We start from the raw sequence: 72089 nt of genomic DNA, 5'->3' as shown, positions 1-72089 counted from the left end.
TGAAATCAGCTCTGCAGACTCACCAATTGGGCCCAAAGAGTCATCACGCGTGAGTGTCAGTAGGCGAGAACCACGTGCAGCCCCACCCCAGGAGGAGCCAATGGAAGAGATACTTGAAGCCAAACTCCTGCATCCTCCTTCACTCACCTGCACAGACGGCCCCGAGGACTAGGAGGAGGCAGAGAAGGTGCCACCATGGAGGAAGGCGGACCAGGAGAGCAAGGTCAGACAACAGCCAGGGAGGAGAGAGCCGTGTAGAATGTTACAGAATGTTCTCATAGGATGGGTCTGTCTGAAAGACAACACAAGGCCAAGCCTTTCAGATGATGAATCAGAAGTAGCATCATCACCCCTGAACCCTACACAAGTGGTCTTAGACTATATTCTTGTGCAACTTTTGTTTGTTTGTTTGTTTTAATCTTTATGACAACTACTCCTTTCCATGGGAGGTTGATCCTATTAAGTGGGAGTCTTTGCCTGGCGAGCACCTTGACAGGTTCAGGGTGGAGCAGCTGAGTGCTGAACTGCTCTGAAAAACAGAAGGAAATGACATCCAAGGGAAGGAGAGGGAGAAACCAGCAAGGCGAGGGAAGGTGAGGCAGCATGGCAGGTAAGGCACTGAGTCAATATTTTAAATCAAGAACAACTACTTTGTGCTCCTAAATCATATGCCAGGTGATGTTGGGTATGGCTACCTCCCCAGGTAGTTGGAAGAGCCTGCTGTGCTCCCAGACCTTCATTTTCATGGGTCTCTTGGGGGAAGAGAGAGCAATGGGCTGATCTCACCTCTGTTCCATGTGGAATGGAGAGGGAGTTCCTGGATTCACACCCTAAGAGCATAGGGTCCCTTGGGGATTCACGGAAATCTCTGCAGGACTGAAGGGGTCTTTAGAATGAGGGTTCAAGACATTTTGATGTAGATCTTAAGTGCCCCTAATTGACAACTGGCTCTCTCTTGTTAAGGTCCACAGCATTTAATAAGCTTAGAGAAAACTGCTGAGCTTTCCAAGGTCTACCCAAGCCCTCTGGCATTTCATATCCTCAAGAAGAAATGAGGAAGTGCACATGTCTACCATGTCATACGTGCTGTGTAACACCCTTTCTTTGCACTTGGCCACAGACCACAGCCACCCAGAATGGGAAGAGTCCACAGAGAATACCTAGGTGAAAACCCACTTACATGGGACAAAGGAGGCCCAGAAAGGGAAAGCCACTTTCCCAAGACCACACAGCAAATGGGTACACAGCTGAGACTTAAATCCACATTTTCTGCCCCCCGGTTTCAGCTTTTTCCCCAGAGTACTGCAGCTGCTGTGAGTTAGGCTGAAGCCAATTTGGGTTTGAAGGCGTTTCATTAAAACGTGTCCTGGGAGTCAGAATAGGAGACAACAAGGCCTTGTTTCCTAAGTGAATCTCCAAGGGCTATGAGTTCCAAGCAAACACATTCCTGAATCTCTGCCACCACATTTAAAACCAGACCAGAAAAGTTATAAATGGGCTTTTCTTTCTGCAGATAAGAGAACCACAGAATGTTAGGTCTGCAAAAGTTGGACTAGTGGAGTGTTTCCCTGCCCTGACTCCTCACGGCCTAAGAATCTGAATTCTCTACCACACACCTTTAAAGTTACGTAAGCAGACAACAGATGTGTCTTTATTAGTTCTTCAACAAACACTGTAAATATTTTTAAATTTTTTTACCTCGTTTATTAGAGGAAAGCAATAGGTGTTAAATGAATTATATTCAATGTTTTGCAAAATATTTAATTATTGAACTCACCAAGAACTCGTTTCTCTAAGAATGGCAGAAAAGCTGGACATGGGAGTGCTCAGCTATAGTCCCACAGTCCCAGCTACTCTGGAGGCTGGTGTGAGAGGATCACATGAAGTTCAAGTCTAGCCTAAGCAACATAACCAGACCTAATCTCTAAAAAAAAAAAAAAAAGGAGCAGCAGAAATTATGTGGATAAGTATTGAAGCCAGGTTCTGGTATATGGAAGTTCATTATACTATCTTCCCTACTTTATATATGTTTTTTAAATCCCATAATAAAATGTTAACACTATATGTATTTCTTTTAAAGTCTGCTTCTCAAATTAGTAAATGTCAGAAGTAAGGACTTCCATCATAAATATTTTGTCTTATGGTTAAAAAAAATAAAACCAAACTGCTATTAACAAGCTCCAGTTTATACAGTTGTGCTTGTGTCAAAGCTCTCGTTTTAAAGACGTGGAAATTGAGATCCAGTGTGGAGGATGGCTGGAGGCTCTGCACAACCACCGTAAGTGGAGGCAGCAACCACCTCTCAGTAATCTTTGTCACAACCACTTTGCACGTGCGTGCAGACACATACGCACGCAAGCACACACCCACAAGCACACAGGACACCGAGAGCGTGTTGACGGATCCCTGTTGACCACTCATGTTCTACACTCCCTGCCTCCCAGACAGAAGTGGGTGCCCCCTTCACTCACGCCCCGCTGATCCCCACCTGCCACATTCTTCCAGAATTCCTGACTACTCGTCTGTCTCCTCCATACTCTCCATGCTTCTTGAAGGCAAGGATGAGACTGGCCTCTCGGTCCCGGGCTGGACAGACCCTGCCTCACACAGAGTGGGCGCTCTATAAATAAATGCTAGATGATTTAAAGGTCAAGCTGTGTCGCACTCTGGGCTTAGAGCGGAGAGTGGGGAGGAAGACAGAAAAGAAGTGACCTGGAAAATGGGCAAGAGCTGCGTCCTCACCCCAGCTGCACTGCTTGCTGCCTGCGGGGCTTCAGTGTCTCTATCACACAGCGGGAATCACGGAGTCAGGGCAAAGAGCGATGCCGGGCACACAGTGCCTGGCACGTGGTGGGTACTAAATAAAAGGCTGCTGTGACAAAAACGAAGATGCCGGGATGAAGATGACACCCGATGCAGAGCTTGGGGCAAAGGCGGTTCCAAGCAAGGGCGGCACAGGGCTTCCAGGCCGATTTTAACCAGAAATCTAAAGTTCAAGACAATTTAATAAAAGTGAGGGAAGAGAGAGTATTTCGTGCTTTTATGTGCCGTGACCTTAATTGATCCTCATGTCAACTGTGAGGAGGGTGGTTTCGTGCCCAAGTCTACAGGAGGAAACATTACACAAACAGGTTAAGTCGCTCACCCAAGCTCTTGGGGACAGCATAACTGAGGGAACTTCTGGCACCTGGAGCAGGAAGGGTTTCTGGGCTCCTAGGTGCTCTCCCTATTCTCTTTAAATCAAATCAAGGCCTGGAAACAGCCCAAAGCTCACTCGCTTTGGGGCCCAGGCCCTTGTGCCTTTGTTTAACAACAAACACAGTTTCATTCCAGGCTGGCCTGGCTCGAGTTGGCCTAGTCAGGGCATGTCTTGGGAGGTGGGCAGAGCAGCCCAGAGCCTCCCTTCTGCCTCCTCCTGCCCATCAGAGGACGGTCCTCCCTCTTCTCCAAGCCTCGTAACCCTGCCCCACTGGGGCTCAGTTCTGAGTATCTGACCACACAGACCCCCCGCCATCTTTTTTGGAACCACGGAGTAAAGAGCTTTGAGGGGCTCAGAGGGCAGAGACGGGCCCTGCCAGGGTACCACGAGGCGAGAGAAATGGCAACCTGGGCGCAAATCTATTTACTGGCAGTGTGACACTCAGTTGGGTGACTTCTCCCAGAGCCTCTGTTTCCTGCAGAACAGGGAAAAAGATGCTGGCCTCAAAAGTTGCTGTGAGAGTCTTTAAGATGACAATGTGTAGAAAATGTCCCACCCAGAGCTGGCACTCACTAAATGCCAGTTTCCTCTCCTGTCGTCCAGAGCCACCATGCTTCCTTCCCTGCGACCTCTGCCATTTCTGTGCGCCACCAGTACACCTTGAATATGCGTCTATAAACTGACTCACTTTTAAAACTTAGTCTCACTTCCACAAAGAGAAAACCAGCAGCACTTGAAAAGCATTTATTCATTTGTTTAATCCGTATTTATCCAGCACTCCTCATGCACGGGTTCTGTTCTGGGTGCCAGGGGCACAGCCGCGACCACGACCGCACCCTCCTGGAGTAGGGGAGGCAGGCAGGGAACAGACAGGCCATCGGGGGCACTGCGCACTGTGAAGACAAAGAAACCAAGGAACAGGGCTGAACTAAAGACGGGAGTGGGAGCTGAGGGAATTCACCCCAAGCTAACAGAAAGGAAAGGCGAGCCGAGAACTGGTGACTTGTGATTGTGGGCCGCGGGCTGGGCGCCATGCGGGGAGGAGCTTCTCCCCGGGCACGGCACACCTGGTGGTGCGGATGGGGAGGCAGCCCTGGCTTTGCCCAGAAAGATCCGGTTTCCCCAGACCCTTTTTCCAGCACAGCCTGCCAGGAGAGATTACGATCGCAAAGAGCAACACGATGCCGCTGGAGAAGGAGATTAGCGGGTTCTGGGGTGCTTGTCTGCCTGAGAAAGGCAGTTTGTTTGTGATCTGACTCCAATCCACAGGATGAAGCCATGCCAGGTCCCCCCAGAGCTGACATGTGGAGAGAGAAGGCACTTCAAGCAGGGAGGAACCTGGCCAAACCCACAGGACAGGCCTTCCAGAACCCCCAAGGGGACCGAGGAAGGGGCTCTGGGGTCCTACGCATGCCGCAGCTCCAGCACCCCAGCACCTCCGCTGAGGACAGACTCTGGCCTGGGCTCACTGAGAACCCCGGGCCCTTCATCCTGCAGGGCTGGCCTAGAATGGGAGGAATCTGGCTGGTCTGCCCCAGAATGTGAGGGTCTGGACCCAAGGGTTGGTGAAGGCTGCTCCCCTGAGAGGGGAAGGGGGAGAATAGCTGGTTGGCATGGGGACTGGCAGAACTTTTAAAAAGTGAAATGTAAAAACACGAAATGTTTTTGACATCATCACTATTCAAAGCACAATGGGACCCTCCTGGTGACCCAAGAATCTTCAATAACGTTTCTATTACCTGCAGTGACTCTGGAGTGGGACGATCAAGGAGAAAGATCTGGCCCTACAACTGGGTCAACTCCAGGGAAGAGATAAAGAAACAGCTGAAACTCACAGCAAAAGAAAAATTAGATCTCATGGAGGCAGAAGTCTGGTGCCAAAGTGGCTGGGGACGATTTGCAGGAATTTGCATCTTAGAGGGCTTCGAGTTCCCTCAGGGCATGAAACGAGGGTTTCAGTCACTCTTGTTCAGATTTCCAGGGGCTGGGGACACTGGCTGCCATCTGAGTTACATGTGCTTGTCCCAGATATGTTTGCAGGGGTTATGAGGTGATGCAAAAATAGATGTAGTATGTCTCCCACCCTCAAGAGTGAGCAGTGTAATCCAGCAGATAAAACGAGCTCCCAGCAAGCTCAGGAGAGTAGAAGGGGCCTGTGGGAGGCACAGAGGGGGATGACAAGGGGAGGAGATGCAGCGGGAGGGAAAGAAGAGAGTGGCGGTGGGGACAGAGAGAGGGAGTGAGGGAGGGGAGGGGGACAGGAAAGGACAGATGTATGTAAATACCTCAAGCTAGGCCTGAGCATGGAGCCCTCCAGGACTTGCAATGAGTTTCCTCCTCTTCCCCTCCCTTGTCCCTTCGAACCACGCACTGTGCCAGAGGGACATCACACTTGTGTTCTGGAACTCAGGCTCCCACCAACTGCTGATCTGCTCCTAGGTTCATCCCCTCCAGCCACTTGTACCCATGGCCTCTTGGCACCACTTTGGACCAGCTCCATTTCTTATCCCAGCTGGCCCCAAGGCTGCCAGCTCAGTGCAGCCTTGCTGTTTGGTGAAGAGGCAACCTGCCTGAGCTCAACTCTGGGCTCCTCCCTCCTCTCTCATCCTGCCCTAGGCTTTCCTGCCAGACAGGCCAGGTAGCCTGCAGGAACCCACCTGGTGCTCACTGGAATGCAACGTGGCATGAACACCCCATGGATTACCCTGGATCAAAAGGAGATGAACAAATGGTACCCCTTCCTCCCCAGACAGGCAGTTCTGAGACGCATTTAAGGAGGCTTCTTGTAAGGACAGAGGAAAATGCCTTGTGCTGGTTGCCCCCTTCCCAACTTCATTCCCCTATCCACTCTCCCGCTTCCTGGGAGTGTTCTCAGAGAAACTTATCCCACATAAACCTTTGACTTGGGGCAAAGCAACAGGAAGGATCTGCAGTGCCACCCAGGAGGAAGCACCCTGGGACCATAGGCTTGGCTTTCCCGGAGGCCAGGGCTGCCCTGACCTCCTCATCGCCATCACCAGGTGCTCAGACAGGCTCTGCTGACCATCAGGCCCTACCTCCCTGCCCCTCTGCTTGGCTCCTACATCCTGAAGTAACTGGGTTGGAACACCCAGTGTGGTCCACAGGCTGAGTTCTGTAAATAGCCAGTTGGTGTATTTATTGAGAGTACAGGGTCAACACGATACATTAGTTACTTAATGTTGCTTTGCTCAAAGGCAAAGTGACTGATCCGCCAAACCTCTCTAATGGCCTGTATTTCTACCAGCCCCTCCAATGCCAGCCTGAGGTCCTGGTGTAAAGCCCCGAGCTACCGCCCAGATGCCAGGAGCCTGGGCGCCCAGCTAAATTCTGCCACAGGCACCACAAGACCCTGGAGACGTTACCTAGGTCCCTTTATCTCTTCCCTGTGAACTGAGGAAGGATGAGACATTCTCCAAGGTCCTTCAAGTTCGGACAGGACCAGAGGAGCACACCCCTTCCTGTGCTTAGAGAAAACAAAGTTCAGGTTTACCCTGTAGAACGCCTCCCCAGTTAACACTCTCCCTGTAGAATCACTCTTTAATAGAACACATGTATCTTTGATACAGTGCCTTTGGGGCTGGTATTTTTTTTATTTATATTTTTGGAGACAGGATCTTGCTCTGTTGCCCAGGCTGGAGTGCAATGGCACAATCATAGCTCACTGTAACCTCAAATTAATTGCCTCAAGCAATCCTCCCACCTCAACCTCCTGAGTAGCTAATAGCTAAGACATAGGTGTGTGCCACCATGCCAGCTAATTTTTTTCCTTTTTTTAGATACAGGATCTTGCTATGTTGCCCAGGCTGGTCTCAAACTCCTGGCCTCAAGCAATTCTCCCACCTCAGCCTTCCAAAGTGCTAGGATTACAGGTATAAGCCATCATGCCTAGCTTGGCTGGTATTTATATGAGGAAACAATGTACGTGTATGTCTCCAAACTTCAATATAACAATTTTTATTTTTTATTTATTTATTTATTTTTTTTTTTTTGAGAAAAGGTCTTACTATTTTGCCCAGGCTGATCTTGAATTCCTGGGCCCAAGCAATCCTCCCATCTCAGCCTCCCAAGTAGCTGGGACTATAGGTATGAGCCACAGTACCTGGCTAATATGACATTTTTTAATGAAATAATGTGCAAGAAGAGAATCAAGAAGAATCAAGACATTCTAAATGCAATTAATAGAATGTCTGAATCAAGTTGTATTTTGAAAAACATGAAAGTGGCAATGAAGCGGGCGGTGCCTCTTGACTGTTGCTGGCACTGAGAGAGGCCAGATTCCTGTGTACAGAACGACTGCTCGTTAATAATCACATTAATTATGGGGTGATGAGGAAGCAAAGCTCTAAGCCTCTTACAACCTAACACAACTGTTTGTTACATATAGAAGCATGTTACTAGATTTAAGTTACATTTTAGGAAATTGGTTAAGGAAGTGGGATTGACCAGTAACAACATACTTCTCCCCTTTAAAAATAATGAAAGAGGATGAACCAAAAAAAAAAAAAAAAAAGATGAAAAGAAAGGAAATACATTCCCAGAAGTGTTTTCACACAGAACATCTCATTTTCCGGGATAGATTACTGACATTAAGGAAGAGAGGCTGTGCAGTCTTCCCAATTTACATGGTAGCTGTATTCCTGGAAAATTCAGTGTACATTAAAGCCTTCCAAATACACTCAGTGTTTATTATGTAAAGCAGAGTTTAGTTTTTAGCTTAGATAATCATCGACATCAATGTCCTGAGAGACATTCAAAAGTCATGTGCAGCGCAAGACAATGACTCACTGTGAGATGGCCCCAGGCACTGCAGAATGTCTAGCACTCCTGGTTCCTCACAAGCCACCCCACAACGTCAGCACAGGACCCTCAACACTGCGACCACCAGAAATACCTTCCCCAAAGTTTTCAGTGCTGCGTGGGGCATCTCCACTTTCACAGAGAAGCTGCCCTGGAGAACAGCCACCACATATACTAGGGTCGGGGTGGTGGGGCATGGGGATGGGGTGTTTATTATTCATGGAAGCTTTCAAGGACCCCACCATTCTTTCCGTAAACTTTTTTTAATTGCAATATCATTTACATAGCATAAAACTCACCCTTTTAAAGTGTACAACGCAGTGGTTTTTAGTATATTCACAAAATGAGCAATCATCACCACTATCTAAATGCAAAACATCTTCATCACCCTAAAAAGAAACTCTGTACCTATTAGTAGGCATCCTCTGGCCCCTCTCTCAAAACCCTAGCAACCACTAATCTATGTCCATCTCTATGGATATGTCTATTCTGGACATTTTATATAAATAGAATCATACAATTTGTGGCTGTTAGTATCTGGATTTTTCACTTAGCATAATGTTTTCAAGGTCCATCTTGCTCATTTACATTGTAGCATGTATCAGCAGATCATTCCTTTTTATGGTCCAACTCATTCATTTCTATTACCGTATAGATATACCACAATTATCAGTCCGTCGGTTGATGAACAGTTGAATTGTTTCTTCTTCTTTTTAGCTGTCATGAATAATGCTGCTATGAACAAATGTTAATTTTTTGTTTAAACGCATGTTTTTTGTTGTTGTTGTTATTGTTTTATGACAAATGTTTTTAAATCTCTTGAGCATACACCTAGGAATGGAATTGTTGGGTCATATGGTAAACTCTTTCTTTAACTTCTTGAGTAACTGCCAAACTGTTTTTCGAAACTGGCTGCAATCCCACCCTACAAGGGCACCAATTTCCCCATATCCTCGACAACACTTGTTATTATCTGTCTTTTTCATAATAGCCATCCTAGTGGGGGTGAAGTGGTATGTCACTGTGGCTTTGATTTGCATTTCCCTAATGACTAATGATGTCAAGCTCTTTTCATGTATTGTGAACTACTTGTATATTTTCTTTGGAGAAACGTCTATTCAGATAATTTGTTCATTTTTATACTAGGTTCTCTTTTTATGGTTGAGTTGTAAGAGTTCTTTATATATTCTGGATACAAGTTCCTTATAAGATACATGACTTGCAAATATTTTCTCCTATTTGGTGGGTGAATCTTTCACTTTCTTGATAATGGCCTTTGAAGCACAAAAGTTTGTAATTTTGATGACGTCCAGTGTGCCCATCTCCTTTGCTGCTGTGTGCCATGGTCTGTTGAACCAGTTGTCCCACCTGTCCCACCTCCCTGAGCAAGGCCAGGGAATGAGGCTGCCATGACTTGAATAGAGGCAACTTTCCAGCTTCAAAGTCTCTTGATGGCATTCCATAAATAGTGCTTCATTTCTCCAGATAAAAACTCTACTCCTGCCCAGGTTCAACACCCCTCAGAATGGACAGCACCAGCCCTACAGTCGTTCATGGCTTGAGGAAAACTACTCCATCAGACCCTTTTCTATTAGCAGGCCACACAGGGGTGACAAGGAGAGCATGTGGGGCCCCTGGACCTGGGAAGGATAAAATGTGGCTGTCCCCTCGATAGGACTTAGCTAGGAGCCTACCCATTCTCGTCCTCAAACCACACTTTTGGGTTCAAACAGCAAAGAACCCTGTTAAAACGAACGTAGTATGTTTCTGGGATGAAGACATACTCCCAGGGTGCTGATGCCAGACTACACAGGATCTCGATGCTTATCATGCAGACCCTCTAGATCTAAATCAAGGCCCAGAGAGGGCAAGGGACTTATGCCAGGCCACACAGCAAGTTCATAGCAGAGCAGAGACCACACTGCCCTCCTTTTCCCCACCGACCTCTAGTGAACATTTTGGCCCAGATAGGAATCTTGGGGTTCACAGCTATAAGCAAGGCCCTTGGGGTATAGGCAGTATGCTTGGGCAGAAGGTAAACCCCTTGAAGGCCATAGCAGAGGATCTAGATACATCCCAGAAGCCTCACTTCTATGGGACTACCCTTAACGACATGACACTTAACAACAATAACAGCTGTCATTAACTGAGTGCTTATAGGTGCCAGGCACTATGCTAAGAAATCTGCATGTGTCATCACATTAATCCTCCTGACAGCCCCATGAGATGAATATTATTTTTTGCTCAGTGAGGCCACTGAGGCTCCAAGAGGTTAAGGGACTTGCTCAGGGTCACAAAATTAGAAAGAGCTGGGTGACTTTTCAAATCCAAGTCCACAATCTCCAAAGCCAGGGCTCATAATGCCCATAGCGACCCTGATTTCAGAAGACCCCTCTCAGCTATCAGGTGAAAGTTCCCTGAGTGGACGAGTGGGCATGCCTGCTGTCACTCACCTAATCCAGGCTGAGCTTTGCCCAGGGAAGCACATCTCTCTGCTGATGTCAGAGCACCCCCTGCTGCTCACCCCTGTGCTTTTCTGCAAGTCCATTTAATGATAAAGGGCCACCTGTCATCAGAGACTCTAGGGGATCCCCAAATGAGAGCCCAACTTTCCCCACTGAAATTTTTATTCCCTTGAAAGCCCTCCTTGGGTCTGGGGCAAATTGGAAAGAAAAATAAGTGTTTATTTCTGGCCTCCTAGGTCCATGCCCAAGGGGCCCCCAAAGACCCACATCTTCCTACCCTTCCTTCCCAAGACAGGCAGAAAGGAATCCCAGACTCTGTATCAGACTCTGGAGGACAACACCCAACACCCATTCTTCCTGGTCCTACAGACCAGTGTAAACTGAGTCCCAGTCCCCTCACCTGCAAAATGGATGCAAAGTGCCTACCTTTCCACTGGGGGAATAAAATGAGATGCTGTATGTCTGGGGCCCTGCACCTTGGCAAGTGCCTGACATTTGATTTCCTCCCCTTCCTGAGTCTCAGTTTCCCCATCTGCTGTTGTCTATTGGGCACTTGCTCAGTACAGGCACCTGGCCTTCACCTGCACTGCCTCACCCAATTATCGCGGTAATACAAGAGGCAGAATAGAAAACTGAGGCTCCGAGGAGTCGAGCAACTTACCCAAAGCTACACAGCCAGCCAGACGTGGAGCCAGGATTCCAACCCAGGAATCCTGGCTCCAGGTGCCAGCCCACAACCACGATGTCATCAGTGGCAAGATGAACACGACAGTACCTTGTATACTATGAAATGTGCAGACTCTGTGCAGGCCTGGGAAGACAGGGGGGAGGAGGAAACTAGAAAAATTAGAAATTAGTCATTTTAAAAATGAGGCCATAATGAGAAGGCTCTTGGGGTCCATCTCGGCAGACTTCCTGGAGGAGATGGGGACTGAGCCAAATCTCACCATGTCACAGGGTCGGCAGTCAGAGTGGCCGGTAGAACTGGCTGCCCTCAGGAAAAGTGCCCACGTGGAAGGGGTGACATTTCTCAACCTCACAGGAGCTGGGAGAAAACCAGGCGGGAGAGGACTGTCACAATGACAAGCACATTGACTAACCACCTGCCAGGCACAGTGCTAACCACTCTACATGGACCATCTTTAGTCCCCCATTGGCCCTGTAGGCTGTGTACCATTAATATGCCTCCTCCACACGTGAGGAAGCTGGGCTTCCTAGGGGTTGACTTTCCCAAGTTCTCACAGCAACTAGAGAAAAAGCCAGACTGGAACCCAGGCAGGCTGACGCAGCAGGCACACCCACGCCACAGAGCTACACTTGCCCAGGAGCAAAGCCGGGCGGGAATCCTCAGTTTCCTGCCATCTCCACATGGATGGCCTCCCAGGTGACTCTGCTCTGGGCAGGGGCAAACCAGGAAGAAGGAGAAAGCCTTCGTTTCCCCATGTCCCCAGCATGCAGAAGGTGCCAAATGGAGGTGCTTAGAGAATGAATGAACTCTGCCGCTCAGAGAGACGTGTTGCCCATGTCTCTGCCGCCCCCTCCCGCCCCACAGGAGAACTTCGCAGGGTCACAGCCCTCTGAGAACACCCGACACACACCTTCCTTTCACACCTTCCTTTCAGCAGCTGCCAAGGGACTGGGAGCACGTCTGCCCAAGCCAGCTCTGAAGAAGGACCAAACAAGCCATTGTTTCTTTTTTCAAAATTTTTTACTGTTAATTGACAAATTATAACTGTATATATTTGTGGGGTACAATGTGATGTTTGATAAAAGTAAACAAAGTGGTATGATTAAGTCAAGGTAATTTTAACAAATCTATCACCTCACTTATCATTTTTTTTGGGGAACAGAACATTTGAAATTTACATACATAGCAATTTTGAAATATACCATATATTGTAAACTATAGTTATCATGCAGTGCAATAGATCTCAAAAACTGTATTCCTAAAAAAAAAAAAATGTATTCTTCCTAACTGAAACGTTGTATCCTTTGGCCAACACCTCCCCAGTCCCCTCACCTCCTGTAACCACCGTTCTACTCTCTGCTTCTATGCGTTCAATTGTTTTAGATTCCACATATAAGTGAAAACACGTGGTGTTTGTCTTTCCGTGCCTGGCTTATTTCACTTAGCATAATGTCCTCCAGGTTCACCCATGTGGTGGAAAATGACAATCTCCTTCCTTTTAGGACCGAATTGTATCCCACTGTGTACATATAATGCCATTGTTTTTAACTTCCAATCTGTTATGGACTGATACTTTTTATTAAATGCAACAAAAATGAAGTAGTAAAAAAAATGAAATGCTGTTTAAATGATACAGCAATGTCAAATTTGTATAAAAGTCTCTAAATGCTTAATCTTGCATGCTCAGGACGTACTTGCTAAGCCTGTCTCCATACAGACAGGTAGCAATATTTTGTAAGCTAGCCTGGGTCCACAGACCACACCTGGAGTGGCACTGATCCGAAGATAGCCACAAGGCTTGTCATGAGAAATCCATTTCTTCGTGTGCTGCCTCAGCAGACGGCAAGGACCCTGTGTCATTTTTGAGACTTGTCTCCTGCTGCTGACTCAGGGTAATACTCTGGACCTGCAGCTGGAGCTGAGGGACATCTTGGGCCATGAAGACAGCTCAGGGACAGTGGGCTAAAGTCAGCCCTGTGCAGTCCTCCCCATCCGCGAGCCAAGAAGGCCCTGCACAGGCAGGCTGGGAGGCAGGGCTGGGGGCTGAACCTGACATGGGGCTGCAGATGGGCAGCACCTGGGTTTGGAGGGCAAAACTGCATCTGTGGGTGACCTCCCTACATTTATATCCTTCTCTCAGGACTCAAGACAGTCTCGGAGCTCTCATGAGGAGCTGGATCACTGATGTCACATCTTCTTGGGGAAGCTGAATGACAACTTCCTTGAGAGATGGTCATAAAAAAAATCTTCCCTCACCCGTGAACTTCCCTCTCCATCCTGCTGCCCAGATTGGTGGCTCCTAATCTGCCTCCCACAGGCCTTCCAGCCACCATCCCTCAGGCACTTTCCATGCAGAAGCTAGAGGATGTTTCTTCAACAAAGTCCCACTGTGTCACTCCCTCCTTGGGGCTCAAGGATGAAGAATGTTCTAGAAGAATGTACCATCAGTATGGTAGCCCCTAGTCCATGCAGCTACTGAGTGTTAGAAATGTGGCTAGTGCCACATATTGAAATGATGATATTTTAGATCTACTGGGTTAAATAAAATATATTATTAAAATTAATTTCTATTGTTTCTTTTTACTTTTTTTAATGTGGGCCTAGAAAGTTTAAAATTACCTAGGTGGCTGGGCATGCTACTTGGAGCTTGGCCCCCAAGCTCTTTTCCCACTGCCGTCCTCACACACTCTGTTCCTCTGCACCACACTCCTGCAGTTCCATGGATGTTTATCCAGCTACTCTGGGCGGTTTTAGAGAAGCTTTCTCTGCAGCAAAAACATCTCCCTGCCCCCCAGGAAGCTTCCCTAGCCCCCCCCCCACCAGCCTGCCCCCTTTCCCCACCCCTGCCTCCTACCAACTGCTCCTCTTTACCCAGACTTAGATTCACTGTAACACCGAGGGTCTATATTCCACCAGATAGGAGATTTCTAAGAGTTAAGACTAGATTTTATTAATCTCTGCATCTCTGGCACCTAAAGCAGATAATTAGTAAATATATGTTGAATAATTCAATGAATGAATGAATGAGTTAATAAATGAATGAATCTAGTCCACAGATGGAAAAACTAGCAAAAATAAAACAAACTCCTCTACCCAGAAAGGTCCCCATTGTCAGTCAGGTAATCAAGACTAAAAGAAAGCCCAGCAGGGGCATTGAGCACTAGGTGCCAGGTAGCAGGCTAGGCCTACTCACTAGCTACATCAACAATCCACTCCCTTCTACCAACCTTGCTACACATCCACTTCAAAACCAGGCCTTGGTTAAATCACATGTTGCAACATGGACCTCCAAGGTCCATGTCTACCAAAGCCAGGAGGACCAGCAGGGACACACAGTGATGCAACTAGAGAATCCTCAAGGCCATCTACCAGAGAAACGTTGCACTATCTCCTCTGGGGGCTGCAAACTCACACAGCCAGACAGGCCAGGCACAAGGAGGATGCAGCTGGGTGGGCCCTGTGGAAGGTGGGGGCTGTGAGGAGGTGGAGAAGCAGCACGTGCCCAACCCAAAGGGACAGCAGCAGCAGTGGCTGGATGCATCACCAGGCATGTGCCATCCAGATCCTCTGATTTTTAAAGAGAAGCCAGAAATCCGAAATGTTGTGTGATGTTTCCCAATTTTAAAAAATTCTATACATCATTCTCTTGGTGTTTACCCAAAGGAGTTGAAAACTTACATTCACACAAAATCTGCACACAGATGTTTATAGCAGCTTTATTCACACTTGTCCAAACTTAGGAGTAACCATGATGTCCTTCAGTAGGTGGCACATCCAGACCACGGAGTATCATTCGGCACTAAAAAGACATGAGCTATCAAGCCCTGCAAAGACACTAAAGACCTTAAATGCATATTACTAAATGAGAGAAGCCAATCTGAAAAGGCTACAGATTATATGATTTCAACCATATGGGATTCTGGAAAAGGAAAAAACTATGAAGATGATAAAAATATCAGTGGTTGCCAGGGGTTGGGGGAGGAAGGGATGAATAGGTGGTACACGGAGGATTTTTAGGGCAGTGACTACTCTGTATCATATTACAGTGGTGGATACATGTGATTATACATCTGTCCAAGCCCATAGAACATGCAACACCAGGCATGAATGCTAATGTAAACTATGAACTTTGGGAGATAATGGTGAGTCATTGTAGGTTTACCAATTGTAATAAATGTACCATCTGGTGCAAGTTTTTGATAGTGGGGCAGGTGGAATACCAGAAATCTCTGTACCTTCTGCTCAATTTTGTTGTGAACCTAAAACTGGTCTAAAAAATAAAGTTTATTTTTTTAGAAAATAAGTGAATAAAAACCTCTATACATGCCAGTGACATAGCTCGGGTGGGAGGAGTGGAGTGGTCCATCTCCCAGGTCAGGCGATGAGTCTTTGGAGAAGTTAACAACAGCGATAAAACTGTGCAGAAGCTGCCTGCTATTTATTCTCACCACACACTGGCAACTCTAAACAGCATCCCTCCAGCCCCACTGCCAGGACTCTCTTGCTGCAGACCCAACAAAACACGTCTGCAGACCCCCCCATTTGCTGCCCCTAAGCTGAGACTCAGTGACTAAGGAACTTAAGACATTCCTAAGAACAAGAGGCTTACAGTTGTGATTCCCCTGAAGCTACTCAGGGGTGCCTGGGCAGGCCCGGGGCCCCAGGACAAGGTGTAAGAGCAGTTCCCGGAACAATGCAGACCTGGGCTTCCCCTGAGACTGGGGACAAGGCTGGGCCCATGGGGCGTCTACAGATCTGACCCAGGGCTGGGAAGGCTGTCTCAGGGGCCCAGGTGACTCCCCACACTGGGCTCCTCTGCTGTCCTGTGAAGCACACCGCCCCGGGCACCCTGCACAGGCACACCTCACCCTACACAGAGCGGACGGCACCTTCTTTAACGTCCCCTCAACATCACATTCGAAAGCGTCTCTCTCGCCATCTCCCTCACCCTATCCCTTCTGAGTGGTCACCATGCTCACCACAGAAAGACCCCAGGCTTCTGTCAACGCTTACCCAGCCTATGTCCCCTCTTATGGGTGTTTGATATGTCCCTGGGGCAGTGGCCATCCCCAACTTTCATATTCCACCGGGGACTTTTAGGGACATACCAAATTGATAACCTTCAAGGCCACTGAACTGGGATTCAAGAAGCCGCACTCTCACCACCGAGATGTGTGTCCACGGCCACATCACCTGCCCTCTCTAAGCTCCCTCGTCCACAAATGTAAAAGAACAGGAGGGTTGGAAGCTCTCTGAGGCCCCCTCTAAATCTGACATGCTGTGCTTCTCTGGGAAGATCTGCTGCCTGCCCTCAAGTCGGGGACACCAGGCTAGTGCACAGCCACGAGGAGAGATGACACAGAGCAGAATAGAAATGGCATTAACTGTGTCTCTCAGGCTGTCCCCAGGGCTTCCCCACGGACAAGGAGGATCCAGAGCTGGAGAGACCAGAGGAGGCTTCTGGGCAGAGAGCGGGCTGCAGAGGGGACAGGTGCCGAAGGTCACGGGCAAAGGCATGTGCTGGCACCGGAGGAGCCCCGAGGAGAGTACCAACAGCCCTCCCCACGTGAGCCGCCCCACGTGGACTGGCTCATCTTGCCCCCATCAGTGGGCCCCGCCCCACCCCTAAGTAACGCAAACCCACTGCTTGAAAGAAAGCAAACAGCTGCAGAGCAAGGAGCAAGCGCTTCCCACCCATTCCCAGCCAAGGTGAACGGGTGCAAGTTTGTTGACAGAGAGAAAAGTAATCAATTTTTCATGACCCAGTGAAGGCAACAGAATGTCTCAGGATGTCAACAGTTTCCAGGCAACAAAGACAAAACCAAATACACAGCCTCACCTGAAAGATGTTTCCTTTACTAGCATCAGCTTGGATGGGGGGAGGGGGGGCGCGGGGTGGAGGCAGGTGAAACCACTTGGCAGCGGCAACATCTGAGTCAGACACTGGGGTTTGTGGTTATCTGCAATGACCCCATTAGCACATCTCATCAGACTGTGACTCAAGGCAGAGCCTGCCTTTTAGGAGAATTCAGGCACAAGAAGATGTCAGAGCAAGACTGGAGACATTGCCTGGCGTGGCTTATTCATTAGATGATTCAACATTTGAGAGCACCCTAAGGATCTGGGCTCAGGCCTGAGGCCCCAGTCTAGCTAGGAAGATGGGCAGGTAACTTCTCCTCACCTTAAGGATGAGAAAGCTGAGCACCAGAGAGAGGAAGTGACTGTCCCAAGATCCCATGGCCACGTAGGTGCCCAGCTGTCGTTGAGCCCACAGCCCAAGGCACTTCGGAACTGTGCCACAGTCCCCAGATGCCACAGGACAATCCATGTGGAAGGGGCCTCTCAAAATGGATGGCACAGACAGAGTCTTGTCCAGAATTAACGCACGGAGCTTTCTAGAGACCTTTAGCAAAAGTGTTCAGATACTAAATCTAAAAGCTAAAAGGAGCTCATTAGACTCTCCTACGGTGCATAATCATTGTTATTTTTAACTCTCAAGGTGATTCTAACCAAAACAGAAAGAATGGCCCTTTCCAGGGCTCTTTCCCCAGCACAATGTCAGGCTGGGAGCTCCTAGGATGTTTCCTTGTGTTTGCATTAGCGTTTCTCAGTGAATGTCAATGGAGACTGGAGAATAAGTCAACACAGGTCCTCACAATAAATGCCAAGGCTTGTTAGCAGAGTAAACCGTGTGCTTAGCCTGTCTTAAAAGAATCTTTGCTGAGTAAACACAAGAAAGGCTTTACTTGAGAGTAAACACAGCAAGGAGCCAAGGCGCCCCACCGGGCTGGAAGGTGACTCGCTGGGCTGGCGCAGGCCACAGAGTCCATCTTCGCAGGGGCCCTGGGAGCGGAGTGGGATTGGCCATGTGTGAGCCATTGCGTCCTCCAAAGCCCTCGTGCAAGGCGAGGAAGCCAGGGTCCAGAGAGGGCTTGGGGCTTGTCTAAGGTCACACAGCTAGCTGAAGCCGAACCAGGCCTCTTTTACCCAACAGCCTCTGCCCCCATTAAGAGCCATTTCTCTTAGTGAGGAGGCAAATCTCAGACTCTGAAAAGACCCGCAGCAAGCAGGACCTGGGAATCGATCTCATGTGCTCTGCGGTGTCAAGAAACTGATCTCTTAACCTTCCCAGGACAATTTTTATATTTAAAGAAGACTACAAGGAAATGAAGCCCTAGCGATGGCGTGTCTGAAATGACAGCAGCAGGAAAATATTTTTGGTCCAAAGACAGCTACCAGCTTTCTATCTCTAAATCTTCACACTGACTCAATATTGTCCTTGGAGATAGTGGATAAGGAAACAAGCCTTAATAGCTTCTCATCTTTTAACCACACCTCACAACTTCCTGATGGCCTTGTTTACCTGATTTTCCCATTTTCCCATGTAAAGAAACATTATGTTCCACAGACATGCCTTTAGCAAAAAAAAAAAAAAAAACATTATGACCTGAAATCTTTGACCCATAAACTTGTTAGTCTCAAAACCCAAGTACAACCACTAAGCTAAAGTCATCTCAAATAACTTTTTGCCACAAAAGACCCTTCAAATATTCCACTTTTCATTTAATTTATGGATTCCTTTCCTTTTAATCAAAAGGGTTTAAGGGTAAAAGTACAAATATGCAGTAAAGTCAATAAAAGAGCCACAGGAATTTTTTTAAAAAATCAGTACCAAGCAAAGGAGGAAGCAAATACATTATCCATTAAGTACAATTAATTTAATCACTCAGCTTGGGAATCTAGCCTGGCGCTGAAATTCTCAGCAGCTCAGGCAGAGAAGACAGCATAAGTCACAGAGCCCTTCTTATTATACAAGCCGATGGCTACCAATTTAGAGGACACAAACTTTCTCCTGGTCCTAAATTTTACAAAAAGTTTTCACATGAGACCTTATTTAGGGGACAATAACAACACCCCAGCCTCCACAAGCTTTATGGTAAATGCAGAAGTGGTTTTCATGTGGCCATTTCATCCAACAACCTTGGAGAAAAGCCAAGGGTGCGCCAGATTGCACAGTGGCTCAGTGACATCTTTCTTTGTTTTCAGACAAGAAATGAACTTGAGTGTATTAAGAGGTGAAGTCAAGTGTACTAAGTAAATTACAAGGGAGGCAAGACCATATTAAAGTGCACTTGGTTTCCTCTTGGCTGGGTCACAAGTGTGCACACAAACATGCTTGTCCTTACTAAGGTAGGGACTGACTCACTTACCCCTTGGGGAAGCAGCAGGACTGCCCTGACTGCAGAACTCACGTGGCAGCCCTGAAGCACTCCAGTTTGAAGAGGCCAATCCAAGTAGCCATTCCCACCATTGGCCACTGCAGGGCAGCACTGAGCCAGCATCTGGAAGACAAAATTCTGTAAGCAAAGCCCATCTCCCACGATGCGATCCTACCAACCTACTAATTCTGTTAATTCTTAAAATCCAATATTTGACCTTACCCATAAATATTTAAAGCATATAAAAATAAAACAGCCCCGCCAATTGTAGGAATTATTTCTCTGATTTCCTTTTTAAATTTTTAACCATCAATTCATCACATGAGATAGCAAAGAAACACTAACATTTTGAACAGGAACTGTGCGAAGGGTTTTACATACGCCATCTCATTTAATTCTATAAGAACTCTATGAGGTAGCTGTCATCATTACCGCCATCACGCATATGATGAAACTAAGCTACAGAAAAGTTGAACAACTCACCTAAAGTCACACAGCCCTATTTAGTGGCAGTGGGATTTGAGTCAACCCAAGTAGTTTGACATCAGAGCATTTAACCCTGTGTCCTAAAAGACCTATGGGATCTCATAGCTGGAAGGGGCATCTAGTTCACACTCCCTCCCAAAGCAAACATTGTCTTCCCTGCAAAGTTGTCCTTATTTATTAGCCTAACGCCCAGCAAAGTTGTCCTTATTTATTTCGAGCTAAAACTGTCTCAAAACTGATCAGAATTCTTCCCTCTAGAACCACTTACAAGTTGAGTCCTTCTCTACGAACCCTCTCCAATTTTTTAAAAATTAAAACTAGTGTTTTTAATTTGTAAATGTAATGCATGTTTATGGTTTTTAAAAATTCAAGCAATAAGGAAAGGATAAATTGGAAAGTAAAACTCTTTCTCCCATCCTGTCTGACCCCTGTCCTCAGAGGTAATCACTGTTAATTAGTTTTGAACCCTCCCAGAAATTTTGTTATGCTATAAACATGCATATGAATTTATTTTTTGATACTCAAATAGGGTCATCTTGTGCATACTGGTTGCAACTTGTTTTTTTCACTTAACCAGGTGTCCTGACTATCTTTCCCGAGCAGCAATCCTATAAATAGATACAGGAAAACATCAAGATTTATTCAACCTGCCTCCTGTCATGCACTTTTGTTTCTACTGCAATCAACGCTTCAGTGGACTTGTACATACATTTATAGGATAGATTCCTACAACCAAAATTCCTGTGTCAAAGGTAAGGGCACTTTTAATTTTGAGGAAGAGGACCAAATTACCCTCCTTAAAAAGGTATAGTAGTTCAGGAACGGGCTGAAGAAAAAAATAAAAAATAAGTTATAGTAATTTACACTCCAGACAACAGCCCATTTTCCCAGTTTTGCCAACATGGCCTATTATCAAACTGTTAATTCTTCCTTAAACATTTGAAGATAGTTATTCATTTGTTCTTTAACATTCATTCACATATTCTTTCAAACAACAGTTATTATGCATCTTCTACTCCTCAGGCACTGCGTGGGGAGCTGGGTTTGCTCCAGCCATGGCCAATCAGAAAAGCACGTGAAGGTGCGGGTTCCCGGCTGCCTTTCCAGACGTCCTGACTCAGTGGGCCCTGGAGGAACGCAGGAAGCTGTTTAGTTGTCGTTTCACTTGGGGTTGTTGTTGTTTGTAACAGTAACAGTTTCTCAGGTGATTTAGCTATATAAGGAGCCCAATTTGTAGAGCAAATATTCCTGCCTTTTTATTTTTTATTCTTTTTATTTTTGTTTTATTTATTGAGACGGGGTCTCGCTCTTGCTCAGGCTGGTCTGGAACTCCTGACCTGGAGCGCTCCTCCCGCCCCGGCCTCGCAGAGTGCTAGGATTACAGGCGTGAGCTGCGTCTTTACCTGGGTAAAAGCCCCTTCTGGAAAGGATGCAGGGCGCGGCCAGGCCGGTTCCCCAGTGAGGGACCCGGGAACTCGCGCACGTGACCTCACCCCGCGGCGCCTCACGCGGAGGCCCGCGCTCCCCGCCCTCAGGACACGGCCCGCGGTCGCTGCTGCCGATTTACACATGCGCCCCACTCCAGTCCTGCCGGCTGGTAGAAGTGCGGCACCTCCTGAGAGAGTGTCACAGCAGTGTCTCAGCACACCGACCCGCGCCCCACTCTAAGCTGCCAACGCGGGACGCGGGAGCACAGCCCGGCCAAAGCCGGCGGCCACGCGCGCCCCCAGCGGCGAAGAGGCCCAGGCGCGACGGGGAAAGCTCGGCCTCCCTCGGCCGCACTCGGCTCCTAGCCCCGCCCCTCGTCCCGCCTCTTCCCCCCGGCGCGGACGTTGATTGGCCCGCAGTGAGGTGTTAAAACCCAAGGGGCGACGCGCGACCTTTCAGCGCCGGCGCTGGCTGTGTTGTTCCGGGCGCTGAGGTAAGACCGACTGTGGGCGAGAACGCTTTATCTGGTCGCCGACGCTCATCCTAGGCGATGTGGACCTGAGCGCGGGACCCCGTGTCCAGAAGGAAGTTCGCGGGCTCCTGGGTGCTACGCCTTTGCTTCTGCCTGGGTGCGCGCCTTAGTACCCCGCTCACCCCCGAAAGCCTGGCTCGGGCGTCGCCAGGCCTCCACGTCCCCGACCGGTGGGCGCTGGGCTTGTAAGGCCTCGCGTGACGTTCGCAGAGCCGGCGGGCAAGGCCAGGCCGGGCACCCGCGTCTCCGCCTTATCGGGGAAGGGGTTCCCACCGCAGGGCTAAATGCCGACGCCTGCACCCGGCAGCCTGGACGGTGCGTACTAACGGTGAAATTGAATGAATGAATGAGGCTTGTGGTGCGTGGCAGGCCTAGGTTTTGCTCCTGGAGGGCACGCTAAAATGGAAAGAACATTTGCTAGTCTAGACACGTGGGTTCCAGTCCTGGCACTGTTCATCACTGCTGCTGAGCAAGTTTCTCCTCCTGTCTGTGCTCTGGTTTCTGCACGTGTAAAAGGAGAGAGCTGCCTATGATAAGTACATAGTGAAGGCCAACAACGAGCCAGGCATTGCAAAAAGTACTAGGGGTACAGGTGAGCAAAATGGACAGCCCTGATCCCCGGAGCATGCGGGGATCAACAGTCACAGGGGTGTCTTGACACACATACTTTTTGAGAAGGTATAGTGCGGGAATTTACAGCAGGAACTTAGTGTAGCCTGGAATGGACTTCCTGAGGTCTGAAGGAGTAGAATTAACTGAGGGTAGGTAGTCGGCAACCCAGAGAGAGGGAAGATAGCAAGTGCAAAGTTTGGAGGACAAAAGACGCACATTTCTTACTTTAATTGGACTCAAAAGTATGCAAATCAGAGGTGTGGAAGCTTCGACAAACTAAATTGAGTAGAGCTTGGAGGAGTCTTTGAAAGTCGGTAAGTATTCAAGCAGTGCTATGAAAATATGTGAAGGCCCTTGACCCTGTGTTTTCATGGAAGTGTCCAGAAGATTGTTGATCTGACCTGAGCGGTCCAGGTTCCACGATGCCCATCTGACTTGGAGAGACATCTTGCTCTATTTCAGAACTAAAAAACTCTATTTAAAGCAGCTCATGTTTATGTCAAGCTGAATTATCTGGGCTTGCTCATAAAGACAAGGAAATGAGAAAGAAGTGGCTTGTGAAGTTAACAGAGAAAAAATTCAAAGGCTGGTCACTGTATCCTAGAAAAGCATGTGTGCAGGGGACACCATGTCACAGAAGAAATGCTGGATTGAGTAAACTGAGGTGCCAGGCCCAACTTCACCCTGCAGTAGCTCTGTGAACTTGGCAAAGTACTCAACCTCTCTAAGCAATAGTTTCTTAATATATTAATAAAAACAGGGCTAATTAAGTTCTCTTGGTAGGGTAAGGCTCAGAATGGGAGAAAACAAAAAAGTTATTTCTAAACTATAAAGTACCCAACCAACCAAAAGTCACCTGGCTGCTCATCCTGTTCCCTCAGAATTTTACTGTATATGCCCATTCATATTAGGGAGAAGAAAGGATTTGACACATTTTATTTCAATCTGTAGCAATATACCAAGTTGTTTTGCTGCATAATTAATTTGAATTCTTTCATTTTAATTCAAGAGTTTACCTTTTCCAAAATGTAGTTTTAGAATTTCACATGTGGTTCTCTTTTTACTATTTTCAGTTGAGAAGAAAGCAGCAAAAAAAGAATAAGACAGTTGACAGAATGTTTGGATTCTTTTACTAATCCCATTGTGCAACAGTCAATGACAATGTAGTTTTTGGTGGTGGTGTTCTTAGATGGTTTGTCCGTGAACATGTCTATTCCTACAGTTCTCTAGAAAATGAGAGGACTTACCCCTAATCCTGGCTTCCTGCTGATACAGAATTTTTAAAGAGGTGAGCCAGCCAACTATGGACCAGGGAACCTCTTGTGGCCACGAGAGATGTGAACACAATTCTGAGAGCAGTGAAACTATTTAAGCAAAGTAACACGTATGCCTGGTAAACAATCAGTAGTGTGAGATATTATGAGAAACCAAACCTGCCTGATTGGGGAGGGTGGGGAGTGGGTTTGAGAAGCACAAAGTTTGGGCCTGCTGGACCTGGGGACCCAGGAATGCCAGCTGTTTTCCTTGTATCCTAGGCAGAAGGGAAATAACAAGCATTGATGGGCATGTTCACTTACCTGTTACCTCTTTCATTCCCCAACCTGAAGTACATATTCCCATTTTGCAAAAAGGAAATGGAAGCTCAGAACTAGAAAGTAGGTGGAACTGGGAGGACTTTATGTAATATCAATACAAAGTTAGTATTTCTATGTGTGTGTGAATCTCCTAATTTTTCAGATTGTTCTGTGGAATGGTTTTTAGCTATATTAAAGTTTCTTTTGAAAAGCTGGGCCACCCATTTAGACTATGTTAACATTTGAGTCCAGCTACAGTGAACATCTTAGTTGTGACTGTATTGTTTGGGTAACTGAATTTGGTATTTATGATATCCTTAGCTCACCACTGAATTTCCTCTTCTAGATGCTGCCCTTTCCCTTGTTGCTCTTTAACCCATTCAAAATATGTCTCCTCAGCTAAGTGTTAGTATTCCCTCCTGACACTTGAAAGTCCTATTTTATATTCTCTCCAGAACGCTGTGAGGTAGGTATAGTACTGTCATTAGATAAGAAAACTGATGCAAATAACAGAAGGGATCAGGAACATGGGACAAGGCTGTTGAGAATAGGGTGGGCCAGAGTAAGGTTTTAATCTGGTCCACGTTCCCATATGTGCCACGGAGCCTTATCATCACAGGTTCACTGTGAAGAATGACATGACACACCTGAGATTTGCAAAGTGCTGGTGTTAGCTGTTAATGGATGAGGCAGGGAAGGAGGGAAAGCAGGCACTTAACAGGTGGGTCTCAGTCATTTTTGAGTGTCACATTGGTGCTCAGGAAAGTTTTGGATTTTGGAGGATTTTAGATTAGGGATACTCAACCTATATATGAAAACCACCAAGATTTGACAGTTAACTCAAAGGTCCTGAACTTTTATCTTCCCTTGCCTTTTTATACCCTTTTACCAGATTTGTATGCCTCATGTGTTTTTTCAAATTTTATGAAAGGGGAACTTAGTATAATTTACTGTTTCTACTTTCAAATACATTCTAACTTTACATTAGTGAGAATGTCTCTACATCTGTAGCTGTGGTTTGTTTCTGATTACTTAAGATATTTAGTTATTTTCTGGTTGATGGACCTTTGAGATTTTTGTTATTTTAACAGTGCTTTGAACATTCCCAGAGATATATCCTGATGTCCATGTTTTAATAGTTTCTCTTGGACACCTCAAAGTTAAACTGCCATTTACCTAGGTGGTTGTAGTAAGTTACATACGTGGTCTCACACACTGGAGTGAGGACAGTCAGGGCTAGAAGTCATGCTTTCTTATCACTGAATCTCATGTCTTCCATCTTTTTTTTTCTTCCATGAATTCCTGGCCTCAAGTGATCCTCCTGCCTCCCAAAGCCCTGGGATTATAGGCATGAGCATGTCTAAGTGAATTTCCATTTCATGCTATGCTATTGTTTAATTGGCCAAAAAAGAAAAAAAAGGGCTACATTTGTTACTTGTATTCTGGCTCTTTACCATTGTGCGTAACTGGGGATCTAGAGTTTATTTTTCCCACTCCTTCAGTAACGCTATAAGATTCCAAATGTTTGCTGAGGGACACTACGTACTAGGTATTATTAAATTTACACCTAGGGACACAGCAGGCCAATATTCTACCTCAGAGGGCACAGCACAATGCGTAAGTTCTTAGCCAGGGTTGTACAAGGTTATTAACCAAGAGTTTTTCCAAAGCTGAGGCCTGTTTTATACCTATACCTGTGCCCCCAGTGTAGGAGACAAACTTTATAATCGTAAAGTTACACAGGTAATCTGGGACAAGGCATCTGCTTTGATCCTTTTTCCTCCCACCCCAGTGCAGTTTTCAATGCTGTACTGTTATGTGCATTCTTACTAGTTTAAGACTTCCCGCCTGGCCATAGTGCCAGGGAGAAAACCCAGCTTCCTCTCATACACGACAGAATAGGTTGAAAGCCAACATTACAGAAGTGAGACCATCTCACAATGTACTTCCTTGCAGAGTAAATTCCCAAATTATGGGCAAGACCAACAGCAGCAAAGAGTTCTACATTTTATTGAACATGTTACAAAAGAGATTTAGTCAAAAAGACCAAAGCCCATGTCATCATCAGACTCCTCAGATTCTTCTTTCTTTGCTTCCACTTTCTTTTCCTCAGCTTTAAAACAAAACAAAAAAAAAAGTCAATCAACTCTTCAGTATTTTAAGCTCTGGAAGAGCTCTGTAGGCCCTTCACCTTGTATGGTTAAAAATATCCACAAGACTTCCCTCAACATCAAACCGTGCAGCAGGTTTTAGAATTCCCATACATCACCTACTTTGTGGCAAATTAAGAGAAATACTGCCTATAACACTGTATTTTTGATATCCACACCCTTTCCCTCCAATACAAAAAACTCCTACCTGGGGCAGCCGCAGTGGAGGGGGCAGGACCTCCTGCTGGTGCAGCACCAGCTGCTGGAGCAGGTCCACCAGCCCCTACATTGCAGATGAGGCTCCCGATGTTGACATTGGCCAGGGCCTGCAACATATGTGCACGCATAGGTTACTTCTATCCTTCTGTGATAGCATTCACCAAGCCAAAGTGCCCGCTCCCTTTTCAACTTACAGTGATCAATTCCTAACACTCCAAGGTGAATTCCACATCCATGTATTCAACCAACCATGGACAGAAAATATTTGGGGGAGGATAGGGAGACAAGGGTAATACACATAACCTAAACATTTATACCCCCATAATATGCTGGAAAAAAAATATTTGGGGGGGGAGCATCTGTACCAAAAATATGTACAGACTTTCTCTTGCCATTATTCTTTAAACAATACAATGTTAACTACTTATACACCTTTTACATTTTATTAGGTATTATGAGACAGCCTAAAGAAAATGGCAAGATGTGTGTAGGTGATGTGCAAATACTATGCCATTTTATGAGACAATTGAGTATCCTTGGATTTTGGTATCTGAGGGAGGTCCTGGAACCAATTCCCCTAGGATACTGAAAACTGACAACCGTATGTACTTCTTTTCTGTCTTCTATGCTGGAATCGCCTTTAATATTTTGTCTGCCCTGGAATCAGACCTTCAGTTTGCTTTTTCATCCTCAAGACTGACTTTTCTTTGCCAATAGCAAGACTTATATTAGACAACAGGGCAACACACTGCTCTATTAAGAATAGTCACAAAAAAACTATTCAGCTTTAAATCTCATACTTGCCTTGCTGTATTTAAGTATGTAGTAAAGTAAAGCTAACAATTTCTTCCTTTCATAAATAACACGTAGGGAGAAAACCCAAGCTTCCTGGGACACTCTAATGAGGATTCTTTCCACAGTTCCAGGTATCCTTTTACAAGTGAATACAAGTTTTCAGACTAAGCAAATCTACAACTTTTCTAGAGGTATTTATTAAATGACTTCGGTACAATGTTTTCAATATTCCAACTCTGTGGAGGACACAACCCAAAGAGTTACAGCCATTATTAGCTTCACTTGTCAGAGATTAAGTAACCTGAACAATGGAAGGTAGCCAGTGGAAGCTCTTTGGGCAGGAACCCAGTCTTTTATGTCCCAACACACACTGAAGCGTGATCAAAAGGCCACTAATAGATCATAAGCTTATCGTACTGAAAGGATCTGTTTGTAATTTAACATGGTTGGAAGTTTTTACCATGGCTTCAGGACAGAAGGACAGGGAAACCAGAGTGTGAGATCAAGATAAAGCCACAGGACAAACCAAAACCTTATTAGCTCAGAGTTATAAATGTACCGAAACAGAGGCTGTACAGTGGAACACAGGGTCTTCTGGCACTTTAGCACATACAGCTGACCTAATCAATTGAGTTTTCCCCACTTTGCACCTTACCTTTGCAAACAAGCCAGGCCAGAAAGGTTCAACATTTACACCAGCTGCTTTTATGAGGGCATTGATCTTATCCTCCTAAAACAAATAAAAAGTCAATCCACCAGAGTCTCAAGTGTAGCGTTCGTAATGTTCCAATATACCGCAAATTAAAAGCAAGTCACTAAAACGTGTACAGAACCATGTTACAACAGTTCAAATATTATATTTGTATTTCACATATGTTCATTTTAAAAGACTTTGGTTATCACGCGCAAAAGAAACGTGTGCCACGCGCCTAACAATGCGGCGAACCCATTTTAAGTTAGGAGACCGGGGAGGTGGAGCAGAGCTTCTGTGTCTTCCTCCACGCCTTGCGGCCTCGCCCCACGGGCCTGCTGACATCATAGAAATTCGAGGCAAACACACCGAAAGTATTTGCGAGTAATGTCCCGGAATAAGATTACGTGCAAGCCAGGATGCCCAAGCGCCGCGGGAAAACTTCCCTAAATATAGCTTCTCAAAGCCTGAGCGCCGCGCGCACACACGCCGCCAGGGCCCACACGTGGTCCCGGGGCCCAGGCCGCCAGGCACAGGGCCCGCCCCGCCCGGCAGATGCCCGCCCCGCCCCAGCACCGCCGCGGCAGCGGGCTCAGCCCGGCCTAAGTGCTGGGCCGGGCCGCTTGGAGAGCGGGAGCCAGCCGCACGCGGGGCGCCCTGCCGCCGGCCCGGGCCCTACTCACCGTGACGGTCACCTCATCGTCGTGCAGAATGAGGGCCGAGTAGATGCAGGCGAGCTCGGAAACGGAGGCCATGGCGCGGGCGAGTACAGGGCTGGCGCTGCCGGGCGCGGTGCTAGTTGCCGGATGAAGTGAGGGCCTCACCCCAACGCGGCCTTAGCTTCCTCGGAAGAACCGAGCACCTTGGCGGCAGCTGAGGAAAGGGAGCGGCGCGCCTGCGCGGAGCTTCTTATGTGACCACGCGGACCAATCGGCGCCCGCGCCGGGCGGAAGAGGCGGGACCAGAGGGGCAACTGGAGGCGCCTGCGCGCCACACGTGACTCGCTCTGCCAGTTCAAAAAGTTTTTCAGTGCCTGCAATTACAAACTAACTTCATTTGGGTAAGACAAGACTTGCGAACACGGAAAATACTTACAGGAAAAAGTTACCTAGGTAGGGCCGGGCGCGGTGGCTCACGCCTGTAATCCTAGCTCTCTGGGAGGCCGAGGCGGGCGGATTGCTCAAGGTCAGGAGTTTGAAACCAGCCTGAGCAAGAGCGAGACCCCGTCTCTACTATAAATAGAAAGAAACTAATTGGCCAACTAATATATATAGAAAAAATTAGCCGGGCATGGTGGTACATGCCTGTAGTCCCAGCTACTCAGGAGGCTGAGGCAGCAGGATTGCTTGAGCCCAGGAGTTTGAGGTTGCTGTGAGCTAGGCTGACGCCACGGCACTCACTCTAGCCTGGGCAACAAAGCGAGACTCTGTCTCAAAAAAAAAAAAAGTTACCTAGGTAAATGGGCCTCACCCCTCCGCCCGAGGGGCGGTTCGACTTGGCTGGAGCTTCAGTGCGGCCCTGTGACGTCACTAGGCAATCCCAGGCCGCGGTGACCTCCTGGAGCGCCGGAGCTACGTCACATCTCGGGCGGCCCAGTGCTCACCGCAGGGTCTTGGTGAAACAGGAGTAATAGAGAAACTTCCAGCGTTATGATAGCAATAGCCTTTGAGCGCTTAGTGTGCCCTCCACACAGAGCCTTACTCTACAAGTTTTCACTTTAATCCTCACACAGAAAAAGAGGGGTACTGTCTCCGTTTTGCAGATGACAAGACTGTCATAGTCCTGGTAATTATCCCAAAATTGCATGCTTCCCGAGTGGTGGAGCCTGGATTTAGAATCCATTAGCAGAAGCCTGATTTAATTGCCTGGTGCTTGGGGGAGAGAGTTGTATTATGGGTAAACATCTTCTCTCTTATTTTTGATATGTCACATTGTCTACAATTCATATTTATCATTCATATGATCTGAAATTTTAACTCCTACCTTCAAAAATGGTAATCTTTACATTCTTTTACATTCCTCTTGGAACTTGCCTAGTTTGCTGGAAAGATAGTTAATTTTTTTTTTTGCTTTCTGGTTACCTGCTTTATTCAGTCCATTACATTATTTCAGTCATCCCTGAACAAACTTCCATTGGAATACCACAATCTAGGGTCCCACTTGAGTCAATCTTAGACACAAATGTAAACATATTTTAGTATCTTGAACTTTTAAAAAAGGTTTATAAAGCTGTAAAACTTTTGAAAAATAAAATTGTTTTGAGTTTTCATCTAAACCTAGGAAGCCATTATAGTGGAATTTTGGTGGAGAAAGGTAAATTATTAAAAAATCCAAACATTTCCAAAGCTAGAATAAATCAGTCCAAAACATTGTTACCCCACCAGTGTACTTAACAAAAAACTGATCTGGCAACTAAAGTACATCAACACAATAGAACAAAGTTCGCACATCTTAAACTAATAAGTTTAAATCAAATTAATATTTTTTTCTCCAAATTACTTTATAGTATAGTAACCAGGACCTGAGAGTAAGAGAAAGGTAAATTATAAGCTTTTCTCATCTATGTACCACAAAAATCCAAAATATTAATAAACTTAATCTAGAACTGTATATAAAAATGTATCATAATTTAGAGGATTTTCCTCATGATAACATGTAAAAATAACTCATTACATTAAGAGGAAAATCTATATAGAATTCTTATAGATCCAAAAAAAACTTGATAAAATTGAACTAATCACATAGACTCTTAGAAAGCTGGAATAGAAGGTAACTTCCATATCGTGACAAAGGATATCTACCAAAAATCTATAGCAAACTTCATACTTGGTGAAATTTTTGAAACATTCTTTTTAAAATCAGGAATAAGGATGCCTCCTCTCTCTGCTTCTGTTTCAATTACTATTAAATATTTTAGAGTTTAGCCATCTCTGTAAAACAAAAGTATTAGAAAGATATGAATTCATTATTCATAGGTAATATGATTATTTGCCCAGAAATTCCAAGAGAATCCATAGACAAACAATTCAAACTAATGAGTTCAGCAAGGTTTCCAGATTCAAGATTTTTTGGTTTTTGTTGTTTTTTGGTTGTTGCTTTGAGACAGGGTCTCACTCTGTAACCCTGGTGAGAATGCAGTGGGATGATTATATATCACTGCAACCTTAAACTCCTGGGCTCAAGCAATCCTGCCTTAGCCTCCCCAGTAGCTGGGACTACAGGTGCCCAGCACTATGCCTGGCTGATTTTTCTGTTTTCTGTAGGCCTCACTCTTCTTCAGGCTGGTCTCAAACTCCTGGCCTCAAGCAGTCCTCCTGCCACAGCCTACAAGAGTGCTAGGATTACAGGCATGAGCCACTGCTCCAGCTCTAGATTCAAGATTAATATACAAAACCCCTTGGCCGGGCATGGTGGCTCACGCCTGTAATCCTAGCACTCTGGGAGGCCGAGACGGGCAGATTGCTCAAGGTCAGGAGTTCGAAACCAGCCTGAGCAAGAGTGAGACCCTGTCTCTACTATAAATAGAAAGAAATTAATTGGCCGACTAATATATACAGAAAAAATTAGCCAGGCATGGTGGCGTATGCTTGTAGTCCCAGCTACTCAGGAGGCTGAGGTAGGAGGATCGCTTGAGCCCAGGACATTGAGGTTGCTGTGAGCTAGACTGACGCCACAGCACTCACTCTAGCCGGGGCAACAAAGTGAAACTCTGTCTCAAAAAAAAACACAAAAAAAACAAAACCCAGCAGCATCCTATACTCAGCCACAGTCACTTATAAAATGCAATATTAAAAAATATATCATACAATACCAACAAAAACAACATGGTTTCTAAGAAATAAGTCTAACAAGATGTGTATGACCATTATTTTTATGGAACACAATTAAGGGCAACCTTAATAGTGACATCCCATATTCATAAATGGGAAGATTCTTCAGTGGATAATTCTCTCCAAATATACCATTTTAATCAAAACTACAGTAAAATGGAATTTGACAAGCTGACTTAAATTGAAGGATCAAAGACCAAACAAGACAATTTTTTAAAGTAATAAAGGAAGATTTAGATACAAGTTCCATTGAGGATACAAATTTTGATTTATCCAGTATTCCTTGCGCCCCCAACAGTGCCTATCACATAGAAGCCACACGAATACATACATACTGGATGGGTATTTTAAAGTGTGCTTATTGGCATATACTTAAATAGACGGGCAGAACAGAACACTGAACCAGAAAATATTCTCATACATTTGGGAACTTGGTAATGTCAGAAGTATAGCTTTGCAAAATGCAAGGAGAGTATCTTTTAAAAAAAAAACTGTACTGGAACAATTGGTTTTGTAGTGCTATGGGGATGGGGGTGGGGAAAGAATGTTTTTAATTCTTTCCTAACACCATACATAATGTGAAAAGCAAAACTCTAAAAGTTTAGAAGAAAACACAGGAGAATATTATGACATCAGAGTATGGGAAAAAATTTTTTCTTTTGAGAGAAACAGGAGTCTTGCTATGTTACCCAGGCTGGATTCGAACTACTATGCTCAAGTAATCCGCCAGCCTCAGTAGCTGGGACTACTACAGGCATGTACCACTGTGCCTAGCATAGCATAGAAAAATCTTTTAAGGCATAAAACATAAAGGAAAAGATTGATGTTTGATTACATTAAAATTGAAATCTGCAAGACAAAAGATATCATAATCAAAGTCTGAGAAACTGCCACAGCCAAGAGAATCCTAAGGAGACACAATGACATGGGACCCTGGAAGAGAAAAGACATTAGGTAAAAACTAAGGAATCTGAATAAGTATGTACTTTTGTTAACAACATATATTAATATTGGTTAATTATAACAAATGTACCATACTAATAGGTTGCTAATAGGGTAAACGAGCTGCAGGGTATATGGGAACTCTCTATACTATTCCTCACAGTTTTTTTGTAAATCTAAAACTGTTTTAAAAATTAAGTTTTTTTTTAAAAAATGCCATACCCAAAATGAAAAAAAGTCATAGACCAGAAGATATGAAGCTCAAAATACTCAAAGAATAAAGAAGGCCTACACACCAAAAAGAAAAAGACTAGCAACCAGTTACAATGCAAATATACAGACAGACAATTCAAAGGAGGAAACCAGACTGGCTACCTGAGACAGGAAAAGGTATTCAGCTCATGACTGATAATCAGGAAATATGAATTAAATGAATGAGATACCATTTCACATGATTGGCAAAATAAGTCTGATGACACCAAGTGTAGAAGAGGATATGAGGAATCAACTATTTCATGTTGCTAGTAGAAATATAAGTTGGCAAATCACTTGAAGAGCAAATTAGCAAAACCTGGTTAAAATTGAAGATATACACAGCCTAAACCCAGCAATTCCAGTTCTGGTTTCTACCCTAGAGACACTCTGGAATATGTACATGAGGGTCCAAGTGGAGGATGTTCCCTGCAGCACCATGTATATAAGGAAAATTGGAAACACTCTCACAAGGATGAGGATGGAAGCATGGAATAACAAAGCAGTGAACTGTGACATCTCAATATGCCAAAGACAAAACTTTAAAAATATATATATTTTTAGATATAGGGTCTCACTCTGTCACCTAGGCTGGAGTGCAGTGGCTCCATCACAGTTCACTGCAACCTCAAACTCCTGCACTCAAGTGATGCTCCTTCTTCAGCCTCCCAAGTAGCTGGGATTACAAGCACATGCCACCAATACCCAGCTAATTTTTTTTTTTTGGGGGGGGGGGGCAGAGACAGAGTATCTTATGTTGGCTGGTCTACTGGCCTCATATGATCCTTCTACCTCAGCCTCCCAGAGAACTGGGATAACAAGTGTGAGCCACTGCACCCAGCCTTTAGAAACAAGATTGAGTGATACAAACTAGTAGAACAAGGAATCCAATCAACCTCAGCTCCATCCTGACTATGTGACCATTCTGGGAGCACTGCCCTCCTCTGAGCCCATTTCCTTAACTGCTGTTTGCCTCTGGGTTGTACAAATCAGATAATTATTAAAATGTTTGGGCACAAAAACACTAAATAACCTAGGTATAATGACCTGAACAAAGTATCCTATTTTGCAAAACAAACTTTCAACTAAAATTAATCATCTAAAGCTAAGAAATTTTTAATCAAGATGAGATAATCATTAGCATGGTACAATAGTTAAAAGCTTTGATATGAGACTTGGGCTTAAATGAACAGACTTTGGGGTCATTGAGCAAATAACTCAATTTCCCACCTTTAAATTATAGATAATACCTTTAGAGCAGGCATGTGGGTGTTTTTGCCCATTTGTTTCTTTACTTCAAAATAAGATATGTGCAGTGTGCATAGGAATTTGTTCATAGTTTTTTTTAAACTATAGTCCGGCCCTCCAACGGTCTGAGGGACAGTGAACTGGCACCCTGTTTTAAAGTTTGAGGACCCCTGCTTTAGAGGGTATCAGACAGTGAGCATCCAACTAACCATAGTTATTCCTCATAATTAAGAGAACTAGGTAAACAAAACATCAACTGCCCAAGCATTTCCCTTTATTTTGTGTTGTCAAAGAACTTAGTGGATTCAAAATACTATTACTTCAGACAAATTCAACTCCCCCATAATTCCCTATTATAGTACAGTAAACATTTCCTATTAAAATGTATCTTCAAAAGACTAAGCAATAAGCTATTTAAAAAACAATCAAGATCAAATTCTGTAGCATGAGATAGGATTGCTCTGAAGCATTCTAAAAACACACATACTGCATTAATATACTATGACTGACAAAGTGGATTTTGTCTTTTTCCTTAACCTTTGAATTAGCTTTTGGCAAGGACTAATATCATTCCTTTATTATAAACAAACAGATTAAACTATCATTTTAGTTAAAAGAGAAAAGTCCAGCCTCAAAAGAAACCCAAATTTAATCAGAGTAAAATGTATCTTCGCCCATGCAAGAATGGATATTTCACCATGACTTTCAATAGTACTTCTTCTAATTTATGTTGTCTCCAAATCATGTATTTTTAAATGTCTTGAAAAGCATACTTACTATGTAGATATTATGTCACACAAAAATGGGCATTGTCTGGCTGGGCGAGGTGGCTCACACCTATAATCCTAGCACTCTGGGAGGCCGAGGCAGGCAGATTGCTCAAGGTCAGGAGTTTGAAACCAGCCTGAGCAAGAGCAAGACCCCGTCTCTACTATAAATAGAAAGAAATTAATTGGCCAACTAATATATATAGAAAAAATTAGCCGGGCATGGTGGTGCATGCCTGTAGTCCCAGCTACTTGGGAGGCTGAGGCAGCAGCATTGCTTGGACCCAGGAGTTTGAGGTTGCCGTGACCTAGGCTGATGCCATGGGCAACAAAGCGAGACTCTGTCTCAAAAAACAAAAACAAAAAAAATGGGCATTGTCCATTTAACATCAAATTACTTTATATTTTCTAGTGCTTTCTTTTAATTCATCCCACAAATAATGAGTGCCAGGTAAATGCAACACACTATGCTAGGTACTGGGAGTATGTGTTGAATGAATGGCCATCACACAACTTTGTATTTCTTAGTGCTTTTTATTTCAATTCTTTTGGCATATCTAAATGTCAGAAAGTGAATATATACATACAAAATTCAAAATAATATCCTAAAATGGTTTTATTGTTGGCCAGTCACTGACATCTTTATTTTAAAGTTTGAATTGTCAAGTAGGTCTAAAGTGCATTCCTGCAGCTAATCAATAGCAGCATTTGTTATTAAAACCTTAAGAAATATTCAGACCAGAGCTGGAAAAGTCACAATAAAAAATAAAGCGTGATCTAGATATATCCTTCCTTAATCACCTAAGATGAACACTTTCATGAATTAGTTTATAAGTATACAAGAAATATACAAAAAAAAAAGCATTATAAAAAAGTTCATATAGCAATGAAAAAAGGGGTCTTTCTCTGCTATTAATATTAAATACAGCAAGGTATATATTATACAAAGTGTGTTGAATTCTAGATGTCTTTGGAACCATAGGGGAAGCTTTGACCTAGGCCAGTGTATGATGTAGCTGAGGTCTGTGATGTTCACCAAAGCTGGAGTTCTATAAGATGGCTTAGAAGGTTGCTTCTGGCATGGCTTTGGAGAAATCACTCACACAAATGAAAATGTTCTTTCACTCCAGGGACTATCAGTTTATGGCTTCTTGCGCCTAAACATAAGAACCAAAATTTAGTGTTGAATCTTGCAATTAGTGACATATTCATAGCAAATGAATCTTTAGGAGGGCTTTGAGAATTGCTGTTTGATCATGAGAAAATTCAAGTCCTTCTGAGAAAGCAAATAACTGTTATAAAATATGCTTATCTAGTATTAAATTTAGATTTAATTTAAACAGACTTCACATCTTTATCCTGTTACAACAATTTTCCAAATTGTTTACTAAGGAATACAAGTGCTAAAAATATTGTATATGTAGATACTTGTAAAGTAGGAGTTTTATTAAAATATGGAAAAAGAATGGGTCAGACCTGCATATGGGTTTAATAGAAGAGGAAAAGATGTGACTCCTTCCCTAATATAAATTCTGCCATTTGGTTTTATTTACTTTAGTGAATACTTATTGCTATACCAAAACCAAGAAGCAAGTCAGGAAAGAATGAATTACACAAGCTATCATCATCCCCAACTAATGCCTTCGGCCTTCCATCTCTACAGGTGCTCTCAGTTCAGCTTCCAAAAGCTTTCGAGCATTGGCAGAATATGAACAAGAGCCACCAATCTTCTATCACCTCCTGTCCTTGCAGCTCCAAGGCTCTCAGCACTGCAGCTGCCTACTGCAGTCTGCCAGTAGGGCCCAGATATTCCAAAGGGAAAATGAAAACTATGTTTGCTCTTAAAAACAAATGGATGGTTGGGAGAAGGGCTGATGGTGGAGCCGCTAGAGAAGGGAAAACATACACAGACAGCAAGGCCCCAGTTACATTCAGTGCTTACTTGGGTTGTGCATGATGCTGATATCCAGGTCCCAGCTGAGATCCTGCTCTCATCTCCACAGCCACGGAACACTGAGAGGAAAATGACAGAAGAGGAAAAGATCAGCTCCTCTCAAAAATCTATAAAACACAGTTGTTTACATATAGCTCTACCTAGATGAAATCCAACATTGCTTTCTAGTACAACGAAGACACCTATATTAAAACACCAGTTACTCGCAATTTCTTCTGGCATAGGCCACAAATGTGAGCCAAGAGGATCTTTAGAGGTCATCTAGGTAACTTCTTTTACCTTAATTAAGGAAGAGAAGTTCCTGAGAAAGTTAGTGGTCAGGGCCAGAGCTGAGCCTCCTTAACCCCCACCTTCTCATGTTTTTCCATATGACCCTCTTCTTAAGAGTAACAGTTGCAAGGGAATTCCTGGTGAGCTGCTCCTAAGAAGATTCCCATCAAGTTGATGTGAATTCATGTTATTCTAGAGTGATACTCTCTGACTCGTTCTTGAGCCCTATTCCTCTACACCGAAAACGGGCTTTGAATTGAAGTGCTCCAATAAGACCACACCTAAAGAATACCTTTGCATGTTTGCTATGAACAGGCCTACATGCTGCGCTGGCCATGTGACATAGTACCTCAGCATCTTTAAAGAGCTTAAAAAGCTACAGCTATGTGGTTTAAGATAAGAGATGCCTAATTTTTATTAAGCAGACAAATATTTAATTTTTCCCCTACCCTTGTTTCTACATCGGTCCATTCAGACTCTGTGCCATCTGGCTGGGCAGGTACTACTGTGGAAGATCTTCGTTTTCGACTACTGAAAAGGGGGAAACATGATGCAACAATTATTTTTGCATCTAAGAACAGGAAAAATATTAAAAATAGGGAAATACCGTCTATACCCCTTTGGAGAATTAATGACAAATGTCACAGGATATTCTGTTCCTCAAGAATGAGCAGCTAGGAAAACAACAACCCTTTAAAGAGAGATGTCTTTGATGCTTACTCACCCACTTGGTGATTCCTGCTTTAAAGTCTCAATATCAGTAAACTGAACAGATTGTCCACCACCCCTTGTTTTGTAAACATCACCCTAAAGCCAAGAGAAAAGGTCACTGTTACACTTTGATACATCCAAATGACAAATACACATATCATATTTCAAATTGATCTCAAGAGTCTACTGTTTTATGGTAACTCCCACCCACAAAACCAGATGGTACTTGGAACTACTGAGTCTGTACTATCAAAATACTTTAGAAATATGAACACATATCTCTCACTAAAGAAAAGTCCAATACAATGTAATTAGTAACATTCATAATTATGGGAAAAAAATATTCTTTTTTGTCCCACCTGTAATTTAAAAATTAAACTGCCCTAAGGATCAAGAAATCTGCCAGAAATTTCTACATGTTCTAAGGCATTGTTCTTTCTTCTCTGAGCATTCCCTAATGTTCAAAAGATAGTACAGTCTTATCTGTAGCTATAATTATAATAAGAACTATCCCCTAAATTAAATTTGAAATGAAAAGATTTTATCTTTTATTTCCCAATTATTCATTGACTCTATGATTAAAGGAAAATTATTCTACAGGCAGGCAAGTCATCTTTCTGGGAAAGGGTTTTAGATAGCCCAATACTGAATGATTTTGATAGGCCAAATTTTAATGTAGACTTTTTATCTTGAAGTGACAGAGAACAAAGGTGGTAGTTCTTTGTTTAGGCTTACTTTTTAAGTAGTGGTTAAAACTAAATATACAGTAAAGTACATTATGGATCTGGAGTTCTAAGTAACCCAAGACTCTATGCCTATTTAAGCTGATTTAGTTCCCCTTTAGCAGATTCACACCTAAGCAGTTACATTAATTTTCTGCTAACAAAAAGATTACATTAAATACCCACTGATGTTCCAGTTGACACTGCATGTTTGTCATCAAAGTAGCAGGGCAAATGGTTTTTTATTTAGTTGATTTTTTAATATATTTTTTTCTCCTTGCAAATTAGTTTTTACCTTAATTAGTTTAGTTTCAATCTCCCCATCGGAGGCTAGTTCCTGGTGGGTCAGCATGTACTTCTCACACTTAGCTAGTGCCTTTTCATTTGCAACAGATACTGTGATGGCATGAGGGACATGTGGCTGCATGACTGTTTCAGTTTGCACGTTAGAGGCAGGCTTATGATCTACCCATCTGTCTCCCGCAGAGCGTGATCGTCTGTGTCGGAGACGAATTGGTGGTACGTTCTGATCAGGTTGAAAGAGGAATTGAGAAACAAGCATAACCCAGAATTAATTTAAGGGTATTATTAGAAGTGCAGCAGGTTTGGCTACGTTACTTGATGATAGTATCAAAACAATCCATTTCAAAGCTAAATAGTTCTTCAAATAATTTAAACATTCTCTTCATATTTAAAAACAAAACCAACAAACATCTTTAACACTAGCTTGTATATTATAAGTTCTACCTGGGATCTTCCCTTTGAACAAAGAATGAAAGGAGAAATTCTGGTAATGCTGCTAGACTTTCCTGCTTAAGGGACGGTTCACTACAAATAATGCATTTTACATTCTTGATCAAAAATCAGTATTTATGTCTGATATTATGAGGTAATCTATTAAGTCCACAACTCTGTTAAAAGCTTCAGTAAGAGCCTTAAACATGTCTAGGCCTCTAAACAAAAGAGAAAACACTCCTTATACAAAGAGATCAAAAATTAATAAAAGCTGATGAAGCTATATAGTACAAAATGCCACAGAACATAAGGTATAAGAACTCTATGTAGAAAATGACTTAAAGAAATGTAAAGTACTTCTGAGTCCTTTTACTATAAGATTTTTAAATCTCAAAAGAGACCTTCATTAAAAGTTCAAATACAACAATGGCTAAAATATGCCAACAAATTTTTTAGCAAACATTTATAAAGGTTCTAAGAATCAAATAAAGAATATAGTGTCAAATCAATCTCTATTATACAATAAAAAAAACTAGTCACTTCCAGTCAAATGTCATGTAAATTGGAAAGTGAAATTTAGCATAGTAAGCCTAAGAAAAAATATTTCATATACATGTCATAATTGTTTGAAGCAATGTGTTATCGTTGGCATTTTGTAAACATCTCCCGTGTGTATAAAACTGAAAGCAAATGAAAAAAAGCATGTCACAGGCCAAATCCTTCAACACTGATCAAATATAAAGATCCCAATTTCAAAATGTAAACCTGAGGAACCAAATCATTCTCCCTATCTAGGCAATGCAGTTTGCCACTAAGGATGCTGACCCTCAAAACAAGCAGCAAACTTTCCATTTTTAAAATGGTTTAATTGACGTTGAACAAGAAGGAAAGTCTGGCCTTTATCATCTATCCTTTAGCAAAAGTGAGAGTTTCCTTCAACACATTTAGCAATAAATACAAATCCAAAGCTTGATAAAACAAGCTTCAGAAAGATGAGTCTGTACAATCTACTAGCATTTATGAAATAAATATTTAAAGTTTTTTTCCTTACTGAAATATAAATTCAGTCCACCTGACATAATTTTTGACCAACAAACTTAGATACATAGATACTAACCTTATGGTAACTTTTCTGCTGCACTTCTAAAGAGATTTTGATTTCAAGTAAGAAGTTCGGAAAAAAAATATCTCTAGTAAATCCTCTTAAATATCTCATAGCCAAATTAGATACATTACTGTTGGCAAGGCACAAGCAGGCCTTGAATGGTTTTCAGTCTATAAACTTTCAAGAAATAAGATGATTGACTAGAGTTGATCAGAAAGACCATTCACCATAATTTGCTCCCTAAAAAGGTTTAAGGCAAAATCTACAAAGTAAAGAACTTAGGAGACTCTAGAATCATGTTGCCTTGGTACATACTTTGGGATGCATCACCATCCCTTAATAATCAGGAATTTGGGCCACCTACATGAACATTCATCTATACCCTAAATTATACAAGAAAATCTAAAGCAAATATTTACTGTAAGATTAATTATTTAGAAGAAAAATTCTAAAAGAGCTATGTTAATTTTACTAAGTATAAAAACCACAATATTAACTTGGTTCATTTATTTAGATTCAAAAGAAACTTTACCTTAATCCTTAAGAAGAAAAATATTAAAGTGAATTTAAATACCTCTGAATGAGGCAAAGCCCTTATAAACTGAGATAAATCCTCAAAAATAAAAGTGATTTATTGGAAATGAAAATCTTCAGTAGTTTGAAAACAACTGACCTGGACTCTTCAAAACAGTCAATGTCATAAAAATAAAAAAATGTGTTGGGGTGGGGGTTAAAAGAGGTTAAAGAGACATAGTTGCCACATGCAATGCATTACATTTTGATAGTACCATGGATTGCAAAAGAAAGAGCCATTAGTGGGACAACTGGATATTGTCCCAGTAGAGGATATTTATTCAATTAATGTTAACTTTCTTAGGTGTGATAAAGATTGCAGTTATGTAGGACGATGTCCTTATTCTTGGGGATGAAGTGTTGGGAAGTCTATGACTTACTTTCCACAAGGTTCAAGGGGAAAAATGTTTACGTATCTACATAAAGTAACAATTGATAAATCTAAGTCAGGGAAAAGATATTACCATACCATTCTTTGATCTCCTCTTTGGGTATAAAATTTTTCAAAATAAATGTTTGAGAAAATTTTAAAAACTAGGGTTCAAAAGCAGCAGCAAAAAAATCTAACATGGGGAAGGGGAACCAAAATAAAAAAAAAAAAATGGAAAGTGTGTGCCAAGGTACTAAGGTTCACCAATTTTGTGCACAGTTCACTAGTTTATCCAACTGAAAAGCACAGACTACTCTGGGCTATGCCAAATTGACCCGTGTTCATTGAACACACAGGCATCGCTTATTGCCAGATGCTTTTAGGCTTTTTCAGATGAAGAGCGAGACCTCAATTTCAGAATGAGTCCATCTTTCAAATTAACTTACAGAAAAGTTAGACCTTATTTATACATATTGGAGCCCACCTATCTTTCCATTGAATTTTCGGAACCAAGTTATAAAAAACAAAGAAGATAAAATCTACTGCTACAATGCTTTAAAATAATACTGGCACTAACCCTGCAGCAAGGATCCTCTTCTATTTCTATCTCATTTCTGAATGTAGGAACCACCTCCCTGCCTTCAGTCCAGTACATCCCTCGCCTTCTGTCTGACACGATACAAGTTTTACTTTGTCCTGGCTCCTGCTGCCTACGCCTTGCAATAGATGTGACATTGAGAGGTGTGTTGTACGAAGGAATTTTCTGCTCCCATTCCGAAATACAGGAAGCTACAGAAATGCTGCTGCAAGAGTTAGAGCGCCTATGTAGCTGTGGCTGGCTCATGAGTTGCTGGCCGTTGGAAATCTGAGCAATATAGTTACTAGAAAGCTAGAAAAATTGAGAGAAATTAATGAGCAAGACTGAAAAACTGACAGAAACAATTCATTACTGTTTTATAATTTTAGCACATCAAGATTTAACATTATAAATAATTATTTGTACTAAATTACTAAATTTTTATGCTAAATTTGTATTTATACTAAATTAAAAAAAATTTTTTTCAAGTAAAGTATCTCAGGAAAAAATATTCTTAAAGAGAAATTTCAGAAATATAATAAGTAATATAAAACAAAAAACTGATTATCATAGAAACAGTCATCTAATCTGAACAAATTTCCTCTAGTATGAAATGAATGCACAACTGTGAATAACTTACAGGAACTGGCGATGGAGAAACAGATCTTTGAGTAACTTTTTCTCGATCTCGCTCCCGAGAGGGTCTCTCTGGCTTTTCCGTTTTGGGTTCAGTAACAATAGCCTTCAGTTGTTTCAGTTTTTCATCTTTGACCCAGAGTTTATTCTGCATCTCTAGTTGTTTGGCTGCCACTCTACGCTCCTACAGATTATCAATGGCAATTTATATTCTAACTCAGTCATAGCAAACAAGTACACCAGACTACCCAGTCACTTTATTTCCTAACAATGAGTTTTCCAGTTCTTCCTGAGGGTTAACTACCACCACCAAAAACCTACCACAAATACAGTAATTTAAAATATTTAACCTAACTACAACATGAAGTAAATCACCCAACTCTGAGACGCACTACAAGAATGACACTCACGCATTCTTTCTCCCATTTCATTGTTGTTTCTGTTACCATGCCTTGCAACCTGGCTTCTAATCTGCGTTTGTCAGAAAATTGTCGCTGAAGTTTCTGATTCTGGGTTTCAAGTTCCTGTTGCAGATTGCGTTTATCTTCTTCATAGATAGTGGTTGTTTTCTCTAAAATCTCGATCTGGGAAGGTAGACCATTATGTTCACTACTTGGCATGTAAATATTTCATGTAGCTATAAAACAATCTTTCTTAATTTGCTTATCTAAGCTTATCTGTGGAAATAAAAGTCACGGAAAAAGAATATTTTTCCTCTAAAATTTCATCTGAATTCCCACTTCCATTCCCAGAAATAGAAACCTGTTAAATAAGTTCCTAACCCAGAGACAAAGTTGTAACTAACTTCCTGTGAAAAATTACTTTCTCTTAAAATTAAGGCCTGAAACATAATTTTTTTATTTTTTAGAATAAACAAAAGTGTTGGTTGAGACTAGCTTCTCTTTAGAATGAATGTATACCCTGCCAAACCTCTAAACAATCCTCTGTAAATAAGAGAACATATTATACAGTGCTGCAGCAGTAGTCCCCAACAAAACAGTATTTCCTTCTACCTCAAAGGAAGAGTTTAATCCTCAGTTTGTTTTTGTTTACAATTTGTAAACCAAATATGGATCCAATTAAGATTTACCGAGTATCTGTTACGTCTATCTCATTTAATCATTTCTTTCATGTGATTATTGAAGAGAACGTATACTGAGCAAATATTTTTTTCTTTCTCTCTTTTCCCTGCCCCCCCTGAGGAAATATTTCTAATAAATATAATCAAAATAGCAAGCTATAATCAAAAGCAAGCTATAACCAAAGCTAAACCCTAGAAAATCCTCTAGAAAGCTCCCTTGCTTGGGCCAGAGAATATTTTTTCAACCACTAAACTCTCATAAAATTAAAGAATATATTATCCCTTTTATGCTTTTCACTCACATTTCCTCCTCTTTGAGGTGGGATGAAGATTAGTACTAATAACAAAGTGAGAACTCGTTTTTTTTTTTACCTCCTCCACAGGCCCCACCAAGAACTCTTAATAAGCAGCGGTTACAGGCCCATGGAGCAGAACAACTCACTCAGAGATCAGTGCTAAATGGCCAGCATATACATTCATTATGTACACACCTTATATTCTAAAGTTTTGTTTTTCTTTTCCAGTCGTTCTATTTCCAATTTCTGTCCTGAGATCAACTTTTCTTTTTCATTTAGTTTTCCTTGAATGTAGTTTTCTTTACTTAAAACAGCACTGTCAAATCCTTGTAACAAAGCTTTAAAAGCATTAGCTGAAACAAAAGCATGCAGGTCAAATTTTACTCCAATTCCAAAATAACCAATGAAAGCAACTCCTATTAGCAGACACTAGATAAAAGACAGCTATTCAAAAATATAATAAATTTTTAAAAAGAATAAATAAAATGTAGCTACAGCAAATCTCTGAGAATCAGTTTATAGTGAGAAAACAAGTCTGGAGGGAAATTAGGAGTTTGACTCTCAAACCTACAAGAGATACTATACTCATAGAAGCTCTCTATTTAATACTAAAAAGACACTCAAGTTTTTCATTTTACACTAGAGCATCTCTTCCCAACTCTTAGAGGTAAATAATTTGCTTCATATCAACAAAAGCAAAAATATAACACTAGATTTAGGATTTGCTGAAATCCCTGGTATACCACTTATTAGTTATGACTTAGGCAAGTTACTTAATTTTCCTAAGCAAATTTCATTTTTTTTTTGAGTCAGAGTCTCATTCTATTGCCCAGACTAGAGTTCCGTGGTGTTAACCTAGCTCACAGCAACCTCAAACTCCTAGGTCCAAGCAATGCTGCTGCCTCAGCCTCCCAAGTAGCTGGGGCTACAGGCATGGGCCACCATGCCTGGCTAATTTTTTCTATATATATTTTTAGTTGGTCAATTAATTTCTTGCCATTTTTAGTAAAGACAGGGTCTCGCTCTCATTCAGGCTGGTTTCAAACTCCTGACCTTGATCGATCCTCCCGCCTCAGCCTCCCAGAGTGCTAGGATTACAGGTGTGAGCCACCACCTCGCCCAGCCGGTAAATTTCATTTTAATATGGAAATTTAAATACCTCTTTATCTCACAACTTTATGGTGAAGAACAAAGTGAACCAATGATAAAAATAATAGATACATTCACTGGGATACATTCACTTACTATGTACCAGTCTATTCACTGTTCTACAGGATTTTCATACATTATCTCATTTATCTTCATAATACCCCCTGAGGTAGAAATAATTACAACCCCCATTTTGTAGACAGGGAAACTAAGAAATATTCCTTCATGTTCATCACTATTATTAAAGGAAGAAATAAGAGGGAAGGAACACAATGCTTCCTTTTTTGATTTTCCTGGTATAAAAAAAAGAGCTGAGAAAAATTCTGTCATTCTAATTAAACAATGTCTTGAGTACTTCAAAGTATAAAGATAACTCTCCCTTAAAAATACATCCTACCTTGGAACTCAAATTCATTGCAAATACTTTCAATTTCAGAAGTTAAAATGACTGCAAATAATTTTGCCCTTACATTGCTTATTAAACTCATCAATCATCATTTGTCGTAGCTGATGTCGTTTTTCTAAGGCTTCAATCAGCTTTGGAAGTGTATGCTCATCATTGATATCCAAAATTTCACACGATGGCAAAGGTGGAAAACTCTGTAAAACCATGTCGGTAACCAATGGTTCTGTATTGAAATTATAAAAATTATAAAAAGTTAGACAGGAGAGAAAGAGCTTATTTAAACAACTTTAACAATGTGATTAGAGCTTCAGTTTATTTAACCATGGGATTTCTTGAGTTGACATTTTATTTCCTTCAAAATGAGAGTTGTAGTATACAACAAAAGAAATCTCATCCATATTTTGGTTCATATTTTTTTGAACTTGCTTCTTGAGGAAAAGGTATGTAAACAGTTCTCTTGTATGAAACAGATTTTTTTTTTAAGAGAGATAGACCAGTAGGGAAATGATGTAACAGTAAATCATACCATCTCCAACTGGACCTCGAGCCTGGTTTCTATATCGCCTCCCAGGTGTTAAACCACATATTGCCTTGTCTACTGGTCTTGCTACTTCAACTTCTTGGGTTACTTCTGCAAATCTCATGACTTGCTAAAATACAAAACAAATGGAGTTTTTAAAAAATAAGGATATCTAAGTCCTTCAGAAATTACTAAGTGAAGCAATGATAGCCTGGTTATTAGTCTACTTCTGTATACAATGATTTTGTGTCAATTTATAAAATGTTCCAAGTGTCTTTCCTCAAATCCAAAAAGTTGCTTTCCTTACAGAAACTCAAGACTTTATAGGATAAATAAATTAAAATTTATAGGATAAATAAATTAAAATTACCAAGCTTTCTTCATAATCCTCAGCCTTTGGATTTACACACACAATCATACGCACTTTGCCTTCCCCGTCAAAGTAGTTCTTGAACAGATGGGTTAACTTTGAATCTCGATAGGGAACCATCTATAAATACATGGAAATCCAAATAAATGCATAAGGCAAAAATTACACACAAACAAAACTATAAAAATGATTTAAAAAGGCTACTGTTTTTACCTTGTTAGTTCCATACATTTGGTTCTCTCTCAGGACATCCATACATGTTCGCAGTGTCATTAATGACTGATTAATGTTACCTGACAGAAAAATACACACAGAAAATATGAGAACAACAATATAGTAACTAAAGCGTGATGTCTGCCTATAAAATCTCAACTTCATATAACCATTAGATGAAATTATAACAAATTTTCACGGCTAAATTTAATCTTGGCCCAGGCTTTCTTTCAACAGCAGCATTTCTGGAAAGGTTAAACAGCCATCCTTGAAGGATCAAAAGGATTTTCCACAGAATGTAACATTATACTTAATGACCCATAAGGTTTCTTCCAAATCCTAAATTCTGTGAAAGAGTATTTTAGATACAGATGTTTAATATCATATTAACGTGTTTTGTCTAAACCATGGCCATTTCGGGCTTTTAGTTGGCTCCATTAAGAGTCTGAAATCCCTGCAGCACCCAGAGGAGCTCCTACTGTTTCTATTAATAGCAGTCAAGTGTCTTAGGAACTAACTTACTCTAATCCCTGTATATCTCAACAAAGATTTCTTAGGCGGTATCGCTGTTAACTCTGAGTATTTTTATTTGAATTTCTGAGCCAAGGCAAGTCTGACGTTAACCAAGCCTCTAAGAATGCAGATCTCATCTAATTAGACCCCAAAAGTACATAAGAATGTGTTCATTGTGGAACCTTGACTAAGGTCAGCCAACTTCATCGTTCTTTCATCCTTGGCCTCCCAAAGATACACCTCCCAAAATACAGAACTCATGTGTACCTCCATAATATTCCATGATTCATGATTTCTCTTCCTTGACCCAAAATCCTGATATTCTTTCTTTTCCCACTGTGCTCTCAAGAACTCATATTCTTGTTAACAAATTTACCTACATCTTCAAACCTCTCACAGAATGATCCATTCATTCATTTCTTTCCCTAATGGCCAGGGGTTCTTAGCCCAGGGTCTATGTTGTCCGGGGATACATTTCAGGGAGTCTACATACTTCAATGGGCAATAAATACATGTTTGTACAGACCTCTAACTAGAAACAAGCGGTTCCTTCAATTACTAACATAGGCCAAAAATACAGTAGTATTATAGTAGAACCTGTGATTTTTATCAATAGAAATTGCAGATATTTTAATAGCATATTACAGTCTATTGATCAAGACATTCATGTTCATCATTACTTTGAAATTATTAGTTATTAGACTTGCTGCTGGGTTTTTATTTAAGGCATTAATAAAGCACATAAATTACTGTATGACAAATTTAAGAATACTTTTAAAAACACATAATTGGTTTCCTTTGTAATCCTCTGTGTTTACATTCAGAAATATCACAGTGGGCAGGGGCCATAGGCTTCACCCTACATCAAGGGCACGAAACCCTGCAACCTAAACCTTGATCTCACAGAAGGATTGTGCTTCCCCCTGCAGCCCTGTAGCCTTTTAGTGTAAAAGCTACTTATGTCCTAAAGCCCAGCATTCCATAAGGGTGGTGAGCACAGGGAGGCTAGCAACATTTTCCTAGTTCCTCCTACATGCCAGCCCGTGGGTCATTTGGGTATTATGAGGACAATCACTCTCACATGCTGTGGTCAGAGGACCCCCATGTCCTCAACTCCAGTAAATCTTTCTCTCTCCATTGTAGCTACACGATCATGCCGAAACCCCAAACATTTCCCCTCAGAAGTACTTCACCTCTGAAAACCTGACACCTGTCATCTGTCCCAACCACAATCTCTTTTGCTTCTTCCTCACTCTTGTCATACATGGTCCTTACCCATATTAACCCTAGCAGTCCTTTATATCTTTTCCCCAAAGCATCAGAAACCTAAGTTTTTTACTTTCTTCCCAATCCAGCTAAAACTCTTATCCCATCAAGGTTAATCCTTCCTCTTGTGATCTGGATTCCAAATTCCCCTGCCCTTCTGGGATCTTGCTCCACCAATAATCATTGCGTTGATATTTATTAACACCTGATAACAGGCACTGGGGATACAATGGTAGACAGCATAGACACAGTCCACACTTAGAAGACTCAAGTGATTCAGACAAGTAGCAAGAGTCTTTCAGCCCAGGCTAAAGCCAGGGCTAATAGGCCCCATTTTGTACCTCTGGACTGCAACTTCTTCATCTCTTCAGACCATAAGTAAACTCAAGTCTTCACTATATTCTATATACATATATAATGGGTATGTGTTTTTTAATCATCTCATATTCCCTCAAGTCCCTTTTAGCTACCACCTCTCTCTCCTTCCCAAACTCCTTAAATCTCAAGGACTTGTTCCTTAAGGCTCTCTTATTCCTCTCTATTCTCCAGGAATAATCATATCTCCCCCATTGCTTCACTCCTGTCTCTATTGGCAAAAACTAATACTAGAAACCTTAAGTCAAATCTCTCTCATTCCAAATCCATGTACCTCTGCATTCAGTCATAGGCAAGTCTACTTGTATAAACTGAACATATCAAACACAAGCCTCATTAGCCACCCCTACCTGCTACTCAGACTGCTCTTTATTCTCCATATCCTGGTGGACCTACTTCCTAACTAGCTCTTCCTTTTGTCTGACCGTCATCTCCAGGTCACATGAATGCTTATCTGAATTGCTTGCCAAAGGGTCCTAACTATTCTTTCATATCTCCAGGCTTACCCCTGGTAAATTAATTCTCTACACCGGCAAAATATTCTTTCTCAAAGACTAACCCTTCTTTAACTTTAAGGAGGAGGGTGTAAAACATAGTAGAAAGATAAAAGTTTTGAGAGTCCAACCAACCTGGGTTTGAACCTAGGCTCCAGCCATGGGAAAATTACTTAACCTCTCCCAACCCATTTCCTCATCTGAAAAATGAGGGTATGATACAATCCTGAGAAGTCAGAATCAAAAACCAAGCCAATACCTAGTAGATACTATGACACACACTTGAACCTTAATAATTGGTAGCCATCATTATTCCTTCAAGATAAAATTCAAACTTCTTAATATGACAGACAATGGTCTTCATGACCTTGCCTCACTTTCCTACTTCAGTTCTCACAGTTCACCAACCTACATCCTCCACTTCAGCTACTTTGAGTCAGCCATATTCTCTCAGGACTTGCTCTATTTAGAAGCAGCTGTTTCCTCCAGCAGGGATGTTGCCTTTAATCCTATCCTTCTCCATACGGCTCACTATGTGTCACCCCTCTACACCCCCAGACTTGATTAGAAAGCCCTACCCTGCACTCTCACAGAACTCACTTCCATCATACTCCACTCAAACAGTCTAGTTATCTACTGATCTCTTATACTAAGCAGGGCTCTCTCCAGCAGGGCTTCATCCTTCATATCTGTGTTCAATTCTTGGCACACAGTAGTAAGTACTCAGCAAATGGTTATTAATATAAAATACAACTTGCATGGCTATACTAAATGAAAGATTAAACACACACACACACACACACACACGTAGATTTCCCTTCAACTAGCTTTTGCATTCAGATTTTTCCCATCTCCAAAAGCCGATTTTTACAACTATGAATGTTAGAATAACTATTAAATCAAAGACCCAATTTCAAAGATCCAATACTGACTTACAATACTAACAACACATGTAACAGACTCTTTCAATATAAATATAACTTATATTTTATATTTATTTTTGTCAATCTTCCTCATTTTTAAATCAGTGTTTTAGGCTAGGCATGGTGGCTCACCTGAAATCCCAGCACTTTGGAAGGCTGAGGCAGGAGGATCACTCTAGGCCACCAGTTCAAGAAATTAGTGTTTTGTAACAGATAACAAACCAGCCTAACTAAAGAAATAGCATTGACCATTAATGTAAACTCTAAATTAACTAACTGAAGACAATTATGTTTAAACCACCCATGGATAAGTAGATAAAAAACTGGCAATAGAAGTTTCTGAAAGCTGTAACAATAAATAAGTGCTATGCTTTACTCACCAGCTTCACGTAATCTGTTCCCTTCTGCTCTGGTCCGGTTAGTTCTTTCACTTCCAGCAAGATCTACCAAGGACAACTGGCTTATAGTGATTTGCTCTTTTTCCTAAAGAAAAGATCACAAAGCCAATAATCCCAATGAGTTATAATTGGTTTACAATGTTTTATAAGTAGAGTCAAAGCAATGAGTTATTAAGTCTTACTGAATATATCTGCACAATATAAAATGCACAGGAGGGGCAAAGGATACATGTTTTTGGGGAGAGTTTGCTACAAGAGTGTGATCAATATATTCATCAAAAATAAAACAAAAGACATATCTATATACTCATAACACTAACTATATTACTTGTCTATTGTCTAGTCTTCCTTCTACATCAGACTGTAAGCTCCCTGAGAATAGGGGATCTATCTACCTTTTGATTATGTTATCTCCAGCATAATGCATAGTGCCTAGCATTCAGTAGAAACTCAACAAATATTAGCTGAATAGAGAGAGCCTAGATCAGGGCTATCCTAAATTTTTCTATAATATTTTATAATCTTACAATAACCTAGTAATTTCATACTAGTCTAATTTTTATAAAAAGAAATAAAAGTCAAGAGGTACCTGATATTGTAGCAGATGTGATTCAAAGGAAATCAAGTGTATATGGAAAGCTGACATAATTATTTTCTAGTGAACATTTATTGAGTGCTGACTATAAGCCAAGCACTGAACTAAGAACTTTATGTGCACTGCCTCCTTTAATTCTCATAACCTTTAAGGAAGTTCTATTATAGTTAAGTCGTATGGCTAATAAATACAGGAATCAGAATTCAAATCCTGGTGATCTTCACTACCACCCATCTCTTGCTACCGATAAACCTCCATAATGCCACAATTTTATATGGTTTGAATACAATTATACTTTTGTATCTTAAAGTTATTAAATTATGTATACTCCGGGCACAAATGCTGTTACTAATTGACATAAGCCATGACAGACTCAGTTATAAATAGCGATCAGCTGAGGGACAGCCCTACTGGCCTGGTAGGTACAGCTCTATCTCCTGAACTGTACCTATGTTGGAAAGTGAATTGCCAACACATTAAAACCATTAACCAAACTTCCACATACAAAATTGAGTCATCAGAGATAAAACAATAAATCACATGTTCTTCTTATCTCCTCTATTGAAGAAATTTTTAAAGATTTGTAAACTCTTTTCATAGCAAAATTCCAGGTTCCAAGAGTGAATAGCCAAATTCCCAAAACTACACTATTTAATGGAAGAAAAAAATTTTTCAAATGTCATCACCTGCATGTCATCACCCTCAGTATCCATGGGGGACTGATTCCAGGACCTCCTGCAGATACCAAAATCCACAGATGCTCAAGTCCCTGATATAAAATGGTGTGGTATTTGTATATAACCAATGCACATTCTCCCATATACTTTAAGTCATCTCTAGATTACTTATAATATCTAATACAACGTAAATGCTATGTAACGAGTTGTTATGCTGTATTATTTAGGGAATAATGACATGAAAAAAATCTGTACATATTTAGTACAGATGTAATATTTTCTTACGAATATTTTTTATCCTAGTTGGTTGAATCCATGGATGCAGAACCCACAGATACAGAGAACTGACTGTACATTAATTCTAGAGAAATCTTCACTGCAATAAAATGTCCTTATAATTTAACTCTAATTCCAAAAATTAAGGATTGAGTTAGAACCTGAAAATACACACTACAACTTTACCTGTAAGACATTGTCTCCATCTGCATCTAAGGGAGCCTGAACTAATTTAATGTTGAACACACTGTGGGAACGGCTGGACTCACGATTCAAATGGGTGTTTGCAATACGTCTCTTTTTTTGGCCTGTGACAACAGAGAAATCATTGATCAAACCTGAACTCAATCATTTCATTATACATACTTTCTAATAAATCAAAAAAGATTGCTATCAAATTACAGTAGCAACTCATCAGGGTTATATTTATCATTTTATATTTTTCTAATTCTAGCTTTGTTTCTAACCTCTCCAGAAAACTTCAAAAGCCTCCTCAGTAGATTTCACTTCTACTTCTGTACATCCTGCAACATACATGTTATGGTTCTTATCTTCACGAAGCAATTTAGATTGTGGAGGTCTATAGGAAAGAAAAAATGGTTAGTTTCCAAAATTCTGATACTAATACCTTCACTTAAGACTAGGACTAAAAAGCCAGGTGACCGGACATCCATTCTTATAATGAAAATAAGTTTACGTAAGACTCCAGAGAAATACTAAACTTGGGTGAGATTTATATACAGTCAAGATTAGTTACATAACAAGATAAAAGGGATCAATTTTGTTTTAAAAGCTTGCTCTAATTTGCTCTAACAAAGCACATGAAACAACACTAACTAAACAATTAGAGACCAAAGTAGTATTACAGCAACATCACATGCACAGGTTAAGCATCAAAGTCTAGTATTTTCCTAATTTTAAAAGATCAGCAGATAGAACTGGTTCTGACCTTCTCAGCAATAGCAGAAAACAAATTCAGAAAGAGTTTGGTATATACCAGGACTGGCAATCCTTTCAAAGTGGCCTGACAAGTTTTAGTTCATATGGTAGGTTGAAGGCTGGGTAAGCGTGCTGCCTGTTTGGCCTTGTGAATGGTGAGGGTAGAGACATTTACCAGCCACCATCACTGATAGTCAATGAAGATTTTTCAGGAAGCAAGGAGGGCTTAGAGTAGCAGCCAGCCCAACCAATGGAAAACCACCTACATGCAAACATGCCACAGAATGCCAACCACTAGTATAACTGCACCCTTCTCCTTAAGAAAAGAGCCAACACAATCACATACACAAAATCTGTGTTCCTCATGGGTGTGCTGCAACTGTTCCACCTACCAAAGGAATAAAGTAGAAGTTATGGTTTCTATAGCAGCCATCTCACAGCAACATGTTCAGTCCAGACTATGTGACAGTCACAATGAGTTGTGTCTTAAAATCCTCCACTTGTTAATAATTTTTCATTGTATGAAAAACCACTAAAAGTTAACCAGCTTAAAAAAGCAGATCTAATGCCACCCTAACAGATTAAATCTGAATTTAGTGCCAAAGCAGCACTCTTGTATATTCATTCACGGAGTTACCCAGAAAGGTTACAAGGCACACAAGTCATTTTTGTCAGTCTTCCTTTGTATAACTAAATGAAACCAAGATAAGATCCTTTCAAAATAATCTCATTTAGAACAAATAAAACAAAAACCTGGTAAATGGGCAGACATGAAATACATTAGTAGCAATGTAGCAATGAATGACATCACAAAAGTTTAGAAAAATTGGTACACACAAAACCAGAGTCAAGACAAATAATGCTTTGAAATAAGTGAAAAAGTAATTAGTTTGATAGAAAAAGCAATTGTCTCATAAAGTCTTTATGCTTCCATGTATTTCTCTATAACCTAAGTAGTTCTTTCTTAATACCAACATTCCAAGGGTAAATAAATACAGGTCACTCCAGAAATAAGACCCTTTGTAAAGTCCTTATTTTAAGAACGGCTAAGTAGAGCAATAGAGTCTTCCTTCACATAAAATTCTAGAATGAATACTTCTACATTGAGCTCACTTAGCAACTTTGTAATTGTCTTCCCAATCAATATAGATGAAAATTCAAGGACTCTAAGTGAAGATACCTGTATTAAAATGTGGCTCAGTAAGAACCACAGAAATACTTGTATCAAGTATGGCCTCAACCAGAGTCCATAAATTTTCCCTGTAAATAAAAGTGGATACACTGACACCTATTTTCAGTCTAATGGTTTTCTGAATCCAGCTGTTTCTACAATAATATTCCTTTGGACATACACATAAAGTTAAACATAAGACACATGTTAGCAGGGAACGGTGGTGGCTCACGCATGTAATCTTAGCACTTTGGGAGGCCAAGGCGGGATGATTACTTGAGACCAGGAGTTCAAGACTAGCCCAGAGTGAGACTCCGTCTCTACAAAAAAATAGAAAAATTAGCCAGGCATGGTGGCACATGCCCATAGTCCCAGCTATTCAGGAGGCTGAGGCAAGAGGATCACTTGAGCCCAGGAGTTTAAGGTTGCAGTGACACCACTGCCCTCTAGCCCAGGTGACCGAGTAAGACCTTGTCTCAAAAAAAGAAAAAAAAAAAAAAAAAAAAGACAAATGTCTTCATATTATTTACATCCTGAGAGGCCCTAACGAGGATAGCATTAAAGACAAGACTTTAGTTTAAGAACAAAACCATCAACTCGGAAACAAGATACTAATTTTAGACATAAGATTCTAGAGTATAATCTGGCACAAATGTAGATTTATCTTTTGTGATGCCAGGCAGTGACTGGTCTTCAGTTTTGGAAAGGCAAGACCCAAGGACATCTAAGTACTCTTTTAATTCTGGCAGAATGGCAATGCAGATGTCACTTCCTGTTAATCAATGATGAAATGTCTGTATTATTTGTAAAGACTACAGCTTCAGGCTCCATTCTGTAGAGATCACCAAGATACAGGTGGTTAAAGAGGCCACAAAACTTCCCACACTGAGTCTCAGGTTCTGGATAAGTAGTTTTGGAGCATATCGACAGGGAAACTTCCTAACATAATTAAGGGCATTGTCAAAACACAACTCTGAGCCAAGAGTTTTCAAAAGTCATCTCTAAGATGAATATTCGGGTCACTATTCTCCTTAGATGCCTTAACCCACTTGTTCCCTCATTGAGCACCAACTACTTGATATACAAGTCATAACATTTCATTTTGAAAATAAGCATAGAATTATTCCCATTTATAGCTGAAGAAACGAAGGTTCACTGAGGCAAAGTGCATTCCCCAAGGTTAACAGCTAAGAAGGGGCTCTCTTCACCACTTACTTGGGTTTTATGGGATCAAATGGCACCTCTTCCAATAGATCATATATATAATTATTATATATTTCAATATAAGAGACAAATACACCATAGACACTATCTTCATCAACCTCTTCTGCTTTGCAGAATTCTTGTACAGTTATCATATCTGCAAACTCTGGATCTATTTGTCGTCTAAAAGAAAAAAAAACAAAATAGTCTCATGTTATACATTGTGAGTAAATATCAAAAATTATCCCAAGGGGAAACTAAAAGATATAACATACATGATACACTATTACAAGTAGAAAAACAATGCAACTTTATTCATACTCAATTGACAATAGTATTTCCATCTCCTCCTGGATGCACAACAAAGGCTTTTATACTCACTCCTTACCCAGAGTGGCACCTTCCTTCTCAAAAGAGTAATTCAAACACAGTGTACTCAAAACCAAAGAAAACATCTGAGCAAATAACTGAAGAACATTCCTCAGCTTTAATCTCACAAAACACAACTGTCAGACCAACTTCTCTACTTAATGTTCCCTATGCCTGAGCAAACCACAAGACACCGTGTCCCTAGGCTGGTATTGCATATAAATGTGATTACTTACTTGCTAGAGGGGGTCTTTGGAATGGGCAGGGCTTCTCTTTTCTGACGTTCTAGTAAGGCATCAACCTCACACTGGATATCCATACTGTTCCTATCATTAGATTTAAAAACCTGAAGTGGGAGCAAAAATCAGACCATGGTTTTCAGAATTTGACCTAAAAACTAGGAAACATGTTTAAGAAATAAGAAACATTTAATATTTAAACATATTTAAGGTTTCAAAATGAATCCAATGCTTTGGTTCTTCCTTAATACTACAGTATCCATAGGCATCTTAGTCCTGTGTCCACAGTGAAATACTCACAACACAAAACAATTATACTTACATATCGCTTAGCTTGAAATGATCCTATACTGTTAAAGATCATGTCCAAACAACGAGGAAGCAGCCCTCCTTCCCCTGGAGAACCGGTCATTGTGTGAGTTTTACCACTCCCCGTCACACCATATGTAAAAAGAAGACCTACAGGATAGCAAGTCACAATGAGTTACATCTTAAAAGCCCTCCACTTGTAATATTTCATTGCATTAAAAAATACTAAAAATTAGCCAGCTTACAAAAAACAGGTTTAACATCACTATAACAAATTAAATATGCGTAAATGCCTAATATAAACCAAACATACAAATATCAAAAAAGTTTTATCTAAAGAGGAGAATATGGCAAATCCAATAAAACTCCAAGAATCATACCATTTTTGCCATGAATGAGGTCATCTACCAAGGGATTAGCCACAACATCAAAGAGCTCTTTCTGGGTAGTATGAGTGCCAAATACTTGTTTAAATGAATACTGAGTCTGTGGAGAGAGAAAAAAATAAAACACACTTAAATGGAATTCTACTATGTCTAAGCTAGAAATACATCTGCTTAAACTTAAGATGTTTCTTTACGAACATTTAAGAGTCTCATGTTCTACTGACTGAGCTAACTGGGGAGAGGCTATGAACATTTAAGATCTAGACATGCAATGAAGAAATATGAATGGTCTTTACAATTGGAACTTCTGGTTTCTTAGTAACCCGCTAAAAAGTCATGACATACCTAAATTACATGACTTATAAATTGGTAAATATTTTTAGTCACAACTACCAAAGAGAATGTAGAAAAGCCTTAAGCCCACTAATGCTTCATAGACTAAGGCTGATTTTGTTTTAATTAAGTGACAAAGAACATCAAAATGTATTATAACAATTCATAGTCATAGAATTGTGAAAATCTGCAAGCATTACTTCATATGATAATTGACTATTTTCTATTTTTTCTTTATAAAGGTGTCATTTAACATGGCATATCAGCATAATACATGTTTTGATGTACTGCATTTTAAAACCAGAAATGAACTGTAAATGAATTCTCATCTCGAGTTCTTTTTTTTTTTTTTTGAGACAGAGTCTCACTTTGTTGCCCAGGCTAGAGTGAGTGCCGTGGCATCAGCCTGGCTCACAGCAACCTCAATCTCCTGGGCTCAGCAATCCTACTGCCTCAGCCTCCCAAGTAGCTGGGACTACAGGCATGCGCCACCATGCCCGGCTAATTTTTTGTATATATATTTTTAGTTGGTCAATTAATTTATTTCTATTTTTGGTAGAGACGGGGTCTCACTCAGGCTGGTTTCGAACTCCTGACCTTGAGCGATCCGCCCGCCTCGGCCTCCCAAAGTGCTAGGATTACAGGCATGAGCCACCGAGCCCGGCCTTCATCTCGAGTTCTTATATGAAATAAATTTTAAACTGTGACCTTTAGAAAGCAAGAATTCTTCAATTATCAAATTTCTTTCAAAATACAATTATTATAAGGTATAGTCATATTACCAAAAATACTATCAAACTCCTTGAAAAATTAGATTGGAATATATAAATGTAAATTAAAATATTTTAACTATCCAGGGGCTACAGTTCTATTATTTCTATTTTTGTTAATATGCTAGTTTTATTGGCTTGCAGACATTATAATTATTTCTGAGGACTTCCTGAATTTCTTGTAGTTTTTGTTTCTTGAATTTCAATGCTAAATTATTTAGTGCAGCATGAATATTCATTAGAATTTATTATTTATTATTTATTATAGCCTTTGTCAAATGTCCTTTTTCCTGTTCTACAGTCTTTACCTTAAATTCTACCTGCTCAGATATTAGTATCATGACACTTAATGTTTTTAAGATTAGCAGTATCATTCCTCAAAAGGAGACATGTATAGATTAATACTCAAACACACAATAATCAAAATAATAATGACAGCTGACGATAGGCACTGTCTATGCAGTAAACCATTTTGTTCTTAAGACCTCTGATGTAGGTACTAATAGTTATGCTCATTTTATAAATGAGAAAACAGAGTTTAAATAATTTATCAAATACTGAACACCTACTTCAGCTATGCTACTCTCACCATTGTGGAAGTTCTCATACCAATCCTATAAAACAGCTTTAGAGTTCACAAAAGAACAAGAATCTTGGAACTAAAAGGATTTACACAGGACAATACTGAGAGGTAAGATAGATGACTTCAGTTCCTCATGAAAGGTTCCCTCTTCTCAAAGTAAAAACTGGGGCCAAGGAAGAACCTGTCCAAGCCCATGCAGCTAATGAGTATCAAAGCCCTCTCCAGGACACTGTTCTTTCCATTAAACAGTGCTGCCTTCTGCCAAAAGGACTAAGAATTTGTAATCCCCATCAAACCTTTTGTTTATATCTACTTTGAAACCGTTATACATATTTGAAATTTACTTCAATAAATAAGTAAAATTATATTACATCCTCAAAGACCTGCTCTTCCATAAAGCCTTCCCAGCCCATTCATTCATGCTCAATCCATATTTATTCAGGGTTTGATGAACAGGACATATAAGGCACATATCTCTTAGGAGTTTACATTATATGGAGGAAACAGACAATAAACAAGTAAATAGACTGTGTTAAGTACTGTGAAGGAGGCACACAGAATGCAGAGCAAGGGAAAGGAGGGATGGGTTGCTATTTCTGATGGGGTAGTCTGGATACCCTAAGAAGGTGAAATTGAAACTGAAATCCAAGGATGAGGAGCCAACCATGCTAAGCCCTAGGGAAAGAGAATTCCAGGCAAAGGCATTGGCTGCCAGGCAGGACTCCGGCTTATCCAAGGAACTCAAAGAATTAGATGAATACTAAAAGATGAGGGTGGAGACATAGGAAGCTGATTAAGCAGGATTTTGTCCATTTAAATATTTTATTCCTCAAAAGGTTTCAAATAGGAATATGGTGAGATCTCATTTATACTTTAAAAGATCACTCTGGAAGCTCTGCAGAAAATGGATTAGAGAGGAAGATTCTGAGTAGAAGCAGGCAGTCCAGTTAGGGATTGGCAATCTTGTCAATGCTACTCAAAACACAGTCAGCAAACCAATGCCTGTCTGAGAACTGTTCATTACCAGACTACTCAAATGTTGAGAAACTTTTTTAGCCATTTGGCATTGCTGCAATGTCACAGAACAGTGTTCAATGGCTCATCTCTCTGTACAGATTATAAACCAGTTCTCTGTTGTCTAATGCATGTGGGTAGTTCCATCTAGCACAAACTGTACAAATGTACCAATTGCAATACATAGAAAATAAAAAAGATATTTATTCCTTCACTAGAGATAGTTGGAGAAGCACTGATCTCAGTGATTAACAATGGGGCTCAGAATAGGGTAGTGGCAGTGGAAATGGAAATGAAAGGACAGTTTCAAGACGTACTTTGGAGTAGAACTGATAGGATTTTCTAATAAACTAGATATGAGGTGGGGCAAGTAAAAGGTAAACACCAGGTTTCTGGCTTGAGTAACTGACACAGATGATGGTGTCATTACTTGAGAAGGGAGGAAGTGATTTAAAGAGAAAAGAATCAAGTACTCCTTTTTGGACATGTAAAATTTGAGATGCCTATATGACATCCAAACAGAGATAACAAGTGGTTGGATGTTTGAGTTTAGAGTTTGAGAAAAGGTTTAAGCTGGAGATAAAAATTCCAAAGCTTTTACCATATAATGGACATTTAAAGCCATGTGAAAAGTGTAGACAGAGCATAGAGCCCTGGGCATAGCCCAATTCTATATTTCCAGGTTGGAAAAGAAAGAGCCAGCAAAGGTGGCCAGTGAGTAAAGAGTGAAAAGAACAGAGACAGCTGGAAGGGGAGACAGGAGAGTACTTCAGGAAGGAGAAATAGACTATAATGAGGACAAAGAGGTATTCATCAAATTTAACAGCAAAGAGGCTACTCATGGTCTTCTGAAAAGCAATTGCACTGGAATAGAGGTACAAGAGTTAATGGCAGCTAGACATAGAAATGACATCCTGAATGCATCCTCTTCCTTCTGCACTCCCACCGTTTCCCCTCTTTAACACACCTGACTTTGTCTCATCTATATGAGAGTTACTTGTTATTGATTATTCTCTTAAGTAAGTTGTAAACTACATAAAGGCAAGGACATGTCTTACTCAAGTTTTTTAAATCTCCTTCCATCCTCCAGCCCACTAGCTTAGTGAAACATTAGCTAAATTGAATTGAACTCAGTTGCTCAATATTTTCCTAAAAATAAAAACACTTCATAAGAGGTTGATACAAGTATAAATGCCTATTATTAGTTATCTTAATCTCCACATATAAAACTGTGTGTATATAAAAAACTGCTTAGCACAATCATATCATTACACATTAAACTATCCCTAACATGTGCTCTAAGAAACAATATACACAATGTAAGAAATTATCCCCTAAAAGCAATCCTCTACTCCAGTGTACCAAAGATGTGTCTGTATATCCCAGAAATTAAAAACACTTTAGATATAGTGGTTAGAGTGAAGTAAATAAGTCATTCAAAAAAGTGAGATCACATATGAAATTTCTTAAATTTAAAAGTGTAAAAGCCATTGAAGAAACAATATACCAAGTAAAAACAACTTTGTTCCAATAGGAATTACCTCCTTATAGTCTCCATTTCGGTTGAGCCTGTAGCCCTCAGGAGTATGAAGCTGAACAGTTGTATTATTGATCACTTCTATGCAACACTCTTGATCGGGAAAGCTCAGTGGGCGCACCCTACAGTATACCTGAAAAAACAGGAAGGCATGTAAAGAACAAAGATTGACATTTTGCCTGATTGCTTCCATTCATCCATTCCACAAACATTTGGTCTCTCAACTCAAGAGAAAAAGCTAGAGCTATGAAAACCAAAATCTGCTACTTGAGATTGACAAATGCAAACAGACATATTAGACATGAGAAGATTTAAAATACACATAAAATTAAACTTTGACAACAAAACAATCAAATTGCACAACTTGTCTTCCCTATTATATTGCAATAGCATAAAGTACTGATTATATTATACAAATAATAAAGTTATAGTATTAATACTAAAAATCTCTAAAAGCCAACAATGTACCACACAATGAGATTTTTAAAAGTTAGAATTCTTTGGAATTACATGTCAATTTATAATAAAACTTGCCAGCTTAATGTAACAAACAAGTAAAAAGAAAAGAGTAGGGGAAGGTTTGAGGGGAAAACCCATTCTGGCTGTATGCAAAGGACCTGATTGCATTGAGTCAGACCTGGACTCCAGTGGCAATGAGATTTAAAATGCCTCAGAGCAAAGCACCCCTCTTTTATTTGCCATTCAATTTTAAAAGCAAGTTCCCAAGGCAGAAACTAGTGAAGTATTTGCAATTATGAGTAGGCATTAGACTGAATTAAGCTATTGTATACCACAGTCTTTATGAAACTTGGTCCCCAGAAGGCTCCCCTGGTGAGGCATGTCATCAGTTACTGTACACAGGCAGGAAAGAATGCTTATATGAGCAGAAAATGTCCCCCATGACAGAGAGCATGAATTAAGTTGAAGATTTTTAATTATCTAACTTTTCAAATTATAATTATAGAAGGAATGCAGTCAACCAAAGACTTCATTTTACAGGACTCACTGATCCTATAGAAAAACCAAAATTTCACAGCCAGAACCAGTTTTACATAATTTAGTAAATCCACTTAAATGTTCTTTGCACTTCAGCATCTCTTCTTCATTCTATTTCAAGCATATACATAAGACAGAAAGTACTGGAGAAAGAATATATACACATAAATCCACAGGGAGATCTTACCCCAACTGGGTCTTTAAGATTCGTTTGGGATCCTTTTTTCACTACAGGTTTCCTGGGTGTCTTGGCCCTCCTGGTCACAGGTTTAAAAAAAAAAAAAAATTAGTTCAACACTAACACAAAAACCTTACCTATAACTTATATAGACAACCTTCCCAGGGTTTGTAAAATTATTCCTTAGCAGTTCCAAAATACTGCAAATAACATAAATAATAATAAATTGCATTAGTAGCAGAGTGTTTGTAGCATGTGTAATCCAAAAGTAATTAAAATTTGGTTTAGAATACCTTTTTGGTACCAAATGTACCAAGTTACTCTTTGATTAGTTCTATATTTAAAATAACTTACACATTTTCTTGAACAATTTTACAGAAGCACTAAAAATTTGAAAAATTTGCAAATAATTGCCTACACTTATTTTTAAAGACATTTACAGATGTGTACAAGCACAAACATTGTGTTAACAGTCATTATCAAGACAGATTAATAATCAATTAACATAAATAAACTACAAAAATACACATGGAAGAATCCATCCTTTCATTAAAATTTATGCCTATACTTTCAAGAAACAAACAGCCAATGAATGTTCAAAACTATAACCCTTTGTCCCCAAACAAAATGTGGTCTCAAATTGCCAATTTCTTGCTCTCTTAAGCAGGGTATTTTGACTGATAATCATCATTTCTCTAGCATACAACCTTTTGTTCTTCACATCTACAGGCTAGATGAACATTTGACGCATTAAACATTAAGTGAAATTATTGGCTTGGACTGTAGATTATTTTTGTCAACCTATTCCCAGGTGAGACAGAAGCAAATTAGTCTTAAATGCAAAATACGATTGTGGTAGGTTTACTTAAACTCAACGTATTTTTTTTTTAATATAAAGATTTTGACTTTGGCCTCTTAATAAAACAAATTGACTTTTGCAAACGATTACCCAAATGGCAATAACTGTAAAGTTAACCCTTTTCTTTGCACAAGTACTTCTTTACCTAGGAATGCTGTGCCCAAAATGTTCTGTCACCAACTCAGTGAGGAATGTGGGTGTGTGCATTTGTGTATGGGGGTGGGGTAGTCTGCAGCCAAAGAATACAACAAAAGTAACTGGCCTATATAAGGTGATGGTCTCGGCCTCCAGGCCAGGGTACTGGGCCGAGAAGAGCACGCAGTGCTGCCCAGTGCCACGGCTCTCCAGGGACCCGGACCACCTAACCAGCCCCCAACCCCCAGAACACAACACTCGGCCTCCCCACCCCACCCCCCGAGACGACCCCGGACCACAGTCGCCTCCTCACCCGCAATAACTCTGAAAAATGCAATCGGAGAGCGCGGGAGGCCGGGGAGGGAGAAGGGGAACCTGAGACAGGAATAAGGGAAGCTGCCCTGGAGTCGGGAAGATGACAACCCAGTTAACGGGAACCAGGTCGCACGCAGCACAAACCCCCCGGCTTCAGGCCGACCCCTCCCGGCCGCAGGGGCCAGGCTGGGGCGGAGGCGCGGCTGGGGTTTCCCGGCGGCCTCACGTGCAGGGTTCTCTCTGCGGGCCGGGGCGGCCCGGGGCCGGGTGCGGACGGCGTGAGGAGAGACGCCGGCCCTCGGCCCCGCGGCCCCGGCCTCCGTCCCCGCCCCGGCCCCCGCCCGCCCTCCCTGCTCGGCGGCCCCGTACTCACGCTGGCTTCATGGTAGCGGGCTCCGCGCTGCCCAGACGCGCGCGCAGGACGCCGAACTCGATCCGGCAGGCTGGCGAAGGCGGCGGGCCGCAGGAACAAGCCGCGGGAACAGGCACTCCGCGGCCCAGGCGCCGCACTCCGGAAAGCCGGGCTGAGCCGCTGCGAGCCCAGGTGAGCTCGCGCGCGGCGCATTTCAAACAGGCCAATCAGCGCCCGTCCGCAGGGAAGGGGCGGGGCCTCAGTGGAAGTGGCCGTTCTGCCGGAAGTGGCGCCCGTCTCCTAGACTACCGACGCGGAAACTGTGGGCTGAGTGTGGGCGTCTGGCCTGGAGGGAGACCTTCGGTGGGAAAACCAACGTCTTCCATTTTCCTTTTTTTTTTTTTTTTAATAGAAGTAGCATATTGACATCCCCTTCCACTTTCCGATGAGGAAACTGAGGGTTTCTTTTCCTACATCACAGGAAATTGCCCTTCAGTGGAAGGGCAATTCCAGGGTTGAATCAAGAGTTCGACAATCCCGTTGTGGTCCAGGAGTGTTCCATTCCTGTGCTGTGCCAGGCTTAGAGCCATGTCACCACATCATTTTGTCTTTCTCTTTCTGATTCACCTTTCCTGGGTTTCCCTGTCTGGTTCCTCCAGCTCTTTCCAATATATACATTATTTTATCAGTCTTCTTGGTGTGCTAATGTGATCATAGGCCTACAGAGATGAATAAAATGTAGTCCTTGTCCTAGAGGAACAACGTCCAGAAACTCGTCTTAGATAAACTGATTGTATCTCACTTCAACCTTTGTCCCTTAGCTGGTAACTATCATACATTTACATCTGTGCTTTCATGGAACTCCAGCACCTCCTCGCCTTCCTACAGGACCATAGCATTGGTAAGGATAGTCATAATTTAATTTATCATTGGCCCATATTGTTGATGTTGGGGCTCAGAAAACGATACCCCAAAGTATGACTCTTTGAAATGCTGAATACTTTGAACTAAAGGTGACAGGAAGGACTCAGAAGAGGCATCAGAAGCAAAGTCTCTCTCCAACCTTCTGCCCTTCTGTCTCCCAAACCTCTTTCTCCCCTAAATCAAATCATAGAAACCAGAATTCCTCTTCTCTGAGGCAAGTCACAGAAACTAGAACCCCTCTCCCCCAAAGTAAGCCAGAAATATTACTCTAGAAAAACCTAGAAATATTACTCTAACCTTCCCCCACCTCTCTGCGTAGAAGCTAGCTGTAATGAAATTTTCTGATCTACCTTGTCTGGTGGTAGGTCATAAGACTCTCATTCCAGAAGGATCCTGTCATATACCCCAGAGAAAGGAATGCTACACAGAGAGGCCAAGAAGAATCTGAACAGATAGGCCTTTCTGGGTCCCCTCTCAGTCTATGAGTTCATCCTCCTTTTATCCAATCACATTTCTACACTATTGTCCATTCTTCATCAAATCTAAATATAAAAACAGACAATTTTCCCTAGGTCTTTTTTTTTTTTTTTTGAGACAGAGTCTCACTTGTTGACCAGGCTAGAGTGAGTGCCATGGCGTCAGCCTAGCTCACAGCAACCTCAATCTCCTGGGCTCAAGCAATCCTTCTGCCTCAGCCTCCCTAGTAGCTGGGACTACAGGCATGCGCCACCATGCCCGGCTAATTTTCTATATATATTAGTTGGCCAATTAATTTGTTTCTATTTATAGTAGAGACGGGGTCTTGCTCTTGCTCAGGCTGGTTTCGAACTCCTAACCTCGAGCAATCCGCCCGCCTCAGCCTCCCAGAGTGCTAGGATTACAGGCGTGAGCCACCGCGCCCGGCGGTCTTTAGGTCTTTATTTCTGAGAGTTCCCATGTCATGTAAAACTTTCATTAAATGAATTTTTAATCCTTTTATCTTGTTAACTTGTCTTTTGTCATAGTAATGTTGGCTGTGACTCTTAGGTAAGAAAAGGTATCATACCTTTTCAACCTCTACATTGGACATTAGGATGGTTTTGATTTTTGCTGTTACAAACAGCTACAGTGAATAAACTTGGAAATACATCATTTTATACAATGCAAGCAAATATGTAGGTTAAATTCCAAGAAGCAGAATTGTTGAGTCAGAGTATAAGCATGTGTAATGTTTCACAAGTATTGCCAAATTGTCCTCCATAAAAGTTGTCCAAATGTACACTTTCATCAGCCCGTATAAGAGTGCCTGTTTCTCAACAACTTTCAGACAACAAAGTGTTATCAAACTTTTCAATATATATCCATCTAATAGGTGAAAAAAATCATGTTGTTTACATTTTCATTTTTCTTATGATAAAGGAGGTTGGATGTCTATTGTTACATTTAAGAGCCATTTGTGTTTTCTTCTCTATTAACTGTGTTCATATTCTTTGCTTCATTATTCTATTGGGTTGTTAATTTTTCTTATTGATTTATAAAACTCTTCTTATATTAAAAAAAACTAATCCTCATCCAAAATATGAGTTCAAATATTTTTGTAGTTCATATTTTGGTTCTTATTTTCATTTATACATGTTTTGTAACAGCTTAGAAAAAAAATTCAGGTAGCCAAATATATCAGTCTTTTCTGTTATGGCTTCTGTTTTTTATCATACTAGGAAAAGTCTCACCCACCCTGAAGTTGGCTTGTTTGTTTTAATTTCCCATATTTTCCCCCAGTGCTTCAATTGCTTTGCTTTTTATGTTGAAGCCTTTGAACAGTCAGGACTATGTTGTCAAGTGAGAGTTTGCGATCTGTACCGTTTAGGAATTGGGCTTGGCTGCTGACTATTTACCTCCTACTTGCTCTCCTTTCTGGCTTCCGCCTCTGTCTCTCCATTGGAACTCTTGTCACCAAGATCACCACCTCCTAGATGCTAAATCTAATTGGTCCTTCCCCTTGTCTTACTTGACCTCTCAACACCACCAAAAAAACGTTGCCTGTTCCTCTCTTTCCATGCCTTTATTTTTTCTCCTAGCTCTCTAGCTCCTCTTTCTGAATCTCATCTGTGGGTCCTTTTTTTCTCTGTTAAATGCCGTGGCTCAGGTTTCTGAGCCGGTCACTGTTAGGTCCAGAGCTGAGAGGGAGACACACGAAGCCTCAGGTGTAGCAAAATGCTGTTTATTTGAGCAAGCATCTGCGTGCAGGTGGGTGGAGGCCAAAAGAGTGTCCACGCCAGGAAGGGGAGATTGATGGGTTTTATAGGAGATTTGGATGGAAGTTTGGGGAGGGTGAATTCTCTTCTGAACAGTAACCGGTTCTACAACTGGTCTGTGGTCAGAATTAAATTTACAACTTCTGGACTCTCCAGATTCCTGCAGCTATTGTTTCACAAGCTTTATGATCACTATCTAAGTTATCCATTAACTGCATTCTGTCCTATATTCACTTTCCGGGTTTCCACTCTGAGCAAAGCTAATAGTCACGAGCTGTGCCTTCTCCCCAGACACTGAGGCAGTCCCATTCACATTTGCTCCTCTGAACTCCAGACCCATATATCCAACTGCCTTCTGGATTCTCTACTTGGATGTCCCACGGGTACCTCACACTTAACACGTCCTAATCTCTTCTCTCAAACCTGCTCCCACTCAGTGGATGGCATCACCCAAGCCAGACACTAAGGCACCATCTTTGGCTTTTTCCTCTCCTTCTGTCCCAACATTCAATCACTACATCTTAACAGTTCTACCTACTAAGTAGCCTTCAAGCCTCTCCACTTCTTTCCATCCCCTTTGGCCATTACCTTCTGTCACCTGGATGTCTACAACATTGTCCTAACAGGCGTCCCTGTGCCCCCCTCCAACCCTGTTCCATTTTGCAGCCAGCTCACCCCTAAATCACAGATCTGATCATGTCACTCCCTGCAAGAAACCCTGTGGTGGCTCCCCTTCTCTAGGGACCCTCCCCAGGGCCCTGAGGTCCTTCCATTCCAGGCTCATACTCATGCTCCATCCAGCCATGTTCAACTGCAGCGCCCTGAACACACAGGCCTCAAACGCCATTCTCTCTGCCATCACACTCTCCTCCCTCCTTTTCTCCAACAATGCCTCATCTTTAGTTCTCAGCAAATCTGCCAACTACCCTGCTCTGTATATTGGACCCCCTCAGCCCACACCTGCTGCCCTCCCCTAGTCAGTGCACCTGTCAATTTGCTTCAGCACTCACATCCAATCTGCAGTCACTGTTTATTCCTATCTCCTCTGCCAGCTTATCCCCACAGCCTCACTAGATGGCATTGTTGCATGCCTGGTGCCTAGCAGAGTAGGCGCTCCATACATGTTTTGAAGAAATGAAATGAATCCATCCTTTCAAAGAGCACCGGGTTGAGGACCTGGTCACATTACACTACCTTCACATTCTCCTTAGGCCAGTTTCTTCTCCCTCCCTCATTTCTATCCATATTAAAGCTCTGGTTTATTAATTTGCTAAAAAATACCAATTCATTATACCATTTCTCTATTCAAAAAGTCAAGGACTCTCCATAGCCAGTAAAATATTTGCATTTTCCCCTAGAATTAGAAATACAGACCAGAGGTGAGGGAAGGAGAGGGGGAGGGAGTAGAACCCGGAGGCTTTTTCTTTTTAAAGTCAGGTTCTCAAGGTGTAACTTACATACAGTAAAGTCCCCTGTTTTATTACAGTTGTATCATTCTGTCTGTGTTTGATGAACGTGCACCATCCTGTCACTACCCAATAACCCAATGTGCATTCCGTCATTCCAGAAAACCCCCTGGTGCTGCCCTTTTGTAATCAGTCACCTTCCCCTAGTCCCAGGTCTTGGCAACCACTTTTGTGATTTCCTTCTCTATAGTTTTGCCTTTTGCAGAATGTCTCTTCTTTCACTCAGCATAGTGCTTTCAGATCCACCCATGTGGAACACGTACCAGTAACTTGCTCCCCTTTCATTGCTGAGTACTGTTCCATTGTATAATGCGGGACAATTTAGCCATTCACTGGTTGGGACTCAGGTTGTTTCCACTTTTTGACAATTATAAATGAAACTGGTATAATTTCTTGCGGAAAGGTCTTTATGTAGATGTGTTTTTATTTCTCTCCGGTGGGATTGTGGGTCTTATGTGTTAAGTTTGAGTTTATTAGAAACTGCCCAACTCGACTTGGCAAGGGTCATATGCAAATCACTGAACAGGGGCTGATACTACACAAATTTGAAATCATATATTCAGCCAAACGCCCAGATTAGCAAGTTCAGCTGTGGACACACATGAACACCAATGACTAGAAACTGCTCAAGTCCAGAGTGTTTAAGGGAGGCAGTAAAATGCACAGGACTGCCCTGGGGGCTGAGATACGCTGCACACACCTTGCTCCCCCCTTGGCCCTGCAGGTCACTGGGTGGCCTTGGAAATATCATCTCACATTCCCAAGCCATGTGAATGTCCCTCTCCAGGTTATTTATAAAATGAATGGTTGGATGTTAATGTTTTACATACTGAAAACAGAAATAAAATCAGCTAGGCTGGGGGAGGACTGTAAATTTCACCCAAAAAGAAACCAGTGATCTGAATTATATTTCAAATGAACAGCATAGCCACAGAGAAAGGGGGAAATAACTAACCCAAGTAATTTTGACTATTTAGACGCAGGCTGACCTTAAGGCTCAAGACAAAAGGAACTTGAAATAGATGGAATTCTAATTGGTAGACTTCTTTTCCCCACATTCTGTATCTGAATTTTACTCTGAAACATTCTAGGATTGGGCAAATCAGTAAATACATTGTGGCTGATGGCAGCCAGCTTTCTCACTGTTGCAGAAGGGAGTCATATATATCGAAAGGGGGGAGGAAGAAGCGTACCTGCGAATTTTTTATACTATTTGCAACATTTTTCTAAGTCTGAAATTATGTATTTTTAAAAACAGTTAGGCTGTATCAGTGCTTCTTAAATGCCCTTATATTAAAAATCACCTGTGGCTTTTGCTAAAAATTCAAAACTCCTGGACCCTTTCCCTCTCCTTTGGTATTCTGTGTCAGTACTCTGGGGCCTGAGAATATGCATTTTACACCATTGAACAGATTTTAATTTTTTTTAGTTCTTCCTTTTTTGTTTATTTTTTTTTTATCTTCTATTGAACGAATTTTAAAAGGGCTGAATTAAATGCTCTTTGAGGTCCTTTCGTTCTATACTCTGGAGGAGGCGAGAGTTAAGCCACTTTTAGAAATCTGTTGCTTAGCATGAAAGAGTATGGCTCTAACAACTTTCTGTTTGTCTGAAATGCATTTATTACTGAGTTGAAGCATTCCATAAAAATACCAATGGGACATAAAAAGCTGTTCAGGCAATCTTCCAAGAAGAAAACTCAGGACAATTTCAGAATTCATGGCAAGTCAAGTCATCCAGACATTTTCTGGAGTTACACAACTCTGGAGTAGCCTGATGTCCATCCTTCCTAGTAATAGAACAAGCACTTGCTGGCCGTGGAGCCCTAGTACTTACTGCTGCCTCTGCCTAAAATGCCTTCCCCAGCACACCGGCAAGCCTGCCTCCTTTTTGCCCACCAAGTCTCTCCTCAAATGCCAGCTTACCGGAGTGGCCATCAATTCCCCTGCCCTACCACCCTTCTCCCTTACCCTTCACCAGGCCCATTTTCTGTTCAGCAATTATCTGAACTGATCTATATACCTTGTCTGCCTGCCCAACCAGAACACTAACTCCCTGAGGAGGGACATCGTAGTTTCTACTGTTTTCCCCCAGCTTCTAGGACAGCATCCGTTCTATGCATACCGAGCACTAATCATTCACTTAATGATTTACCAGGCACAGGAGTTATTTTCTCGTGAGCAACGAACAGGTTTGCAGTATGGTAGGTGAAACATAACCAAATTAAGTGGCAACCAGGACAAATTTATGACAATAAATACATTCTATTTATTTTTTTCTCTCACATAGTTCAAGAAAACCAGACATTAATGTAAGTTGGAAGAACATCTTTGAGTTTGGAAGTAGGTCTTTGCCATAACGGATTGCTGACTAGAACATCAGAGGCTGGCATTCAACTAATATAAAGTGTCGCACAGTGTTATCGGTGTTTCATATAAAAAGAGAACTATAGATGCAAACGACAGTTTTCTGAACATATCTGACAAAACCATTCTACTCCACTCCACCTACCTCAGAACCTCTCACATGAGCAGTGTTCCACAAAAAAGAAAAAAAAAAACACTTTGCAGCAGACCAAATATTTAAATCATGTTCTTCTCCAAAGACCTCTAAATGCCCTGCAGTGTTCTAGCAACAATTACAGATTCATTTCTTTTGAAGAAAAAAATGGGAGTTATTTTCTAAAAACTGAGCAATGGAAAATGAAATGCTTCAATGAGGGAAGAGATGTAAAGTTGACTAAAATGGCCTCATTCAAACACATTCAAGTTTTATCACAACTGTAATGTCTAGTAAATTTTAGCAAGCAAGGGGAGGAGGAGGAGGTCCGTCTTGTTAGGAGTGTGCCTCCCCACCCCCACAATCCCTTCTGAGACAGTGCTGTGTTGCAAGCAACTGTCACCAATAGGAGTGTGTCACATCTCTCAAGTGCATTGTGACAGTTTTTAAAGACTGAGAACCACTTCATTAAGACATCTTTCCAGCGAGGTCTTCCACTGACTTCCTGACAAACTTTCTGAGATGGCTTGGATAAAACCATACCCACATTAGACATCTAATGTGTATTACTTAATACGTAATGATCATTAATATATTTGAACCCAGTCTCATTTTGTATTAGAAGCTTCCAAATCAGTGTGATGCAACCTTTTATAACACTTTAATTTATAGCATTGTCCCCAAAAGTACACAATGGGACTAAAGTTTACCAAACTTATAAAAACATTGTGTACTTCACCTTATTTTGTTGATTTAACATTTCATTTTCATCATTAATCATGATGAAAAAGCAACATAAGCAAAGATTAAATAATCTAAAAGTCCTTCGAATTGATCACTTATTATCTCTCACCTATTTCTGAGCTAAACAGAGAACATTATTTTATTATCTATAAACAAGAGAATTTAAAGCACTTTATATCTTTGGCAATACTAGAAAAAGGTGTTTAAACTTTGGACCTTTCTTTAACCATAAAATTAAAGTTATACTAAGGTGAAATGGAAGCCCACAGACCCTGCTGGTGTGAAATTCCACTAACAATGTCAGGTTGGTGCCAAAAAAACAAATTTGTCATGCAGTTTGCAATTAATGTAACCAAAAATTTACCATCCCATATAATTTCATCAATCTGCCTTTATCACAGGAAGTAAATAGATAAT

At 41.5% G+C, this 72089-nt stretch overlaps 2 protein-coding genes across 6 annotated transcripts; both read right to left on the bottom strand.

Annotated features, from left to right (window-relative positions):
* Positions 1-26015: 26015 nt before the first annotated feature.
* Positions 26016-28786, bottom strand: RPLP1 (ribosomal protein lateral stalk subunit P1). Its single transcript, XM_012768345.3, has 4 exons — positions 28560-28786; positions 27841-27915; positions 26380-26497; positions 26016-26134 (listed from the first exon to the last, which is right to left on the bottom strand). Exons 1-4 carry the CDS (start codon positions 28629-28631, stop codon positions 26055-26057), a joined length of 345 nt encoding a protein of 114 aa, XP_012623799.1. The 5' UTR covers positions 28632-28786; the 3' UTR covers positions 26016-26054.
* Positions 28787-35427: 6641 nt separating this feature from the next.
* Positions 35428-64028, bottom strand: KIF23 (kinesin family member 23). Of its 5 annotated transcripts, XM_012768337.3 has the most exons (24): positions 63830-64027; positions 62157-62226; positions 60978-61106; positions 56731-56836; positions 56364-56500; positions 56039-56148; positions 55446-55616; positions 53406-53447; positions 52588-52700; positions 52307-52428; positions 50555-50657; positions 46604-46683; positions 46391-46510; positions 46027-46150; positions 45565-45723; positions 44141-44298; positions 42979-43152; positions 42573-42752; positions 41933-42244; positions 38868-39098; positions 37864-37946; positions 37589-37670; positions 36858-36928; positions 35428-36072 (listed from the first exon to the last, which is right to left on the bottom strand). In XM_012768337.3, exons 1-24 carry the CDS (start codon positions 63838-63840, stop codon positions 36057-36059), a joined length of 2904 nt encoding a protein of 967 aa, XP_012623791.1. In that variant the 5' UTR covers positions 63841-64027; the 3' UTR covers positions 35428-36056. The 5 variants fall into 5 exon arrangements, with proteins under 5 accessions (XP_012623791.1, XP_012623793.1, XP_075860629.1 ...); XM_012768339.3 differs by lacking the exon at positions 38868-39098 and having other exon boundaries at positions 63830-64028; XM_076004514.1 differs by lacking the exon at positions 41933-42244 and having other exon boundaries at positions 63830-64028.
* Between the last annotated feature and the right edge of the window lie 8061 nt (positions 64029-72089).

The sequence above is a fragment of the Microcebus murinus genome, chromosome 6 (assembly GCF_040939455.1).
Source record: "Microcebus murinus isolate Inina chromosome 6, M.murinus_Inina_mat1.0, whole genome shotgun sequence".
Taxonomy (NCBI): Eukaryota; Metazoa; Chordata; class Mammalia; order Primates; family Cheirogaleidae; genus Microcebus; species Microcebus murinus.
Note: the sequence above shows the minus strand (reverse complement) of the source record. Positions and strands in the feature narration are given on the sequence as shown.

Bases quoted from the DNA above. Each gene is read 5' to 3' on its own strand.
- KIF23 (XM_012768337.3), bottom strand. The intron at 52,701-53,405 runs GTATGTGATTGT...TCTTTCCTATAG, and splicing joins ATGAGGAACACAGATTTTGT to ACCTCCACAATCTAAATTGC. The intron at 42,753-42,978 runs GTGAGTGTCATT...GATAATCTGTAG, and splicing joins TGAAATGGGAGAAAGAATGC to GAGCGTAGAGTGGCAGCCAA.
- RPLP1 (XM_012768345.3), bottom strand. From the start codon at position 28,631: ATGGCCTCCGTTTCCGAGCTCGCCTGCATCTACTCGGCCCTCATTCTG. The intron at 27,916-28,559 runs GTGAGTAGGGCC...TATTTGTTTTAG, and splicing joins ACGATGAGGTGACCGTCACG to GAGGATAAGATCAATGCCCT. The intron at 26,498-27,840 runs GTAAGGTGCAAA...CATATGTTGCAG, and splicing joins GGCCTGGCTTGTTTGCAAAG to GCCCTGGCCAATGTCAACAT.